General features: G+C 41.1%; 1 protein-coding gene and 1 long non-coding RNA gene across 4 annotated transcripts; both read left to right on the top strand.

Annotated features, from left to right (window-relative positions):
* The first annotated feature begins 3,522 nt into the window (after positions 1-3,522).
* On the top strand, positions 3,523-45,554 carry LOC127756533 (O-methyltransferase ZRP4-like). 3 transcript variants are annotated; one of them, XM_052281879.1, is made up of 2 exons: positions 3,523-4,384; positions 45,024-45,554. In XM_052281879.1, exons 1-2 carry the CDS (start codon positions 3,557-3,559, stop codon positions 45,321-45,323), a joined length of 1,128 nt encoding a protein of 375 aa, XP_052137839.1. In that variant the 5' UTR covers positions 3,523-3,556; the 3' UTR covers positions 45,324-45,554. The 3 variants fall into 3 exon arrangements, with proteins under 3 accessions (XP_052137839.1, XP_052137838.1, XP_052137840.1); XM_052281878.1 differs by lacking the exon at positions 45,024-45,554 and adding an exon at positions 5,852-6,339 and having other exon boundaries at positions 3,524-4,384; XM_052281880.1 differs by lacking the exon at positions 3,523-4,384 and adding an exon at positions 42,263-43,101.
* Positions 45,555-48,184: 2,630 nt separating this feature from the next.
* Positions 48,185-50,015, top strand: LOC127756537 (uncharacterized). Its single transcript, XR_008013238.1, has 3 exons — positions 48,185-48,304; positions 48,389-48,707; positions 48,935-50,015. It is a non-coding gene; the product is annotated as an uncharacterized LOC127756537 (long non-coding RNA).
* The last annotated feature ends 12,013 nt before the right edge of the window (positions 50,016-62,028 follow it).

The raw sequence follows: 62,028 nt of genomic DNA, 5'->3' as shown, positions 1-62,028 counted from the left end.
GAAAATGATCATGGTTGGAGTGCATTTATACTCACGTCAATGAGGTATATGACATAGATCCATCACTTGTATCGGACATATTGAAATTTCTATCAACTATAACAAAATATGACATAAATAGTTTATACGGTTGTTGCTGGATTGTTCAGTCATTGAAAATATATTTGGCAAACAAAAAACGTCCATGTACGACCATGTTTCTCACAATGGAAATATTATTTTTGAATGTTTTCACATCTATGTATCATATATGCTTATCAATCCTCAAATACCATTAAAATAGTTTTGAACCATCCAAAAAAACTTTGAGAATATAATATACATGAAATTATAATTTAAATTGGATATGCATGAAAAAACGTAGCTGAATTTTGTTGTTTCCATTTTTACATATATATAGATTCAAATTAGCGTTGAATATGTGTTCGGTGATATTTAAAATTTAAATTGGATATGCATGAAAAAACGTAGCTGAATTTTGTTGTTTTCATTTTTACATATATATAGATTCAAATTAGGGTTGAATATTTGTTCAGTGATATTTGACACCCTACAAATATATATGACGCGAAATTGTTTAAAAATATCATAACATCAATTATTACCTGTCGACTCATATGTAATGATGTATTTAGCACTACAGTATAGCCATTAGGAGTCATCAATGGTTTGTTTAATTAAGGAATACAACATGATGGTAAATTGCATGATGGTATGGACTATAGTTTATGTTGTCAAGTTTGCTACTCTTTTTTATGACTATTTGCATAACATGTAAAATGTTAGAACATAGTTCCACATGCATTTTTTAATAAAAAAATAGTGCTTAACATATATTTTTTTAAGGGAAAGCTGCCACTCTATTCAATATATTGACCAAATTAATTACAATCTGCCAAAAAAATCTATTAGCCTCGGTGGTAGTTTCCTCGAGTAAAAACATCTCACTAACACGACTTAGCGGGTTTTGATATTATTATAGATCTAATGCTCTTTTATAGTTTTCTTTTTTCTTTTAACACATATATCCTGCACTATATTAAACACAATGTAAAGATAACCTATATCTTAGAATAACTCACTGCATGTGTCACACGGTTATTATAGATCTAATTTAGGTCATGTTTGTTTCAGCTTAAGATTATGGTAATCTAGATTATTGAGTCATATTGCTATTACCTGGATTATAATAATTTGACATAGAATAGGCTGCTAGCTGTTTGTTTCTCTAGATTATTAGTTGTTTGTTAGTTGTTAGCCACCTAATAATCTAAAAAAGCACTTTTAGAGTGGCTTACCAGATTATAATCTGGCTTATAAATTATAATAATCTATCATAATAAGCTATCTGTTTGTTTCAGCTTACTCCTCGTAATCCAGATTATAATAATCCTAAGTTGAATCAAACAGGGCCTTAGTTATGCATGTTAGTGAGCTAATAGTTGTCAAATTTATTTGTACTAATTAAGAATATTTGGTTGAGAACATGCAAAGGATATAATGCAACATTTTTTTATCTGAATATAGTTCATATGTTTATAAATTTCCATATAAAAGTTGGACGATCAAATTCGTAAATGAATAAAATGTCCACTGTGAGTTATTTCAACTACAGAAGTACAGAGTGAGTAGTTGTTAAAGATTATTTAAATAAGAAAGGCTATAATAAAATATTACTATTACTTACATGCATATAGGTGGGTTTTTAATAAGATTTTAGTGAGATTAGAGATGTGACGTTGATTATCGTCTATATAAGCGTATATTAGGAGGCGCAGCCACAAAGATGTGTAATATAGGATGTAATATTTTTTTTTTGTTGTGTTTTATATTGTAGATGTTTTAAATAGTGAACTATGATAGAAAATAGAGAGTAAAAGAGACCATAGAAGAGGGTGCGGACCATTATTGCGTTCTGCAAACAGATCATATGTATGTATAGAACATAACAACTTTGAATTTGAGAATTAAGAAGGAATGATATATTTTCTTTTTCCGACCATATGTGCATGTTTTTTCCTTCTTTTTTCACGAACAACATGTTCTATGGCCCTGTTTGTTAGAGCTACAGATTTCGGATCCACGGTAGATTTGATGTTTATATGTTAAATTATAGTGGTTTAAAATTTTAAATTTTACCTAAAATAAAAATAAATTGATTTATTCAAATGTTATATACGTGATCGTAGATCCAGATCCATGGATTTATGAAGCTAGGAATATCCAGCTCCATCAAATCTTGGATCTAGAGCTGTGCTAAAAAGGGTCTACGTGTACTTATGTTTGTCCACACTTATGTTTGGATGGACGGATGGTACGTAGATACGTGTACAAACATAACAACTTTTGGATGTGTTCGCAAGCGTAGGTTCTCAACCTCCACTCAATTGTTTCCCACACGTACGCTTCGTAAACTACTAAACGGTATTTATATAAAAGTTGTGATAAAAAATCATATTAATCCATTTTTTAAGTTTTTTAAGTTAATACATAATTAATTATGTGCTCATAAGTAACTCGTTTTCTGTATTATGACAGAAGGATTAATATTTTTTTTCCCGATGAAACTTACATACGTAGGTATAGTATGTATGTATTTTTTCTGCTTTCATCCGGTGAACAGTGCGTTCTCATTTTTCTTGACATACATGCATGTATCGCCTTTGATCAGCTGTGATGACATTGCTGACGGGCACAATACTACAGTTTTTGTGCTATGATTATTGATTATAGATTAATGCTTTTCGAGGTGTACAAATTACTGTACAGATTATACATTGTGCTATTGCACTATGTTTAAGATAATCAGATTTATTCTTCCTCATCCTACGAGCTGCAAAACTTCTCGTGCACAAACATTGTTAAAAATAAAAAAGAAAAGTCCCAACACATAGAAGTTGTCTTGTACATACACGTGCAGTAGCTAGATTGGGAAGGAGGTTTCTATTGTGTACAACTGTACATCCTCGTACATATATACCCGCGGACGTAGACGTACGGAAAATGATTAGTAGGAGCGGATTACTTTTTTTAATCTAATCCAAGGGTCTAAAATAACGGGCCCATCGATATAAATGAAAATTAAGGGTTAGATGTGTTTCTGCCACATGGTGACGTAGGAGTGTTTATAGAGGGCCACGTGGCGGCTAAGGAGCGTATGTAGAAAGTTTAATGGATTTTTAATATATAATAGATAGAAGATAGATAGATGCTGATTCTTTATTGGAATTTTGGTATCTCTAGACTGTTCTCTGTCCAAAAATTAAAACGTAGTACGTGTTCTGCTAAAAATATATAGCTAGCAGGTTTTCATGAACAGTTATGCGGAAAGCTAATCGTCAAAAGTACAATTGAATTTCGTGTATAATCTAGATTCTATTTCAATAATAAATAAATATATAAAAGTGGACCATATCTATCAATCTATTCTATACCACATACAGTCTGGAGTCGTTCGAGACTCGCCAATAGTACTTTCAAGAGTTGTGGTGCGTTTTAGACCTCTACTTATACTGCAGTAGTGCCATCAGCCCATTCCAAAGGAAAAGGAAGACCAATGCTAAGAGCAATGGCGCTTGATGCTCAGAGCAATGGGCATCATGCCATTGATGCCACCAGCTCGCTCGACGCTCTGAGCGAGCTCTACGGCAACACCTTCGCCGTCGTCAAGTCCATGGCTCTCAAGGCCGCCATGGACCTCGGCGTCGCCGGCGCCATCCACCACCACGGCGGCGCCGCCACCCTGTCCCAGATAGTCACCAGGGTCACGCTCCACCCGTCCAAGGTTCCATGCCTGCGTCGCCTCATGCGCGTGCTCACTCTATCCGGCGTCTTCGCCGTCCAGAAGCCGGCGCCCGGCGATGCCGCGGCCGCCGACGAGGCGGAGGCCGAGGCGCCCGTCTACGCGCTCACGCCGGTGTCCCGCCTCCTCATCGGCGCCGGGAACCAGGGACACATGATGTCCATGCTGCTCCACCCGAACTTCATCACCCCCTTCCTCCGGATCAGCGACTGGCTCCAGCGCGAGCTGCCTGGCCCGTGCATCTTCAAGCACACCCATGGCCGGAGCTTGTGGGAGATGGCCGATGACGACGCCGCGTTCAACACGGTCGTCAACGACGGGATGGCGTCGGACAGCGTCTTCACGATGGACATCCTGGTCAGGGAGCACGGCGAGGTGTTCCAGGGGATCAGCTCGCTGGTCGACGTCGCCGGCGGGAACGGCACGGCGGCGCAGGCCATCGCCAGGGCGTTCCCGGAGGTGAAATGCAGCGTGATGGACCTCGCCCACGTCGTCGCCGAGGCTCCCGGTGGCACCGGTGTCGAGTTCATCGCCGGCGACATGTTTGAGAGTGTTCCACCGGCAAACGCTGTCTTCCTCAAGGTATATTAATTGGTCTCGCAATTCTCTCAAGTACAGTTCCGTTTTTTTCTAAAAATTTGGCGTCACACATATTTAACACATTTTCAGTCATTTTTTTATGTGTAGTTGCTATCTCTGTATATGTTTCTTTCTCGTTTAGCTCCTACTCGACGTAATTAATTAATCACTTTCGATCCTATTCTATTACATGTTGTGCATTAGAAAATTTATAGTTTTATTACAGTATAAATGCTGGTGATTTAAAGTTTAAAGCGATTTGTTTTGTTGAAAAATATGGCAAACCCCCTTATTTTTGTTGTTCCCGTATTTCTGTAGCATATGTCTACCAAGGTACGTGCTTTTGCTATGGACAGTGTCGTACAAATTGTCGATGGCGATTGCAATTAAAGTCACGCGCTTTTTTTATAAACATTACTGCCTACCAAGCTTTTTCAATATAATTAGCAGTTGAATTTTGGATATAATGTTCAATCATTCAGCTTATTTATAAAAATATTACTCCTACGTAGACATCATCATTTATTTTGCTATGACCTATCGAAGGTACAGAGGACTTTAAACATGACATATATATTTTATAGTAGTATTGGAGAATACTATTATTGTAAAGATTTCAAAGTTGGAAAATATCATCGCATATGTCCTTGACACGTTGGTCAGGGACTCACATTTCATTCTCACAAATGATGGTATTTTTCAACTCATACATCTTTACGATGGTATTCTCCAAATATTTGCTATCTGCTATATATTTGTAGTAAATTTTTAAATAAAATAAATGGTCAAACATTATGTACAAAAGTCAACAGAGATATATGCTACAATTATGCGAGTACTGGTTAGAGGTTTCGTAAACCACACAAATAAATACTAGAAGATTCAGAATGATAGAAATTCCCTTGTCATAAAATATCTGAGAAATTTTCATCTTAATATATTAAAATCATGAGCGTCCATACATAAAAATTGATGGCTGAGATGGAAAATCCCTACCATCAAATCTGTTTAAAATCGAATACAAATGGGTCATAAATTAAAGCTATTCGAAGGCAAGCATATATATTATCAGAATAATATATGCCTGATCAAAAATGAAAATTAGATACAACTGTTTAGAAAAAAGAATTTCGTATATATATATGCCTCCACTGAAATTCACTAAATTTATCTTCAAAATTGAATGTCACTTTCGGTGCAAATTAAGGTTGAGACCAGTGCAATGCTAATTATATTTTTGTAATTGATGTCAGACTCCTATTTTTTTTGTAAGTCATTATACTTTGGTTCCACCGATAAGTGATTCACTAGTACACCTTTAATTCACATTGGGACTTTTAGAAATGTCCAATTAGTACAAGGTTAGATGTACATACAGATACATATATATACAGAATAATATATAGTTATGGAGGGACTGTTATATATTTACCTTCTGTCTCTCCTGATATAAATTTATTATATATTTAGTGGATTATGCACGATTGGGGTGATAACGACTGTGTCAAGATACTGAGGAACTGTAAGAAAGCCATCCCAACTAGAGACAAGGGAGGAAAGGTGATAATCATGGATATAGTGGTTGGGACAGGGCCGTCCGACCAAAAGCATAGAGATGTGCAGATCTTGTATGATGCATACATCATGTTTATCAATGGTGCCGAGAGAGATGAGCAAGAGTGGAAGAAGCTTTTCCTTGAAGCTGGGTTTAGTGACTACAAGATTATGCCAATTATGGGATTCAGGTCAATCATCGAAGTCTACCCTTGAAGAAGTTGCTGATTCTTCCATGAGCAGTCTGTGTGTGTTGCTTGGGTTGTTTGTTGTGAAATTGTGATCAGACCAATCAAATAAGTGTGTGGTGTAGCTTCATATATATGTATTGACAGTTCTACTTAATTTGCCTCTGAAAATTTCATGAAAATAGTAGGAATAACGTATGTACCCCAGGACATAAATAGCATTGACAATATGCCAGATCAGTGACGGGCCAAAGTGCTAGTCACGGATGGCCGTCACTTTTGACGGGTTCTACGGGATGCCGTCATCGGTAAGCCCTTTGGCTGTGGCCTGTCAGAGGTGTGGTTCAGTGACCTCAAACGGGCAACTGTCAACTGCTTTTGATTCCAACCCAGTGCACTATTCACATTTCATATGGGAGAGGAAAGAGGGCGATTTTTTGCTGGAAATCGGAGGTAAAAAAGAACTGTGAAAATTATTATTTTCTAACGTGTACTATGTATTGTGTCTTACACTTTTTTTTATTATCGATTGCAAATGGACTGAAGTTGGATGTACTATATTCACCGTTCGACACTAGAGTATGGGGAAGAGGTCACTGCATTCCTAAATTTTGCGGATAATGACAGGAAAAATAGGTTGAGCAAATATATGTTGTGTCCATGTGGACTGTAAGAATAATAAAATGTTCGAGAGTAGTTCATAGGTGCATTGATCTCATTTGATCCTTAGAGGATTCATGGAGCACTACATATGTTGGATGTCACACGCTGATAAATCCATCCCAAACTAAAAAGGGAAAAGTCTATTTTACGCCCTCGAACTCTTATGCTTGTCCAAAATACACCCTCGAACTACAAAACTGAATATAATACACCCTCGAACTGTTAATACTAACACTTAACACCCCCCCAAGCCTGTTTTTACCGTGGTTTTTGACACGTCAGCTGCCACGTCAACCCTCGCCACGTCGGTGTGGAGATGCGAGGGCGACGGTGGTGGGGAGCTGCTGCGAGGGCAGCAGCGCTAAGGTCACGCCTCGCCTGATTCCATACCCATCCATTGTCCGCCGGCCTGAGGTTGGAGAAAACAGGGTTGCTCGCCCTTTTGGCTGAGCTCGACACAGAGCCCGTCCCCATGCCCAAGGTCGAAGAAGGTTGCCGTAGCGGCGATGCAGCGCAGAGCCGATGGCGAAGGCAGACGAGGTGGGCGGGGCTAAGGTCGTTGAGGGTGGAGCTCGTTGCCACCTGCGTTTCCTATCCACCTCAAGCTCATCGGCATCCGGGCCATCTCCAACCACCAAGACCGCCCAACTACCTCTGTGAGGGTTATGGATACTATATACCTAACACTAATCGACTAAGCTCGGCAAGGCCCACCACATAACATGTTTTATACGGAAACAAACCTCGTATATAGAAGGAGTTATGGATAAGGAAGGACAAATAGAGTTCAACATGGAAACGATAAGGACTACTCAGATTGTATCCATATTGGTCTCTCTAGTTCTACTTGGACAACGGGGCATGTATGGGTATAAATACAAGCCTCCCTAGGAGGAGAGGGGATAAGTCACAAGACATACAGATCAAAAAAGATCAATAGAAGCCAACACACGCCAAGATAAGCCGCTGGATATCGATATCAGAGATAAGTCTAGACAAACCCAATATGGTGTCTGCGGAGGTCAACAAGAGGGATCTAGCGCTATCTCTGATTTCGCCGAGTGCGGATTCGAGGAGGAGGACTACCCTGTCGTCCACTTTGAGTTGGTTATCCATACCGCCAAGTTGACGATAGCTAGATAAGTTATCCCAATTATTGTATTGGTGCGATTGTGATGCATAAGAGCAACACTGGCTTCAGCCAAAAGGAATAGGGCTATTACCTGTCAGATAAGAGGCCCGAACCTGTATAAAAATCCTTGTCTCCATCTCTTTTACCTCAATCTCGCATATACCCTAGTACCAACGATCCCCATACTATGCAAAATATCGTAGTCGTCATATCAAACGTTGACAGTGGCGTGCCAGGTAGGGGAATTTTGGTGCTTCAAGGTTTCGACGAGATGGGTATAAGAGATGGATTCTCTAACAACAAGCTACTCGACGACTTCGGCTGTGGGGAGATCTAACCCGACCGGAGTGTGTCTTCTGACGAGATCGGAACCATCGTCATCAACAATTTGATCTATCGAGATCATCCAAGCCTCAAGATAAGCGGCGTACCTACAGATGTCAGATTATATGATGTCAAACAAGTACGCAACAAGGTAATTGGTAGATTGGTTTTCAAATTAATCTACTAATTTCGTAGATACATCTGGCATGTATCTACAAAGGTTTATCGTAGCTATTCTTCAGATCAATACAATATTGTCATATCAGTAATTTATTATGTCTACCTAGAGCATGTTTTTATACAACATCTATTGCACGAGTGTTTCCGATGTTTGGCCGATTACGGTTTAATGCTGGGGGCTCACTCTATTTTCTTATGTATAAATCATGCTTGTTTACGGTCTACATAATGTCTGATATTAAATCTACTCGTTATATCCTGATAATACTAGAAGATTTATGCAAATTTTTGAGTACATAGTCGATATTTTCTACTATATATCTTGTCTTCTTGACAATATTTTTCAGGAACAATAGAGCACTTGAGTAGGATGTGGTCGAGTACACTCCATTATCGAGAACGTTCTCGAAAATTGCTGAGTTGTCGCACCCAACCTTCCAACGAAGACCGACGACTTATCTCATGTATAGCGCCGGCTCCGGCTGGACTATTTGAGAAAAGGTTGTTAACAGATAATTCCTCGTGAACGTTGTCGGCTTGATCACCAAACATGATTGCGAACATACATCGGGATATGTTATAAGTTGGGTATGTGAGTCATGCTGGCCACATAAGATGTACATGTAATAACCAACTCTAGCACCCCTATAGGTGATTAAGAGATGCCTACTCCTAGTTATCGACCAGACAATTGTAGCGACATCTCGCCGTCTATCAATTTGAATTCACTTGTGGACCATTGAACTCCATATATTGTTGTCAAAGACTCTACGTCTCTACGGTATTACACCGGGATCGACCAAGTGAGTACGGCAAATATTGATAAGTGGAGTCGTGGATAACATGAGATGCTTTCGCGAATACGGTTTGTTTCCATATGCCTATCAGTTGCCTATAGGTGATCGAGATACGCCATCACCTGGTTCTTGACCAGTAGATCGTAGTGATCTCTCATCATCCAAAAATTCATCTTTAGGTGATCGAGATACGCCTACACCTGGACCTCGACCAGTAGATCATAGCGATCTCTCACCACCTAAAAATTCATCTTCAGGTGATTGAGATAGACCTACAACTGGTCCTCGACCAGTAGATAGTAGCAATCTCTCAGCACCTAAAAATTCATCTTCAGGTGATCGAGATACACCTATTCCTGGTCCTTGACCAGTCAGTTACAGCAATCTATCGACATCTAATGCGACAATCAACATCGTCGTAATAGCAACAATCAAGACTGACTGGATCTTCGTTTTCACCAGGACGACATCGTCTAGGACTAATGACATAAGGAAGAAAACGGACAAGGTTAACAACATCACGACATCACACGACGACGAAGAAACTTGAGATCCCCGGACTTCTAGAGGGCCCGAAAACGAGGTAGTAGGTCCAGGAGTCGAACCTCCTACTACGATAATTCCTCATTGTCTTCGTCGTCATCAGGAGGCAGTTCTTGCAGGTCACGAGAATGTCGTCCATCTATTACGCTGGATTCCCTTCAAATGGTCGAGATACGACTACGACTGGTCCTCGACCAGCAATGTAGCGATCATCGCAGATCATCGCACCACGACTTCTAATGGTCGAGGTACGACTGATCTTCAACCAACAACGTAGCGATCATCGCACCACGACTTCTAATGGCCGAGGTACGACTACGACTGGTCTTCGACCAGCAACGTAGCGATCCTCGCACCACGACTTCTAATGGTCGAGTTACGACTACGACAGGTCTTCGACCAGCAACGTAGCGATCCTCGCACCATGACTTCTAATGGTCGAGGTACGACTATGTCTGGTCTTCAACCAGAAACGTAGCGATCCTCGCACCACGACTTCTAATGGTCGAGGTACGACTACGTCTGGTCTTCGACCAGAAACGTAGCGATCCTCGCACCACGACTTCTAATAGTCGAGGTACGACTGGTCTTCAACCAACAATGTAGCGATCATCGCACCACGACTTCTAATGGTCGAGGTATGACTGGTCTTCAACCAACAATGTAGCGATCATCGCACCACGACTTCTAATGGCCAAGGTACGACTACGACTGGTCTTCGACCAGCAACGTAGCGATCCTCGCACCACAACTTCTAATGGTCGAGTTATGACTACGACAGGTCTTCGACCAGCAACGTAGTGATCCTCGCACCATGACTTCTAATGGTCGAGGTACGACTACGACTGGTCTTCGACCAGAAACGTAGCGATCCTCGCACCACGACTTCTAATGGTCGAGGTACAACTACGACTGGTCTTCGACCAGAAACGTAGCGATCCTCGCACCACGACTTCTAATGGTCGAGGTACGACTACGACTGGTCTTCGACCAGCAACGTAATGGTCCTCGCACCTCAATTTCAATCGGTTGAGAGACTCCTACTCCTGGTTCTCGAACCAGTAGGTCGTAGCAATCTCTCGTACCTCCACTTCAAGTGGTCGAGTTATGACTATAACTGGTCTTCGACCAGCGGTGTAGTGATTCTCTCACTACATCTGTGATTTGTTGACTACAACTATACACCTGGCCATTGCCCAATGTGGTGGTCTTCTTAGCATCTACATCAATTTCTGAAAGTTAGACATTAGAACAGTCGAGTCAGATTTCAGGGCTTTGTCGCAGTCTCTACGCCTACTCGGTTACTCGAGAACGGTTGATGGAGCTCGACAAGGAATATGGAATGAAGCGATGCTGTACCCGCCGAGATAGAATTTCTTGACTTCAATCCAAATTCTCGATTATAGCAAGATAGGAGACTTAGTCGCAAACTCCATACCTTCTCGGTTGACATTGGGACCTAGACCAACCCAATATAGTGCCTGCAGAGGTCGATAAGGGGAATATAGCGATATCTCTGATCTCACAGAGAATGGTCAGGTGAGCACGACAATAGTTATTCCAAAGTCCTCAGTCGAGGACATGAACTCGTTCATTTGCATTGAAGTCGGGGGCTACTGTCAGGATTATGGATACTATATACCTAACACTAATTGACAAAGCTCGGCAAGGCCCACCACATAACATGTTTTATACGGAAACAAACCTCGTATATAGAAGGAGTTATGGATAAGGAAGGACAAATAGAGTTCTACATGGAAACGATAAGGACTACTCGGATTGTATCCATATTGGTCTCTCTAGTTCTACTTGGACAAGGGGGCATGTATGGGTACAAATACAAACCTCCCGAGGAGGAGAGGGGACAAGCCACAAGACATACAGATCAACAAAGATCAATAGAAGCCAACACACGCCAAGATAAGCCGCTGGATATCGATATCAGAGATAAGTCTAGACAAACCCAATATGGTGTCTGCGGATGCCAACAAGAGGGATCTAGCGCTATCTCTGATTTCGCCGAGTGCGGATTCGAGGAGGAAGACTACCATGTCGTCCACTACGAGTTGGTTATCCATGCCACCAAGTTGATGACAGCTAGATAAGTTATCCCAATTTATTGTATTGGTGTGATTATGATAAATAAGAGCAACACCGGTTTCGGCCAACTGGAGTAGGGCTATTACCTGTCAGATAAGGGGCCTGAACCTGTATAGAAATCCTTGTCTCCATCTCTTTGACCTCAATCTCACATATACCCTGATACCAACGATCCCCATACTATGCAAAATACCGTAGTCGTGATATCAAACGTCGACAACCTCGGCTCCTCCTAGCGCCACCCCCAGATCTGTGACCGGAGCATGGGGTCGACGCGACCGGTGTTCGCGACCACCGCCGCTGCCTAGCTCATTGAGCTCTTTGCCAATGTCTCACGTGGGTAGAGAGAGGGGGGACAGGGAGACGTGGAGAGGGTAACGGGGAAGGGGAGCTTGAGCTCGCTGGCACTCGAGAGGCGGGAGGTGGGGAGGAACGACGGGGGAGGGGGAGCTCGCCGGCACTGAGGGGGGAGACGAAGGTGAACTTGATCTGCCAGCACCGATCTCGCTGCGGAAGGAGAGGAGAGAGTGAAAAGAAAGAGTTATTGGGTAGGAGATAGGTGGCAGCTGACATGTGGGACCAATTATTTTTTTTATTTTTTTTGCCTGATTGGATCACCGCGTCAGCATAATTTATGAAAAACCACCCTGGTTTGAATGGAAGGGGTAAATTAAACGTCATTTACCTGGTTTTAGAGTTTGGGGGTGCACTTTAGACAAAGCAAAGAGTTCGGCGGTGTAAAATGGACTTATCCCAATTAAATGGAATAATATAAATTATTAAAAGGTAAAATACATCAAGAAGAATTGAAATCTGGCTTGGAGTATTTTTCTTGAATTCTCCATGCTCTAAATTTGCCCCTTAATTTTTATTTGCATTTTCAGAGCAACAAAAATAATTTTAATACAACAACAACCAATATCAGAGTTGGGACTGCCTATACATTTGTCGACAAATTTTTTCCCAAAAATTTGACAGATGTAATTATAGTACAATCGTAGTGTAATTACACTGCAACTTATATGTAATTACACAGTAACTTGCATGTAACTACAGTGTAACTTATATGTAAGTTTCACATAATTTTGAATCGTTAGATCTATTATAAGATATGTTTTGGTGAGGAAGAAAACAAATCATAGCACATACATATATGAAGGAATTTGTTCCCATGACCTCCATTTTACCGAAATAATATGTTACGGAGAGATTTTTAAAAGTTACATACAAGTTACACTATAGTTACAGTCACTACAATTGTACTGTAATTACATCTGTCAAATTTTTGGGGAAAAATTTGTCGACAAATATATAGCAAAATCGTCAGAGTTTATATTAACATGAAAAACATAAAATAATTCTCTCCTTCTCTTTGGGCCATAACATTTTCGGCCCAAAGTCCTCCTCTTCCCAGCCCATGAGCGAAGTCTGTATTTTGTCCTCCCACCTCCTCCTCTTTCTCTCCCTCCCTCTTGGGCCATCTCCAGCTGCCGGCCCATCTCTCCCCTCTCCCCCTCGGCCTGTCCTGGTCCAGTTGACCGGCCACCCTCCCCCTCCCCTTCCCCTCCCGCACACCCTCGCGCGCTCAGATGGGGCCCACGTGCTAGGCGCGTCCCCTACCTCAAGTCCACCGTTCTTCTCCCTCCCGGCCAAACCCTACCGTCGCCGGCACGCTGACCTCCCTCCCCGGATGATTACCCTCCGAATTGAATAAAAAATCGGTCTCTCTCCTCCTCCTCCTCAATTCCCCCATATTTACCCCTCTTGATTCGGCCTTTAATCGTCGAATTCAATCTCCGGTGAACCATGGCCGTTGATGGCCTCCCCTCATCTCCTTGCATATATATGTTGGGGCACATGGTAGCCCAACCGCATGGAAAAATAAGTTTTGACCGCATGGAGCAAAATTGCCGTTTTAGATTTATATATAGCGTGCGCATCTGCCGAGATTTCTAAGACTGGCAGCATGGGTACAAATTATTGGCAAGTTTGTTATGTTACCACAATAATTAATTGCGCAAAAACCAAAGTATAAGATGCTAAATTACGGCCTTCTCATTCTACCACCCTCAGTCTTTCACACATAGAAGTCACAAAAATATTGAAAATATATTTTTTACCGGTTTTACATGATTATATACATTTGAATATACACATTTAAAAAGAATTGATAAAAACATATAGCACAGTCGTAGTGTAAGCCTGCAAACTCACTATGGCGCTCACAGTCACTCGATCGGTCGGGAAGTGAACTCGCTGTCGTGCCAAATTTCGCTTGGATCGAATTGCTAATGAAACTAATTAAACAAATAACGACCAATTGCTAATAGCGCAAGTTAATTAATTGTGCGAGTTTGCTCCAAAGGGATGCGAACTTGCTACATGTATCTATTGAAGTCGCGCGCTCCCCGCGCAAACTCGCGATGACACATCATGAACACGTTACAAAAACCACACACTCACCGTATGACCTCACTGTGAATTCGCACCCCATTCGCGACAGTGGTATACTTCAACCAATTTCTTTCAAACGTGTATATTCCTATAAAACCGGTGAAAAGAAAAGATAGCAAATCGTGTGTGACACAAGAAAAGACAGCTTTTGCGATGCATGCACTAGGAGAGACATGATCTTTAGTACTGGTTCTCAACCCCTAATAATTCCAGTTGTAGCAATCGAGACTAAAGATCTTGATTTTCAGTACCGGTTAAAAGAACCAATACTAAAGATATGTACTAAGTCAAAAAAAATATGTAGGATGTAGAATCCGAACTCAACATTTCTCACCTTAACCCTCACGCGCATTATCATCCTACTTACTGCACACATATTTTTTAACTAACCCTGAACACATCTTTAACACCGGTTGGTAACACCGGTACTAAAGAGTTTTTGGTAACACTGGGACTAAAGATATTTTTGGGGACTAGGGCTTTTAAACCGGTACTAAAGAGTTTTTAGTACCGGTTCTTAATACATCCAGTGTATTTGTGGTTTGGGGCATTAGATAAAAGATGAGTTTTGTAGTGGTGATAATTTTTACACAATAAGCATTTTCTTCACCACAGACAGCACAATGATGACTTTTTGTATATGAAGCATACGATAGTATATAGAAAAGAATTGTAGAGAAATGAAGACAGTGGTAATACTTGGTTTATTATGAAGACAGAGATTGAGATAACATAACGCGGCGAGAAAAAGGTGAAGTGTGAGAAATATGTGGCCTAAGGACTGTTCTTCTCTGATTAACTTCTCTGATTAAGATATAGATTTTACATCGATTTCCGTATACACTTTTCAAACTACTAAATGGTATGGTTCAAAAACATTATATATAAATGATGCTCTAAAATATCAAATAGATTCGTTTTTCAATTATGTTGGTGAGATAATTAAATTTTAATTAATCATGTGCTGATAGCTTTCTCATTTTACATGCTCTTTATATTTATCTGACTAAGGTTCAAATGGACCTTGTAGTCACCAAGTATCAATTGCACCATGCATTCATTCAACTTACACCCCCTATCTTAAAATAAATCAACTCATGATCGACTATGAATTTGAACAGTTTTGTCTAGATTCATCGTCAGGATTTAAATATTTTTGCGATGGATGTAGTATGTTGATTGGCCCTCCATTGTCCTTTCTCTGAGAGTTCAGGTCATCTTGAGACTGTTGCACTTCACATTCCAAGAGTACAGAACGGTACTGGTACTGTTCTAGCTTGACCTAACTTTGGAGACTTGAGCAGCATCACGTTCTTGGACAGCAGCTGCACGTTTCCCTTCGACATGTGGAAAAACCTTATTCATTCTCCAGTCACTCCAATAATTGCACGAAACCCCACACCTGGTTAGGAGCAGACCATGTGCCATCAACAATTCAATAGGTTTCTTGCCAAACATTGATCCATAGCGGTTGCCATTCACTTGTTCTCTATGTATAAATGAAAAAAGAAATCTATGTAGTTATATGTAGTTAACAACAGTACTAAGAGAACCTCAACTGGCTTTTAGTTTAGATAAACTAATCATGGATAGAAATATTGAGTATTCTTTAGGCCGTCCATACATCCATTGCACAATTAGAAAAACTACTTAATAGTATCCCGTGGAATTGGAATTAATGGATAACAATTCGTTCTGATCAATAGTCTCCGAGCCTTCCCCTTCTCTCTCCGTGCCTTTGTCTTTCTCATCCACCTCTCCTACTTTGCCCGTCTTTTTTCCCCTCCCCTCCTCTCTGTTGGAAAGAGCTTCTCTATACAGGCATGGCGGCGACGAAGTAGGCCCTCAAAAATGGACCTACAAACCTAGGCCCTCCTCACTGCTAGATCTGTCCTGAGTGCACCTTGGCTACAAGGTCCTGTTGTCTCCTTCGTCTCATGCTTTTGAGGCATGGGCAACCATGGGATCTAGCTCCCATGACGGAAGGGTGCAACCAGTAAGGAGGGAGGATGTCGGGAAGGATGCTGACCAGTGTGTAATTCTCGGCCTCCTTCTTCGAGGCATGTTGTTGATGTGATGGAGGGGCGTGACCAGTGAAAGTTCTGGGTCTAGAGCTTTCATTGGAAGTGATACATATTCCTCATGTCTTATTGTTCTCAATAGAAAACTAGCACATACAAGGTTGTCACTCATATGTGCCTTTTCTTTACATAATGAAAAAAAAATTATGTCGAAATTGTTCAACTAAATGAGATCGGCTGACATCCTCTTTTTAATTGAGATGGTTCATATGTTCAAATATTTGTTACAAGTTCTCAAATCTCTTTGGAAAAACCTTTTTATAAAAAAAGTCGGGAAAGCTGTAGAGTTATGACTTCAGATGGAAGCAAACTCTATGTGAAAGGAAGAGGATTTAATGCAAATTGGAAAAGGAATATTTTCAAGAGTATTTCTTGGGCTCAATGTCAGATTCAGAGGTTAGGGGCTGAGAGTGTGCTCATATCCATCCCTCAATGGGAAAGGATGGGTAGTCACAGACATATTTTTTTTTCCTTTTCATTACAATTTAATTAAGGTAACTAGGCCTGATATAAGGAGCTTACCTAATTCACACACTATTCTTCCCTACCTAATATTACGAGCAATTTTATATTCCTTGAGGAGACACCATGATGTACCATTTTTTCTATTATAAATTTGGTATCTCTTAGTAGCTAGGTGCTATAAAATTTTTGAAAACTCATGATACCTCCTCACTGTGCTCTAATATCATACAAGAAGCCTACCTAATACAAGTACTGCACCCACATGACAAAGGACAAAATAACTGTTAAACTGTAGCAACCAAAGAAGTTAAGCTTTACTGTCATAATTTGGAAAGCAAGCAAAGGAAGCGGGTTAATAGCATATTGTTATCTATGTTTGGATAGCTGCAGCCTAACATAGCACATTGTCCGCTCCTAAGGCCGGTCACAGTGGAAGCTATGGGCCCCACCTCCTTTGGCCAAAAAGTTGGCACAAAGCCACGCCTCCCACATTGCAAACGCCTCTGTTTTGTCGCGTCTCTGTTTCTCGCCTCGCGAGAGAAAGTTCTGCGTGGCTCAGGACGGGAGCGAGTCGCTCTCCACGGGCGCGCGCCCTCCCTCCACACAAGCAAGAATCCCACGTGGCGCCCCATAGCACCAAGCCAGCTGTATGCACTGTGAAGGACCTAACAGAGTGTGAATTCTGGAATACGTTACGTACTTTGAGAGAGTTTTTTCAATTATTGAATGAGAAAAGTCCAATGTTTGGGCCACAACTTGGCGCTTCTGAAAAGCATAGAGCTGCTGTCACTTGATTCAGGGTACGATGCCATGACACTTCACCATAATTCACTATTGTATCGTCCTTCGTCCCCACAAATACTTGGGATAAAAACAGAGAGAGAATAGATGGGCTAGCTAACTTGGGATTGGCCTATTCTGGAGGGGAAGACCAGAATAGGCTGCTTTGTGCCGGGAGTGCTAATAGGCAAGCTTGTTGTGTGCCAGCCATGACACGTGATCGTGTCATCGTGAGCACCCGCTGACGCACATCTGCCTATCTCCCTCTGCTCACGTGGACCCACCATGATAAATTTCAATCAATTTAATAAGTTTTATAAAAAGAAAATACTACCTAAAAGAAAAAATTTACTATATATATATATATATACTTAAATATATTCGTGTACATGAGGCACAAGGATGAAGGTAGCATGAAGAGGGAGTTGATGCAGTGCAACTTAAATGTTTGATGATATGTATAGCACATAATCACAGGTTTTATTGTCTAAGTGTTTTATGAAGGGTTAAACCAATAACCTTAATCAAATAAATCAACAGTTACAAATTTCATATAGACTATATTTCATAAATTGAAGTATATAAATATCTAACATGTATAGCAGCACGGTTTGGACATTTCGAAATGACAGCATCGAAGATATCTATATAGACTGGAATGCTTATTCCGGACTGCGTTCCAGAAAAAGTAGTAAAACATTAGAATCATAATACGCGTACATGAGGTTGACGGGATGAGAAGAAAGGGGAGGAGAAGTAAAGGAACAAGGTGAAGCGCCACTTATATATATATATGGGTCTCGTAAGTTTTTTTTTATTTTCTTCTTACTGACTAGGATGCCACGTCAGTGAAACCAAGCATCCATATTGCCATGGCATCTAATTTAACCTGGTTTGCAAGTTAAGCTTTTCGGTATTTCAGTATTTTGGTTTAGAGATACAATTTAAGCTTTACTCGAAGATGAGGGGTGTGAAGTGGACTTAGTCCTGCTAGAAAAGACAAGGGGAATGGGACAAGGCGTTCGATAATTCGTTGGACCAGTTCAATTTGCTTCTACTTGTAATAGATTAGCCCATACACCATCCCATTTATGCAAATCTGGAATCAAAAATACACTGATCAGGGAGCTCCCTTGTCCTTGGAAGCAAATCATTTTCCTTTACATATAAATGACTAAATTTCACTTTAGGCCACCTTTTATTACCGATATTTTGCTTTGGATCGCTATTTTACCAATGTTTTCACTTTGAACTAGGTAATCTCATCTTTCTGTCACTTTGGACCACACTCAACTCTTTTATTCATCTATATCAAAGTCATCATATATCAAATATATTGTACATATAAATTAGCGGGAGTTTACTGTCTCTTTTAACCATCAATATCAAACTTATCATAAATCAAATATATTGTCTATATAAAATGGTGGGAGTTTACTGATCAATTGGAGCCGATGTACTCGAAATCATTCATCATCTGAGAAGAGAGTTGGGTGATCCAAAGTGCATAAGATTACCCGGTCCAAAATGCAAACATTGGTTAAAGGGAAACACCGGTAATATATAAAAGGTGACCCGAACTGAAATTTGCTGGATATAAATTGGGTTGTGTTTGTGTCATAGTCTATCAGTTAGTTCTCTTTGAGAAAACCAAATTATTTAGAATAGCTTAGGGTGTGTTTGGTTCACAGTCAAGGTTGGATGGGATACGGCGATCCATATTTTACTGGATATAGCGATCCAGTTTTTTTTGTTTGGTAGAGTGAATATGGCGATCCAGTTTTTTGTTTGGTTGTAAGGATGAAGATGGATTTGGTGATCCATTTTTTTTGTTTGGTTAGGAGGAGTAGGATGGATGAGTGGTTGCAATCACCTCATCATTAGAGGTGGTGAGTATACCCCCTTCAAATTCACCAAACCCAAACATTATCAATCTACTACAAAATAAAAAATCTAAAGAGAAGTAAAAAAATCACAAAGAAATAAAAGGGAAAAAGGAGAAAACAGAAAAAAGAAAAAAAATCACAAATCTTCTCGTCGGCTCGCTCCTCTCGCCGGCCGCCGCCCGCCTTGACCGCCGCCTCGCTCCTCTTGCCAGCCGCCGCCCCGCTCCTATCACCGGTCACGGCCTCACCTTCTCCAGATCCGGTCGCTCCTCTCGCCGGTCCGCTCGTCGGCTCGCTCCTCTTGCCGCCCCGCCTCATCGCTCGCCAATCGCCGCCACGCTCGTCTCGCCGGCCGCCGACCCATTCCTCTCGCCGGCAGCCGCCTCGTCTCCTCCAAATCCGGTCATCGCCGTCGTCTCCTTCCCCACCGGCCAGCACCCCGTCTCCTTCCCCACCGGCCGCCGCACCATCTCCTTCCTCACCGGCCGCCGCCCCGTTTCCTCCAAATCCGGTCGTCGTCGTCGTCTCCATCCCCACCGGTCGTCGCCGTGGTGCACTGGCCGCTGCCGCCGTCGTCTCCTCCCGTCCTCCCGCTGCTGCCGCCTTCGGGCTCGTCGCCGCCGCCGCCCCCTCATCCCGCTTCCGCCGCCTCCACCTCTTCCCGCTGCCGCCGCCGCGCACCGGGCGCTGCCTCGCTTGCGTCGCCGTCGATGTCGCGTGGTGAGGGGTGACGCGACCCATGTTGGTCGCTCGCCCCGCTCGCCCGGGCGCCGGGCGGCTGCATCCGGCCAAATCGGCCGAATCCCCCCATCCAGCATCTGGGGGGAATATTCCTCTCCGGGCCGCCTCATCCCATCCCTGCCCAGCAACCAAACGCCCATAAAAAATGGGCCGTCATGTCCTATCCACCTATATCCCTTCATCCAAACACATCTTAGTGTAGTTGCTTAGTGGTTTGCTCGAGAGTGCTTTCAAATATATATGTGCGCAGGAATTTGCGATGCACTGTTGGGATGATGTGTGTAAGATATGCTGGGGAGCTGCAGAGCATAGTTGAGATTTGGCGACCGAGATCAATGCTTGCTGCTTGATGGTTTGCCTGGCTGGCTGCACTTGCCTGCACGGGACCGTATAGCAGGGTGATCAAGCCGGTGCTATGTTTGTGCAAGTATGCATATACCTCTGTCTAATCAAGTAGCATATAGTACACCACCTTAATCTCTTTAGACTTTCGGGCGTTCTCGTAGTGCACTACCGAAAGCACGTGTTGATATTCCCTATTGCATGTGTCTTATGAAAAGCCTATAGTGCCATATTCTTCTGATACATCATAATCCCATGTCAGGCTACAAGTGGAGCGGATCGGGCCCACCTGGCACCAATACCCTCTGGCCTCATTTGCTTTGACGCCTTGGCCCACACCTAATCCTAGTGGAACCAGAACCTGGCGCCTGTGCAGTGCGCGGCTAACGCCATGGGGAAATGAGGTCACAGCCTTGCACACGGAAATCCTCTTTGGCGATCGATCGCTCTGGCGATGTATGAGCGATCAGTTCCCCCTCCCCCCTCCGGCCTTCCCTCCCTCCACCTGGTTTCCTTTTTTGGCACCGCATTACTTTCCTATTTTATATGCACCTAAAGTTTATACACCTCAAGTTTACACATCTAAAGTTTAGAGACCAAAAGTTTATATATCCGATTTAAATTTGAATTTGAATTCAAATATTTTTTATATATAGTATTTCTATACATCTAAAGTTTATAGACCTAAAGTTTATAGATCTAAAGTTTATAAGTCAAAAGTTTATATACCCGTTTCAAATTTAAATTTGAATTATATCTGATTTAAATTTGAATTTGAATTCAAATATTTTTATTCAAATTTGAATTTGAATTCAAATATTTTTTTATATATAGTATTTCTATACATCTAAAGTTTATAGACCTAAAGTTTATAGATCTAAAGTTTGTAGACCTAAAGTTTATAAGTCAAAAGTTTATATACCCGTTTCAAATTTGAATTTGAATTATATCTGATTTAAATTTGAATTTGAATTAAATATTTTCTATATATATTATTTCTATACATCTAAAGTTTATAGATCCAAAGTTTATAAGTCAAAAGTTTACATACCGGATTCAATTTTAAATTTGAATTCAGATTTTTTATATATAATATTTCTTTACATAAATTTGTCTAACTTTTGTTTTTTTAAAACAATTTTGTGGTGTACTGTAGTAGGGAGGAGGAAGGGGGAGAAAGGGACGTATAGGGGGAGGGGGTGCGGGCGATCACCCGCGCATTAGCAGCACCCCCTTGCACATGCATACATATACTGCATCTAAAATTTCTGTTGTGTAAAGCATCAACAGCAATAAAAATATAGTCTTCAAGATCGAATATACAGAAATTTCAAATTTCTGTTGTCCAAAGCAAATCAACAATACTAAAAATGCAGTTTGAATAAATACAGTCAACAACACATAGACGCAATTACCAGTTACATAAATTTCTGTTGTAAAAAGCAAATTAACGCCTCTAAAATTCAGCCTTTCAGGATCAAATATCATCCACAAAATATTTGACGTTAAACATCAGAAATATCCAGGGCATTAGATTAAGTTCAAACAAAATGCAACCTTCTAGATCAAACTGGCAGACTAAAAATTAACGAAGCTAGAAAATATCATCTATGCATTTCCAAGCTTGCACAGTGTCCATTCACTCCATTGACTTGTCCAGCTTCTGCAGAAAAACAGAGAGAGAGAGAGAGAGATCAAATTAACAAACGCAGAAAAAACATGCATAGCAATCCATCTATTCCTGTAAGAAAGATTCCCAAGGTAATATTTACTCTACTCATATTATGGACTGCTACTCAAATCATAAATGCATTTATGCAAACTAACAGAGTTAAGCTCTAAAAAAATTTTGTTAGGCAGGTAAAATTAATTACACCAGACAACCAAATTGTCCATGAAGCTATTCATGATGCTCATTCAGAACATTATGGCTGTGTTTAGTTCCCATTAAACTTCCAAAAATTACGTCACATCCAATATTTGGACACATGCATGGAGCATTAAATGTGGACGAAAAAAACCAATTGCACAGTTTACATGTAAATTGCGAGACGAATCTTTTGAGCCTAATTATGCCATGATTTGACAATGTGGTGATACAATAAACATTTGCTAATAACGAATTAATTAGGCTTAATAGATTCGTCTCGCAGTTTACAAGTGGAACCTATAATTTATTTTGTTATTAGTCTACATTTAATACTTTAAATGTGTGTCCGTATACTTCAATTTTTTTTTTTGAAAAGTAACTAAACACGGCCTATATGCCTGCATATTTCTACCATGGTCGGAAAATCATGAAGCAAATGAATCATAAACTATGGCATATAAATTTTGTTTGCTGAAATTCTTTTGAGTACATGTTTATAGACCATTATATGACTTTATTTTTTCCAGATTCCTTTTTAAGAGATTAATTCAGACATCAAGCCGCAGCACTCTCAGTTACTACAAATCACCATGCATAATAGATGCATACTGCAAGCTAACTGAGCGGTATGAAAATTGAAGTAATTTGCAGTAAGTGCAACCTTCCAGGATATGCAGTCAAATGACCAGATCCTTCATTTGGACATTCATAAGCTTCCACAGTCCATTGAATCCTCTATGTCCAGGTTCTGTAAATAATGTCATCAGCAGGAAATTAAACACACATCAGATCAAATAAACATGATAGGTCCATAGGTTCATGCAGGAAATTAAAGATAGTTAGTTGATAGTACATGCATGAGCTGTTAATTAAAGATGATAATTGATTATGACCAGAAGCTTTGTTAAGTAACTCCCGCATGTATTCTTTGTGACTCAATTACAGAAGCAGTATGAAACAGAGCATCTACTGCTAACTGCCTAAACCAATAATATCCCAGACAAATAAATAGAAGTAAATTTACTGACCACAAAATTATCATTGTAGGTGATTTCATTTACTGAGCTCACATTTATGTTAGGACCTAGCAATCAAAAAATAAAAATAAATTAGTTTTAGAAAGATAAGTAATAGAAGTAAATGAACGAGGGTAGTCGTGCATACCCGCACAAGCTCAAAACCAATCTTGGAGGCAGATGAGCGCCTCAACTGAATCCATTGTGAGGCTACATTTGAAATCACTGATCACTCTAGATCCCATGCTGAATGCGGACTCAGATGCAACTGACGAAGTAGGCCATGCTAGCACATCTCGTGCTATGCTAGCGATAGTTGGATACTTTGAGCGATTAGTCTTCCACCAATTTAGGATGTCAAATTTGTTCCCAAATTGTTGGATAGGATTCTATTTGAGGTACATATCCAATTCAGAATCAACATGCTCAGTTATTTGTTTAGTGATGTGTTGAACCCAATCAGCCATAGGATCATTTTCTAATATAGCCATCACATGTTCAGCTTGGCGCAGTGAGTTAGCATTGCTATCCTTGAGTTTATATAAGTACTCATTAAACAACATGTTCAATCTCTTCTTAACTTTGTCAATCCTTTCTTTAGCATTTTCACCAAAGGTTTGCCCAAGCCGAAATTCCACAAACTTGAATTTGAATCTTGGGTAAAAAATGACAGGAATGCACAGATATTTGTAAGACTTAAGCCAATATTTGTCAAATTTATCCTTTATCGTTTTAACCATACTTGCCACTTCAGTGTCATTGTTAGAACGTTTGGTGCCAAATTTTTAGGGTCGGCCCGCGAACCTAATGGGCCGATCCGCCCCCTTTACAAGCTGAATCCCATGCTTTTAGTTCACAACCACAAGTTGATAGTGCAGCTATTCTCACTACTAGAAAAACGATTTTCACACGCGAGGTTCATGTTACTATGGATGGGGGCCACATTTTCGACCCCAAACGACCACCAGCATTATTTTGGATCGGGGGTGCAATGGCCATCCTGTAACACCCCAGGTAACCGTGTACCTAGAGTGCCACAGCAAAAAATACACTCAAAACCACTAACTCCCAAAATTATTAGAAATTTCGGTAGAGTCTCCCCTAAAAATACGGACATCCATGACAGGCAGTGTAACATCCTGAAAATGTGTCATTTTGTAATCCTGCATCATGTCGCTTCTTATGTTCTTAATAATTTCCTAAGTTTAGGACAATATAATTAGATGGACCTCCTAGAACTAACTCGCACAAAACCTCTCAGGTATTTAATCTATTTTGTGTTTTTCATTTAAAAATATAGATTTGGTTAAATTGAGGTATTTCTTGATTTGGTTTAAAACCTTCTTCTTTTGACTAAAATTCTTTTATATAAATTTAGTTTGAAAACCCCTTTTTAATTTTATGAATTACGGTCCAAGAAAATCCTCCAAACCAAACCTTTCCAATTCCAATTTGGAATTTATTGTTAACACATCCTTTGATATTAAACCTATGCTTAATTCTCCTTCCAATATTCCAATATTCAAATTCCTCCTTTTGATCTAGCCACTAATTTAATCCCCGTGGCATGATTTCCTCTTCGGCACAAGAATAACAATATTATAAATATTAGTATGATTGCTCCTGTGCTAAGAAGAATATATTTTTATTTTATCCTCCTCTTCCAAATCAATTTCCTTTGAGCCACGAATAATTCTCTAGAATCCATGCCATATATTTTAGGGCTCAAATTCTAATCTTTTGCCTCCACCTATTTTCCTACCACATTCCTAAAAATATATCCAAATTAGGAGCCCTATTATTCATGGTATTATTTCTATTTGAGTGCTTCCAAAATAAATTCCCTCAAATTCCACTCTACCTCTAAATTTACTGCACTCAAATAAATTAGAAGATCCTTATCTTCAAATTCATCTCCACATATAAATTCTTTTCAAACTTATCCACCCAAATCCCTTCTAAAATTTAGAAAAACCAATTTTACTCAAACTTGGCCAAAACCCTTTCCCTCCTCTAGCCCAAGTCGGGCAGCCACCACAGCCAAAGCCGCTCCTTTCTTTTCCCCTGTGGGCGCCGCCACTGTGCACGCCGTGGGCGTGCCGCCGCCCACGGCATGGCGCCATCGCCGTGGTTCTCCTCCTGCCACCGCCGCCAACTTGCTAACCACGCAAAGTCGTCGCCGTGCCGTGCCCTTCTCCTCCGCCGCCCAACTCTACCACGGCTGCCATGTACGCGCGCGGCAAACGTCGACCAATCGGAAGACGAAGTTGGCGCCGTGGTCCTCCTCTCCACACCACTGCCGCGGTGCTCCCCTTCTCCTTCTCTTCCACAACCGTCATTAGCCACCGCCTCTCGCTGCCTATAAATAGACAGCAAGACTCGCCATCCCTCCCCACAACTCAATAATCAAGACATCATGCATAAACTACCAGATACTTCTCTAATATCATCGCCATGACAGAGTAATTACATAAGCAAACATTATACCCGTACCTATGCATTTCCGAGATAAGCTAGTAGTATAATCAATATAACTTGAACATAAAGTAAAATTGGCATTCATATACTCGGAAAGTATTTCAATACCAGAATTGTATAAAGAAGAATATTCTAAATAAATTACAAGTCTTACAAATGAAGAAAGGAGAGCTACTAGAGCCATACCCAAACTCTTCCGAAGACTTCCGGACTCCGATTTCTATTCTATTCCTACTCCACTAGCTTGAGACTACTAAACTAAGCTTGAGAGAATATGAGAGAGCTCTTGCTAGAGGTGTGTGAAGAAATGGAGAGAGTGAGGGGTTTATATAGGCTGGTAATGATGGTTATGACGGTTGGAAAGGTCGGTAATACCCACCAACCATCATTGAGGATCAATCCTAGCCATCCAGCCAAACCCTACATCCATCGGTGCTGCGGTTGGTTCGGGCAAACCCTGGGCTAGCCCAACCAGCCCAGTTCCTGGCAGGCGGCCTCCACTCTTTTTCTTCTCCACAGACTTGTGAATTTGTTGTGTCATTTCTGAGTTTTTGGCCTATTCATGCATAAGTCTGATTCTCGACATCGTCCGATTGATTGATTGTCTGGTTTGATGTCGATTCTCCTTCACTTTATGGTTATTCTCTGCAAAAGGTTAGTAAACCTAATACTAGTGGAATATTATTATTCTAACATAAATATGCATTATAAGCATAACTAGTTATCCTCTATTTTTGGTAATATTGACGGTCGAAACTGATCACTAACAACCGTCAACAACTCCCTCGGTTCAATCTCTCTCTTGCACTTCTCTCCCTCTGTTGCTGTGCTGCTACTCTGCTTCCCAGGTTCTCGTCTCCTGCGCGCACCGCGCGCACAGGAGATCAGAACGAGCAGGGCCTTCGGAACCTTGCCCTCCTGACGATCTGCACGGGTAGGCGGGCAATCAGGTTTTTGGGGAGCGTTCTTCAATGCAACTGCTCTTCTCTGCATCCTCACCATGTCGGCGGACAACACCAATGGCGCGGATGGGAAGGGTACGGCTGGACAGGATGGTACTGGAGGCTTCGTCAACAGAGACAATTCTGCTTCATAATCCAGTGGAGGGCCATTCACTGGGTATAATCTCTCTATACTGTTGTTTATTGTGTTCTTTCTTATTGTGTTTATGTTTAGCGCAATGTTTTCGATGCATTGCCGTATCATGGATGTCTATGCTTATTATATATTAAGCATGATTCATTTGTTACATTTTTTTAACAATTGCACTAGTTTATTCCATGTTAAAGTCATGATTATTATCTTGATAATTTGGATTAAAATATGCCAAATCGTGACCATATATCCAACATCAAGACCCATATTTGGTCCGGTCATTGGGTTGCAAGTTTAGGCTAAAATCCATACATATTAGGAAATATCCACCTTGTGCAAACGGTTCTACCTGCGTATGGTGCCCTGAGAACGCATAGGGCCCCCCAGGGGCGGATCAAGGCTAGGGATCTCCTGTGTCATCTCCATTCAAATAAAAAGTAGTATAGGATGGCATAAATAGTTAACCTGAATAATAGAGTTGACCCAGCTAACCTGGGATTTAGAAAAAGAATAAATTAATGTTATCCCTCCAAATCCATGTATATATAGAGCTTTATGCTTTAGAGGTTTCTCTAATTTGAGGATGCTAGACTTATGGCAGGCCCCTGCCCCCTTAAAGTTAAACACATTTTATGGATTCCAAGCACAGATAGGATTCAGCCAGCGGTTGAACCGCAAAAAAAGAAAAAAAATGGGAGTGCTCTGACTTCTGTAAATTTTGTAGAGATTTAGAACCATCCCAACATATTGTTTTCAATTGCCCCATTGCAAAGTTTGTTTGGTGTATGTGTAGAGATGCCCCAGGCTCATGAAGCCCCCCTCTGATTTTGAACATTTTTACAAGCTGGTAACAGGTAGAGCTGGAGTAAATCAGAATGGAGTTATAATTACATTACTAGCAACAGTGAGGTGACAACTTTGGTTAAATAGAAACAATATCATGGTTTTTTAGATGTATGGTTTTTCGAGATAAGATTATAAATTTTCCCTTAATAATTAATTATATTTCGAATGGTCTTTCTTCTCAGTCGATAGAAGACCCTGTAAAGCCTCAATAAATTGAATTCAGATAGAGGCAATGACGCTAAATATATTAGAGGTCAATTCTCAACTTCAGGCCTATAAGATCTGGAATTGGATAGTCCCGGCCCTAGTTTTCCTTTCCTGCTCGTCGAGTTCTTGTTTAAGGTTTGGCTCAGCTTCATGGTGTTTGTCTGGCCTCTATGATTGCTATAAGCGGTTTGTTGCTTCACAGACCTGCTTGGGTGAGTTTCTTAGGTTACCTTATGTTTTGATGCTCTGTATGGCTAGATGGAGTCCTCAACATGACTTTTTTTTATACCCTCTCGATATTACATGGCATCCTTCCTCGGACCTTCCATTATAATTCCATTATAATTGAGAAATGAAGTGAATAATTCAAGTCATCAAACAAGCATAATGAAACATCCGACACCTCGAGAGAGCAATATTAGAGATATTGCTGGGCCTTTAGCCCACCAGTCAACTTCAGCCTAAGATGTGCCCGTCAAACCACTCGAAGGCGGCGACCAGATGTGTTACACATTCAGGAGACTTGACAAAAATGGATAAAGATCTATAACATCTCAAATATTCTTAACTCATACTTATGTGAATCTAGTTCCCAGGATCAGGATGTACACTGGATCCACACTTTCATCTTAAGCATGATTATACATAGCAAACACAACTAAGATGAAAGAAACTTAAGACTTACAGGAATTTAATAGATACATATGCCGACCGGCCAAATAGACTTATTAGAGAACAGCGGAAGCTTAACTACCCATTCATAAGCACACCGACTAGGGGTTTACCCCAATAAGTTATCATCCTAGAAGAAGCAATTCAGAACCGCATCACTCCCGCATCACTCAAAGACTAAGTATAAAACTGCAAACAAAAGGTTATATCAACAGCAAGAGTCAGTACATTAAACAAGTTAATGTACTGGCAAGCACAAGTCAATCCTACCATACTACATGTAACGCATATATTCAAAGGAAGGCAATATGTAGTTCAATTTCAGCATAAAGCAAGTTTTGTTTCGCAATTCTTTTGTAAAGGAGTTGATGCTTCAATTAACAAAGACAAGTTTTAAGTTTCATTAATAACTTTATCATAATTCCATCATAATCAATCTCTTACTATCATCCTTGACAACAAGTCATAATGTATCACCACACACACACAACTCAACACATTTATCAATTCTAATCCAATGTCACATGATCACATTTTTAAAACATAGTCTATACTCATGACACTTCACCAAAGCGCTCATGACCGTGAGCACGACTAATCGATTAGTTTTAGACTGCAGAGTTTGTACAGCTTTATCCACATGATATGAATACTTTAGTTTGTCTTGTGCCGGCCAAAGCACTACCACACTCTACATATTAAATATGGTCTAGAGGTCATAACGAAGCCTTTACATTATTTATTATCTAATCATTGCATGAGCACGATGAGTGTTGTTCCATACTAAGTCTAGAATCTTAATGTCATTATATTGGGGTTTTTTACCAATATAACGCCATAGGCAAGCCGGCACAGTCGCTTCCTATGTGGCACTCAACATTGTACGTGAGGCAGAACATTTCAGTCGTCCCCTCACGCATAACAGTACAGTCGTTCCCTACCAAACAATAAATAAAAGCGAGGCGGAACGTTACAATTGTCCCCTCATAAACATCATACACATAAAAGGCGGATCGCAACGTTGTACGTGAGGCAGAACATTTCAGTTGTCCCCTCACGTGGAACGGTACGGTACAGTCGTTCCCTACCAAACCATAAATAAAAGCGAGGCGGAACGTTACAGTCGTCCCCTCATAAACATCATACACATAAAAGGCGGATCGGTACAGTCGTCCCCTTTGCAATTCACGTAAACACAAATAGCCCTACAGTTCACTAGCTCGTAGGCTCTATTGCTACTACAACGGCCTCCCTAATGCAAGGATAGATAATAAACAACTGAATGAGCTAAGGCCATCACATACTAGCACATGTGGATGTACAGTTATCTTTAAGTTGGTGACACAAGTTCAGTCCTTATGAACTTGGGCAAACACTCCCCCTATCGGTATGCAATTAACACCATATGCACACCACTTGCCGCCCAAGTCTAAAATTTCATTTTACACTTTTAGTTCGCAAATACCCATCATTTTCATTTTATTTCAGCAAAGGTTCAAGTATCAAAAACCACATTTTAATTATAGATGGAATGAGCATTTGCATAATTCTAAGCATAGCTAAGCAAGTAGTTGCACACAGCATATATAAACCCAATTGAGTACAAAGAGTGTACTCTAACCATTTCTAGGGATTCAAACAGCAAAAGGATCAATTATTCAAGGTAGGGAATGCAGCAAATAGGTCATATCTACCTTAACCCAATTTTAAATACCGATATAGTCTAAATTCACATGCAACTTTGCAAACAAACATTTTCATTCCTTAAATCATGGGATTCAATGTGTTCAAAGGATGGGAGGAGAAAACTTGTCTTGATCAGAGAAATGTTAGCACCTATAATCCACTCCTTCACCCATTTATGCAATTATCTAGATAAAAAGGACACATTATGCAATTAAACACCGAAAGAGCTGAAAATCCAAAATGTTCTAAAATGCATGATTTATGCATAGTGATTAGGTACTGATCTAAAAATGAATTTAGGTGAAAGTATTTCTATTTTATCTTATTCCATTTGGGAGTTATGAATTTTAGAAGTTTTGTCGGTTTATAGTAGTATAGTATTAGGTAGTGCTACAAAATATTATTGCAAAGGGGTTTTTATTAGATTTGACTTTACAGGGACATAGAGATGTGTTTTCTAAGACTAACGCATTTGGTTTCACAATTTTTGGAGTTATAATGATTTTCTTATAGATTTTACAAGTTACAACTTATTCTAGGCATATGGTGTTCTTATATGTGCATGACTCTTAAATTGTGGGTTCAGAACAAGCAACATCATGTTTAAGTTGAATAAAGAAGTAATTTTGTTAACTGAAATATTTTTAGTTCACATGTGTATGGTTTCTACTACTATGATTCATACTTTATAGACTAGGGGTGCTCTAATCTAGACTAGTAATACTTTATATTAACCTAGAAATTATTATATGAGCTAAGTTCTTCTAAGTTTTGGTGGGTGGGGATGGAAGTATGGCTCCACTGGTATAGTTTTGGTGGGTGGGGATGGAACTATGGCTCCACTGGTATATCAAGTTTTATTTAGGTTTATTCATAGCTAGAGTGCATTATAAATACTTGTACACATATATTTTTGCTTAACCATCACTGGGTAATTAACTCCTAGGTTATCTATTAAAGATTAAAGCTATAATTTGTACAAAAGGTTTCATATTTTATTTTACTATGTTGAAGTTCACTATTTGCTGGTTCTATAGAAACTTGATTAATTTCATTTGGACTAAGAATGAATTTTCTACAAATTTTACAAATTAAAGGCTGCTCTATGTTAGTAAATCCTTATATGAATATTTAGAGGCTTTTACTACATATAATAAGTATATAAATTTTATTTCATAATATGGGATTACACATTTTGGTGATTCTACAGAACTTAAGTTTACTCAAATTGAAGCTAAATTGAATTTTATATGAATTTCTAAAGTTTGGCTTAGCTAGAACTAATCATTTTAAAGATAATAATTTTAGTGGCATCTGATACAAAGTAAGTAATTACTTTTATTTCACCTAATCAGAGAGTGCATGATGATGAACTTTTAGAATTTGAGTTTGTCCCAAAATAAGTTAAATTGAATTTTCTATGCATTTTATAATTTTGTGTATGTTTTATGTATGACCTATCTTAGATAAATTTTTAGAGACAAGGTTCGTACTGTGTGTTTCAAGTTTTACATTTCTAAAATAGAGTTCATAACTTCATGAATCTACAGCAACTGGAATCACATCAAAATGAGCTATATTTGATTTTATATAGATTTTACAACTTTGGATGTTTTCCTGTTGAAATTATAATTCTTAGGTGATTTTCTTTACATTTTTAGATTTAAAAAATGATGGGTCCACTGGTCAGTGAGAGATCAATATGCAAAAAGATTCCTAGGTTCAGAGAATAGATCCCGAGGTCCTTGGCACATGCTAAAGTGAAGTTCATTAAGAGTCCTTTGATTTAAATGCATTTACAAACAAATTCAAGGTCCCACATGTCATTACCTAGGTTTTACAGATTAGACCTCACAAGTTTTAAACTTTCACTAACCAAAGTACTTAGCTCTAATAGAGGTGGGGCCCGCTGGTCAGTGACACAGCTAGAGGAGAGGAGCAGGGGCTGGCTGGCCGAGCAGAGTAGTGGGGCTCCGGCGAGCTTCTCGCCGGCGCCGACGGCAAAAGGCAGCCGATCTCGATGTGCATCCAAAATAGAAAAGGTGGCCTACTTAAATTCGAACCCAACGGTACCCTTCTTGCGAGCTGTGGTGGTCGGAATCGATGGCGACGGCAGCGCGAGCGGCGGCGGTCCTCGGGGTGACGACGCATGTTGATTTAGAGGCCGTTTCTAGGTAAATGAAATGCATGCATGCGTTGCTAAAGGTCCCTGGGTGCTCACCGTGCTGTTGGACGGGGCTGGCGAAGCTTAGTTGGTGTTGGCGACTTGTGCAATGGATCGACGGCGGCAAGAACCTCCGGGTGAACGGCGACGGCTCAAACGACTCCAAAATCTGGCATGCATGTGTGTCCATGAGATTAGAGGGCGAGCTCAGAAGGGATGGAACCGGCGTCGAGAGGAGATCATGGATCGGGGAAATCTAGGAACGACAATCGGCGGGGTCGTCTTTCTTCGCAGCCGACAGCGGAGATGAGGCGTCGGAGAGGCCGAGGTTAAGAAAGCACTGGAGTGAGGAATGGGAATGAGCGATGCAGCTGAGAGAGGTTGAAGGCGAGCTTGTAGTCCGCCACGTCGAAGCCACGCGTCGACCACGGCACCGCCCTCGATCTCTCTCTCTCTCTCAGCTGTCTCTGCATTGGAAAAGAGAAAGAGGCAAAGGAACAGGGATGGAGCTAGCCTAAGGCACTGTCAAGTGGGCCCAGATCGATGGAACCAAGGATAGGGAGATTGAGATGGGTAGAAGTCTGAGTGAACTTGATTTTTAGTTTAATTTTCAGAATTATTTACTCCTCTAACTTTGTAACTCCATAATTTAATGTGTGGATCAGATAAATTGGTGTAGATTTTACTGGTGGTAGATGTTTATATCTAGATTTTATTTTCTTTAGTTGCACTCAAAAATAATGGGTAGACTAAATTAGACAAAGATGGGCTATTTAAAAGTCAGGTCAAATTTTTAGGAGGCCTAAACAAAAGATAAAAATTCTAGAAAAAAATATATTTATTCACGATAAATAATCTAGTATTTGAATAAATTATTTCTTATGTTCACTTATGTGGAGTTAAATGTACTTTTGGATGAAGTATGGCTTTAGCCGATTAAAATTTAATTTGATTTCTTTTAGTTGTCTACTTTGACGGATTAATTTGAGGTATCAAACTTAGTTATTAATTTGTACCAATATTACAGTGAATTGCTTATGCTAAACATAGTTTACATAAATTTTTTCATGATTTTATCTTGCATAGATTATTTTAAAGAATTAGAATAACATTTCTTTGTATACGTGTTCCTACTTCATAAATGCAACTAATATTATTATAGGGTTTTTATTAAACTTCTTTTGAGCTGAGAAGATGATGTTTGAGTTTAACCTTAAGTCCACATGTTATCTTCCCAAAGTTAGCTATAGGTATGCTTAGTGAAATAATTCTTTTAAGTTATGCTCATGAATCCTAACATGAGATGCAAACCAAAATCCAAATACTTAAGGACCTAAGTCAACTCATGCTTTATGCATATGCATGCACACATGTATGATTGCATTTATGCTCAAGGTTAGAAATGAAAAGGCTTTATTTGGTTCTCAAATTTTATTTATGCAATAGCTTAGGTTGGTCTCACCTAATTTAAAACGAACGGAAATTTTTGGCTCCCAAAACTGTAGAAGTTAGCTTATAACTATTTTGCCAAGAAATTTCAGGTATGTGACACTCAATGTCCTACGTGAATGGCAGTATTTTTCTATGCTTTGCTAAAACAAAATTATCATCACTTTTCAACAATCATCATCGACCATAGAGCATTTTATTTGCCCTAGAAAGAATCTAGATTCTGGTCTCCAATGCTCTCTGTGGCGCCCCGATTTGCTTATTCCACTTTTGGATGAGCATATCTCATTTGCTTTAATTTCGGTTGGCTTGTTATAAGCCATGTGAGTGTTCTTCCAAGAGGAGTTGAAAATTGAATCGAAACAACTACGAATTCTTATCGGCTTATCCTATTATACTTTATAGAAGATAATATTGTTTAGTAGAAGAAATCACTACATATATAAAGGTATATCAAGGAGGGGTGAGCTCACAACAACTTTAGCTTGAGGCCACCCCAATTTGCCGACAAGAAACATATATAGGCTTTGGAACTATTGGGAAGTTTCAAAGTTTTTAGCACTATTCTATTTGGTAGACGGTAGTATATTTCCACGCGTAGAAAATTGTGTGTGCCCAAAGGCTATTCTGCAAGCAAACCTTTGTAAAAACGAATGCTAAGCATGCTGCTCTGTTATCTCTTGAAGGTGAAAACTGCACCCCGTGCTTCTTGGTCTCTTGGATGCCTTCTCTAACTTGGCCATGCATAGACAGATTACCTGCAACCAGTTGTACAACATTATTGCATGGATACCACAATCTCAGGGCATCAGTCACACACGCACATATCAACATTGGAAAGAAAGCTGCCAAAACATTTGAACTGAGTTCTCTCAAAGTTGTGAGTTGTGACTGCCCAAAACATTAGAGACATGAGACATCATAATTTAAATAGATCGTGGTCAAAATATTGACAACCATCAAGAAAAATGGGGAGGAAAAGAAGGTCAAGCGTCAAGTGTGCGGATGAGTAACCTGTCACTACTGGAGACTACTGGAGAAGTGATCTTTGCTTGGTCAGCCAAAAATCACATTAGGGCAGTCCCAACCCTCCACCTAAGATGGTGTCTATAGCATTAAGTATATTGCCATGTAGGACTTTTAAGCTTATGTGGCACTATATTAATTAAGACAGAGAGTGAAGAGAGGAAGAAACTGGTTCTCATGCAAGACACAGCTTCAACACGAGAATCTATGCACTAGACACTATCAAGTTTTGCGTTGGGAGAAAATAGTGTCTTCATAACAGATGAAGAATAAATATGATTGGTACAGAAGAGAGATGATGTATTTATTAATGGCCCACTTTAAGAAACCATGGGTTATAGAGTACAATTTCTATTATGATGTCTTATTGACATAGCAGCATAGACATTGCTTATGGACACTATGGGTTGGGACTGCCCTTAGTCCTGGTTCGAGTAGGAACCGAGAGTAAAAAATTCTTTAGTACCGGTTTTAAAGCCTAGGGGTACTTCTTAATTATTAACCCCGGTTGGTAACACCAATCGGGACTAAATATCATTTTTAGTCCCAGTTCAATAGCTATCAGGTCCCCAACAAACTTTAGTTCCGGTTGGTATCACCAACCGGGACTAGAGATCAGATCTTTAATCCCGATTGGTGATTCCAACCAGGGCTAAATATCTCTCTCCCACATCGCTCTCTCTCTCTCTTCCTTATCTTCTCCTCCTCTTCTCTCTCTATCTACCTTATCTTCTCCTCCACTCCTTCCCTTCACCTCTCCCCTCTCCAGCGGGCGCCCTCCTCCACTCCTCCCTCTTCCAGTAGGCGGCGTCGGGCGGTGACACCCTCCTCCTCCACTCCTCCCCGTCCCCTCTCCAATGGGCGGTGGTAGGCGGCGGGATGCGGCAGGAGGGAGGTGGCGGCGGGCGGTGGCGCCCTCCTCCTCTACTCCTCCCCCTTCCCCTCTCCCCTCTCCAGCGGGCGGTGGTGGGGCGGGCGGCGGCGCCCTCCTCCTCCACTCCTCCCCCTTCCCCTCTCCCCTCTCTAGCGGGTGGTGGCCGGCAGCTGCACCCTTCCCTCTGATGGAGGGGAGGCGGTGGGCGGTAGGCTCCAGATCGAGCGGGATTTTTATTTTTTATGTTCATTCTTTTTTTTCTAGAATTTGTGATGTTATTATCTGTGATGTATTTTTTTTAATTTGTGATCTATTTGATCTGTGATGTATTTTTTTTACAATTTGTGACATGAATCTGTGATGTTATCCGTGCTTTGTGAAGTTATGTGTGAATCTTTGATTTGTGGATGTTTGATTTTCTGATGTAGGAAACAACTCATTTGGGGATGTAGTGAGCAACCTTTTGAATTCAATATGCAAGCAGCTAAAAACAATGAAAAAAAAAATCCTTTAGTCCCGGCTGGTGTTACTAACCGGACTAAATATGGATCTTTAGTCCCGGTTAAAATAACTTCGGGGTCCCGATTTACAACCCGGGACTAAAGGGGTTGCAAACCGGGACTAAATGTGTTTCCTCCAGCAGTGTGTATTAACAACCATGAACAAAAATACGAAGGAAAACAAGGTCATGCGTCGTCTGTGCGGATGGCCAGGGGATAACTTGTATTGTTGGGCGTAGGGAATGGCATGAGAGGATATTTTCAGGCTTCTTTTTTTTTAAAAAAAAAAGATGATCCAATGGCTAAAAACATTGGTTTTACAGGTTAAGTAAAAACCAATGATTGAATTTTCTTTTCCATAAGAATTTTAAAGATTTAATATATCTTATTAGAGCGTCACGTGATATCTTAGAAGCATTTATAGAAATTTCACGTGAACTAGAATACTTAATAGAATTTTACTATATAACTAGAAAGATAACCTGTGCATTCACGCAGGCATCGTATTATTTAGTTTCGAAAACAGATGTAACAAAATAAGTTAAAAATTAAAGTATGGTATTTCCCCTTTTTAATTGAATGTTCGTTGTTTATTTTTCTTAAGAAATCTTGACAAAATTTTAGCTCAGAAATTATATTTTTTCGAGGAGTTTTGTCTCCTTCGGATTTCCCCTCTCGCCCGTGTGTGGGACGTTTCCGTGAACGAGGGCGAAGAAGTTCTTGGGCTTCCCCGCCTAGTTCTTCCCGCCGGGGCCGAAAGTAAGGTTTTTTGTTTTTGACTTAGGCCGCATACTTCCTTCATGAAAGCGCTTTTTAGGCTAAGCGGTTGTGTTCCTCTCTTTTTTCGCAGTGCGGACTTTGGAAGACGCTGAAATTGAGGCGTCGAAGATGATCGGGGCTCTAACCATAGCCGAGTTCGCCCACTTGCTCCAGCGCCAAGCCGACGGCCGGGTGAATCGTGTCTATATTGGCGAATTGCCGAGCCGATCGAACCCCTCTCCGGTCGGTGATGACGAGGCTGGGACTTCAAAAAAGGGAAGCGTGCGGTCGCGAAAGGCGGCCAAGTCCGAACTCGCCGTAGCGCGAAGGCCGCCGTCGAAAGTGATGGGGAGGAGGAAGAAGAGGAGGATGCTGATGCTGGTTCGGAGGAGGATGGCTCTCGTGGTTATTCCCCCAGCCCTACCCCTGCGAAATCTAGGGCAGGCTCCCATGTTTCGCCTACACGACCACAAGAAATCGTCGTGGCGAACACCCTTCTAGCGATCTCCAGCACAGCCGCGAAACCGGTGATGGCTGTCAGAAGGAAGAAGAAGAAGGGGAAGGTAGTGTAGGTCGGCCATGGCTTTTTGGACAGCGAAGGGTCCGATGGGACTCCTACTTCGCCGGTGTTGCGGCGCGCATCTTCCCGTGGTAGGCGCATGTCTCCGCCACCCGCTAGCGATGCCGAAGCAGTGATGGGCGGGAGTGCCTTGGCCCTGGCCGCTGGGGCGAACGTCGCTGAAGACGAACGGGTCGATGTGGTCCCTTCACCTATTCGTCAACAAGAGGGGAAGGCCCCGGCGGTTGAAGTGAGCCTTTCGGACGTGACGCTTACCGCCCCACATTTCGTCCCCGCCGACTTCGCCACGCGACCGGAGATCACTCCGTTCGTGGACGGGGTGTGCCAGGTCATAGTGCCGACCAAAGGCCTTGGACTCTTCACCGAACTGAACGAGTTCGGCGAAAGCTGTGCAGCTGTGGAGAGCCTATTTGTGCGGGTATGACTTATTTTTGCGTGCTGAATTTTGCTCTTTCACAAGCTCTCTGACGTAATGTATTTTTTTACCAGGGCCTTGCCGCGCATCTAAGTGCCAAGAAGTCCGCGTTAGAACGACTAGATGGGTACCGCCTTCGCCTTCGCAAGTCCGAAGAAGATCTTCGCCACAAGGAAGACGAAAGGCGTGTGGTGGCGGAGACTTTGAAGAAGGCGAATGCTGAAAATAGGTCGCTCCGCTCTGACCTTGAAGCAACATGCAAGCGAGACGCCGATCGAGACCGACAACTTGCTTCGGCCGAGGAGAAGATTAAATCCCTCGAAGCCCGTCTCGCGTCGGCCGAAGCTACTACCGCGACCCTGGTACCGGCCACAGAGTCCACCAAAGAGGCCTGTTACACTCTCCGGCTAGCCCTTAACGACCTTGGGGCGCGGGCGAAAGGTGCTCCGGGCGAAGGCAGGACTGCACTCGATTTCTCCGAATGGACGCAGGAGGCGGCCGGCTCGGTTGTCGAAGTGGCAGGTGCCTACGGGGACTGTTGCGCTCGTGTTTCGGCAGGATTCGTTCTCAGCCTCTTGCACGCGCACGGCTATGATCACATCGGGAATTTTCCCAATCTCGTGAAGGAAGAATGGCCTAGCAACACGTAGTGCTCCGGGGCTGCGTTGAGGGCCTTTCGAAAAGGGTTTTGGGAGGATGGCGGCCGGGATTGTGCCAAGATTCGACTCCGCGAAAATCTTGAAAGGATCGCGAGGAATGAGGAAGCCGCTGCTGCCAACTCCAAAAAGGATCCTGGGCCGTTCCCCAAGCACGAGGGCGAAGGCGACGGAGGCCCAGATCACCATGAGGTGTGAGGCCCTTCGCCCTCGTGTCTTTTTATTATTTTTATTTTTTCCTTGATCCTTTCGGACCTTCCTGTACCCTAAGTTTTTGTACATATACTTTTGGTCTGTTCGGCTTTAAGCCGCATTCGGCTTGTACTTAATATAATCTCTATTCTACTGGCAAAGTATAACCCTTTTGCCTATTTGATTGTTTCTGTTTGAAATCAGGGCTGATCTTCGTCTATATTCCCCTCCCCTTCTTTTGTGCTTCTCCTTTTTTGGCGCTTTGCCAGCAGGTGTGCGGCCGAAAGGTTTGCGTTCGACCTCCCGCTAAAAATTGGCGAAACAGCAACGAGAAGTTCGTGGCGTTTAAGGGTTTGCCGAAGGCGTGATGCCCATTTCGGCATGTTTATCCTGAAATGTTGATAAATGGCCGCAGCTATAAGGTGTTCAAGGTCGCCGGCTGGATGCGGACGCACCTCGGGCGGACCTTAGAAGACTACGACCTTGTTCGTACAAGACGGCTGGAGGATATGGTTTGCTTTTGGCGAAACCATCAGAAGACTGATCGGCAGGAGTTAATCTTCCAGCGTCGTTACAGTCTAATCTGTATTTCGCCTCCTTCTCCTCTTAGGGTCGTGTATGATATTAGTAATGATGACGAACCTAGTTCGCCTGATCATTCCTTAGAGAGAGAGAGAGTGATTGCGGGGGCGAAAATGTAATTTATCTGTAAACTGGGTTGTAACGCCATTGCTCTTTTCTTTTCACTTGTACCATTGTGATGGGTTTGTATTCTTCTATACATTTTTATTTGAAATCAATAAAGGTGCGTTTTATTTCCTTTTCGCTATTTTTGCATTGTCACTTCGCGTGCTTTTCGTTGGGTCAGAACGTGTCGGCCCCTTTGTATATATTAGCGAAATAGGTTTTGACTTTTCAGCTTTCGGCTTCCGTTTTCGATCAGTTTCGTTCTGCGTTGTAAGGAGCACTTTGTGCTTTCCTCTTGATCGAGTGTAACTTTGTGCTTTCCTCTTGAGCGCAGTTGGGGCCGCTGCCGGCTGCGACGGAGCGGCTTGGGGCACCAGCAGTTGGCTTGCCGAAAGGATCTCTGCTCTGGTCTGGAGCGCCCTTGCCGCCGTAGCCGCCTTCGCCATGTCAGCCGCGTTCGGCACCTGCACAGAGGTGGCAGGGGCCGAAGGCGGTAATGATGGCGCTGGTGCGGAAGCAGATGGCGCTCCTCCATCTTTGGCGACGGGCGCCGAAGGCTCTGCTCCCTCTTCGGCGGACATATCCGGCCCGGTGTCACTCTCCTTTCGCCTTGTAACATTCTCCTTCACGACCTTCTTCGGTGGCATTCGCTCTCAGTGGTTTCGCTCGGAGGTCCCCACGGTCGGCGCCAGCTGTTGTCGAAACGACAACTGCATACGTCGAAAGACGTGGTACTCAACAGTGGTTGGAAAAGAAGTAAAGTGTATTAATTTGAGAATTTTTACTTGGGATACCCCTATTACATGGCCCTATAGGGCTATTTATAGCCCCCATTACAGGTCTTACTACTAGGGTTTTGGTTATGCAGGGGAATTTACATGGCTGCCCTTATGAAAGGGACATTTACATGGGTACATAGCGTAACTGCGGTCATGGGCCCTTAGCGGGCCGACAGGTTATTGTCGACCCAATTAACCCCTGGGCTTGATGGGCCAGGATAGCTTCTTTGGCCCTCCCGGAGCCGAACCTGCTACAGCGAAGTCATCCCCCTTCGGCATATGCTCTTCGCCTTGCACCCTTCGCCCAGGAGGTCTCTAGCTTGGCTGCGATTCCCTGCCTCTCGCCGTCCTTGCTCCATAGTCTTCGACGTGGGGAGGGTTCGCCTTGACAAACCCTGACGTCTCGGGCTTGAATCCTCATCAGTCGCATACTTTCGACAGGTTTGGTCGAAGGGCCTTATGCCATATCGCCAACAATATTATTCTTTACCAACAATCGATAGCAATCGATAGTTCCTTTCGGTATGTAGCAATATTGGCTAGGTATTTTTACAACTTATTATTGTATCTCTTTGTTGAGATGCCCTTGCTATTTTTCTTATATGCTAGATTTTCTCCGCCATGGATGCATGTGACACTACATATATTCCAAATAAAATGCCTTGTGGAGTTCAAATTGATTTCGGATTGTGGAAGACTACTCACTGTTTTATGCAGAGTGCGTGAGGCTTCACGTAGGCTAGCAGGAATATTATTTCCTAGCAAAAAACAATTCCATAAACATAATTTTTATTGTAGTGTGGACTTTTTATGGTTGCCATCATGAGTTAAATATTTTTACTCTAAATATGATTTATATACTTCAAATGATCACTCTTTATAATTTTCCTTTAGCTAATGTGCATTGGGCATTTAGTAAGTATACATACCCTATACATAATTTTTTTTTTTACACACCGTGCACACCAACTACAAATATAAAAAAAAAACTGTAATAAAAAAACTATGCATGTACTTTCAACAGTACAATAAAAACTGAAAAAAGATGAAAAAAATAAGATGATCTTAAGAGATAACAAACGTATATGGACATGTGTTTAGAAATATTTATATGATGTTGATTGAACTATTTATTAGGAGAGAATATATGAAGAGTTGGCTAGATCTAGTAAGTTGATGGGCTTTTTAGGCCCATAAAAAAGTATTTAATTTTAATTGTTATGGGGATTAAAAAAAAGAGATGAACGGTAGTTGGAGGGATCGTACTTACGTGTGCACGAAGGCTGACGTCCGGACGGAGTTTTTCTTTTCTTGTGAAGTAAATCTAACGACTAAAATTAACCGATCCACCAATGTAAATGAAAATTAATTGTCATATTTTACTTTTTTATTACAGTGACACATGGCGACTTGTGAGCGTTTATAGGATGACACATGGTAATTTAGGAACGTTTTTAGAAAGTTTAATGGACTTTTAGTGTGTAATATATAGATAGATAATAGATACATGGTTAAAATTAAATAACACTCTGATTCTACTACACATACATTTTGACAGTTATTCAACAAAAAAAAACTATCGAATTACAGTACTGCATGTGAACTCTTTATTCCCAGTAATTTCTGGTTCCATTACAAAATGCGGTGATTCTTCGAGCCCTCTACTTATATATATGATGTGCCCCCTCTGTCCTTGATCATATTCAAATCCAAAGTAGAAGATAGAGGCAGTGTCATGGCGTCCATTCAGAGCAACGAGCGCGGGGCTGGATTGCTCGATGCTCAGCTCGACCTCTACGTGAACACCTTGGCCGTCATCAAATCCGTGGCCCTCAAGGCCGCCATGGACCTCGGCATCGCCGACGCCATCCACCACCACGGCGGCGCCGCCACCCTGCCCCAGATAGTCACCAGGGTCACGTCCCTGCACCCGTCCAAGATCCCGTGCCTGCGCCGCCTCATGCGCGTGCTCACCCTCACCGGCGTCTTCGCCGTCGAGAAGCCGGCGCCGGTAGCCGCCACCGACGAGCCGCCCGTCTACGCGCTCACGCCGGCGTCCCGCCTCCTCCTCGTCGGCTCCGGGAACCACCACCAGCAGGCGCCCATCATGTCGTTTCTGCTCCACCCGAGCTTCATCGCCCCCTTCCTCCGGATCAGCGACTGGCTCCAGCGCGAGCTGCCGGGCCCGTGCATCTTTGAGCACACCCATGGCCGGAGCATGTGGGAGATGGCCGACGACGACGCGGCCTTCAACAAGGTCGTCAACGACGCGATGGTCTCCGACAGCCGCCTGGTGATGGATGTCGTCGTCAGGGAGCACGGCGAGGTGTTCCGCGGGATCAGCTCGCTGGTGGACGTCGCCGGGGGCCACGGCACGGCGGCGCGGGCCATCGCCGAGGCGTTCCCGGAGGTGAGATGCACCGTGCTGGACCTCCCCCACGTCGTCGCCGGGGCTCCCGTTGGCGCCGGCCCCGGCGTGGAGTACGTCGCCGGCGACATGTTCGAGAGCGTCCCACCGGCAAACGCTGTCTTCCTCAAGGTATAATGTTAATGGCGTCCTAATTCTCACTCTCAACTGTTACGTTTTGTTCTGATCTTGTTGTCACGTGCTATGCATGGAGTTGGCCTAACATGCATGCATGTCAAATGGCAATTGAATTAGCCGAGCCACTTACTTCTGCCTTACTGTTTGACGACTAGATGGTATTTGCTATCTCATGACAATAATTAGCCAAAAACACGAGCACTCGTATCGAGTAGTAGACATGATCCACAGTAATATAGATAAGCTACATGTTAGCATAATAAATAATACGTACTACTGCAATCTGCATATAAGAATGAAGATGAATTTATATACATCATTGTCACTGTCTAGAGACTGAATCGAACCAAACGCGCCCGGAGGCCATAATAATACGTGGCAAAAGTACCCCATAGTCAAAGTTTAACTTCGATATGATCACAAGACAAATCATGTCTAAGTGCCGTTTAACGAACTAAGATTATTTCAGTAGCTCTAAATCATGCCATGCAGGTCGGTAATAAATATTTACTTCCGTACTGCACTAGTAATAATATTAATAATATTTTTACTAGCAATACAGTTATACAATAAACACTGGGCGTGCTATATATATATATAGTAGTCTTACAGACTATTATACCATGTATTTGTGTTCATGTAGCTCTTTTTATAAGCTGTTAGGAAACAAAAAAAAATGTTCACAGTTTAAAGAATATAGAAATTACAAGTATACCATTACTGGAGAGAAACCATCTTTCGTGGGTTGGTCAAAATCAACAATAGTCCCGGTTCAACTAAAAACCGTTTAGTCCCAATTTAAAAGTGCAAGGGGACTATATGATGTTTAGTCTCGGATGGTAAATCTTTAGTCCCGGTTCTATTTATGTGAGACGATGTCAGGGCGCCCAGGATATTTAGAGATAACTAGAGACTTGATTTCCTCATCCGACTTAGATTTCCTCATCCTCTTCTCTCACTCATCCTCTTCTCGACTTAGATTTCCTCATCATCTTGTCTCGCTGAGATTTTTAGTTCCGAGACCAGATCGAGATCTCCCTTCTCCAAGCCTCTTCTCTCGTTGTCTCTCTTACTCTCTCTCTCGCTCTCTCACAGCGGGCTCGACAAGAGAAGCGACGGCGACCGGGTTGGGGAGGCACCGGGAGAAGCGGCGGCAACCGCCGGGCGGGGGCTGCGGCGGCCAGGCTGCGGACTAAAGATGGGTACCTTTAGTTCCGGATTCGCAATCCCGGTTGCATAACCAGGACTATATATGGGGGTTACGAACCGAGATTAAAAACACTTTCTCCAGCAGAGTGCCTTGAATCCATTCTACTACTCTACCTTCCCATCAATGTTGGACTCTACAAAAATAATTAGCAAATCCAAAGTTGTGGATACTTTAGGAACCAATTATTATCTTTCATGATTTATATAATTCAAGATAAAAATTGTTAAGCACCGTGCTACTTGTTGTGGACTCTCAATTGGTATCCTTGTTAATGAATAACCAATTTTTGAAGTGTTAATTGGCAAATCGTGTCTATCACGACTCATATTATTATTAAAAAAAAATAAGTTGCGATTGATGTCTGCTAATTACGTAATCTTAGTTATTATTTATAACTAATTTCATAAATCGAAACTAACAATTACAAAGCATAACTCAGCTTGGAGGGCCAATTTTTATTGCTTCAATTACGTAATTTTTCTAGAAAAATCGAAATAACATAAATATGAAGTCATTCCGGTCTTATATTCTGAATTTAATTATTGTATTAATTTGATCATACCGAAAATTCGAGATCAGTAATTGACAGTTTGTAATTAGCATGGTGTTTTTTTTAACCTAAGCCATAATTTGTAATTTCTAAATAGAACAGAGTGTTATTTATTTACCTCGTGACTCTCTCATTATGTTTGCTATATATATTCAGTGGATTATGCATGACTGGGGCGATGATGAATGTGTCAAGATACTAAAGAACTGCAAGAAAGCCATTCCATCTAGAGATGCTGGAGGAAAGGTCATAATCGTAGACATGGTGGTCGGAGTAGGGCCACCTGATCAAAAGCGTTTAGAGATGCAGACCATGTTTGATGCATACATGATGCTTATCAATGGTGTTGAGCGAGACGAGCAAGAGTGGAAGAAGGTTTTCGTCGAAGCCGGGTTCAGTGACTACAAGATCATGCCAGTTCTAGGCTCCAGGTCAATCATTGAGGTTTACCCTTAAAAAAGACAATGATTATTGCCAAGTATCAGTATAGAGACACTTTTGAAATATCTTTACAATACTATAGAGGCATTTTAAAAAATGCCTAATAAGTTCCTTACGGTGAATTGTCTCTATAAATGAAGAGACATTTTGTAAAATGTCTTTCTAGAGACATTAAATTGTACCACAACCATATGAAAAACTAGTATAAAATAAAATAAAATAAAATATTTTCCCCGCTTTTGCCAATCATTGAACTCATGATCGATTACACAAATCATTCTTATCTTCAAGGCACTAACCAAGTCAACCCCACTCATTACTTGTATGTTTCTGCCTTGAGTTACTTATATTAGTTATTTAGTATATATTTTTATTCTAAGAAGTTTCTTTACAAAGTTTAAAGTGTCTCAAGAAAATGCCTTTATATATCAGGCACAATTTAAAGTGCCGAAAGAATGCCTCTACAAGATAAAATCTAATAAAATGCGCTGAAAATATTTCTAAAGTGTCTCTAGAGTAAAACTTTTCTAGACAATTTTTAAAGTACCTCTGTAAAGTGTCTATACACTATAAAACTCCTGATCTAAGAGGCAATTTATAAAGCGCCTCTACAAAAAGTGTTATATGGTGTCTTTGTTGTAGTGTCTGGAGCATGTCTATTAATTTGTTACTGGTGAGCCTTGGAATAAGCGTGTGCAAGCTCAGTTGTGTTCTGAAATTGTGACGCAACCAAATAATTATGTGTGTGTCGAACTACTTTATGTATACGTGCCACTTTCTTATTTGTCATTTGTAATTTCTCGGGATCGATCCCTATTTACCTTGGACATCTCAATGATATCTGGGCCTATATCCACCTGTCATTAACGAAAGACGTAGCAAATACTACATAAAAAAATGGTGCAAAACAGCAGTCATCTGCATGCCCTAAGTTCAGAGGGGTGGGGGGAGGGGGACTGGGGAGTCACATGGCCAGTTGTGTAAACTTATTACGGAGTATTAGACAGCGTCCTAAAATGGCTGCTTGTAAAATATTTCGATTTTCACGAGCGACTATCCTAGAATGTCACTCATGATATAGTGTTTATATTATTAGAAGTGACCAACGTAAGGAATAACCTGTGAGAATGATTTTATTTTTTATTAGCGGCCATCCTAAGAGTCCACTCGTGATAGTGGATATCTTTAGAGGTGGCCAACTTAAGTAACTGCATGTAAAAATCGATGTAATTACCAGGGGCTCTAACTATTAACCCATAAAAATTTGCGAAATTGGGCGCCCTCCCACCACACCAACTACACATATAACCTAACGTGGCCAGCACATGCACTACTTTTATCCTATCTTCTTTCATCTCTCACTTTTTTTTCCTCTTCAATCACATATAGCACTTGTTCATTACATAACTTCAAATGATCTATTTTTACATATTACTTTTTAATTTGTAACCCAATTATACCATTGTGTTTGTTATAATTATATCATTACAGAAGATTTAACTTGATTATATTCAAATGAAAAAAAATAAACATGTTTCAACCATTGAAATTTGATGTTTCACGTGTGGGAAGAGAATATTTCAACTGGAATTCGACTATGTTGTATATTTTAAGTTTTTATGTTGCAACAGTCTTTTGTTTAATGTTGCATACCATGTTATTTATATGTTTCAATAAGTATTTTGTGATGTTTCACTCATTTATTTATAAATGTTGCACGTAGTGCTCTTGGGTTGTTTTAGTAAATATTTTCTAATGTTTCAATATATATAATTCGATGTTTCATGTGTAATATAAACAATATTTAGTGAGGAATATATTTTTTTAACCCAAGATATAGACATGGGAGATCTTATTATAAAAATTTGATTGTAACGAATACAATAGTATGATCTGATCATATATTTGATAAATAATCTAAGAGCAAAAGCCATTTAAAGTTACACCATACAACATTCTCAACAATTTGACCAAACTCAATGAAATAAGATGTAGCTCATGTATAAGGTTTGTCAAAATTAATGATCAACATATGACTTTGGTAGGAATAAAGCATCATTGAGAAGTTATACATTTTTTTCTCATAAAAATTCCCAAATACTCAACACATAAGAGCAAAGTTCCATTTATCTAGCCATCTCTTATTCGTCAATTACTTAGATAAGCTGTATTCCTATGAATGTATCTTCACAAGGAACAAGTAATATGCGAAGAATAAAGAGTATGCAAATCATTTCAAGTAGGGATGCAAGCAGGGCGGACAAGGGGGCTTTTTTTGCCCGCTTATCTCACTTCTAGTTTATTATTTCTTCTAAATTTTGAACTACCATGTGAGAAATACACTAGCAAGTGGGTTTTTATGCGCGTAGTGGGACTACCCACTTGCATCCCTAATTTCAAGGAAAATCATATACTCTAGTTAGAGCATCCTAGTTTATTTTAATCTTTGAGTTTAATTTTCCAGATATTTTTCAACAGTAAAAACCATTTAAACTCCAAATTCAGGGAGGTTCAGTGAGGAATTGTGCAAACCATTGTTCAGGGGTGGTTCGGCTGACCACTCCTTAGTCCAGATTGCTTTATCTTTTCTTGTGTGGTTCCCAGATCATGGTCTAGCATAGATATGGGGAATCTCATTTGCTTACGTGATTGGAAGCCTGCGAGATTTCCCCCGCACTGTACCTAGATTAGAGTGAAAACCTTTGCCTTTGTACCTAGATTTACCCCAAACTTGCCTTTGCATGCCTTTCCCCCGCAACAAAAGAGTGAAAGCAAAAGGACTACTGGGGATTACAATGGAAATAAATGAAAGTAAATGAAATGAAACTTAACTTGTGTCTTTATCTTATTGGAGGATTAGAAGGAGGCCTCCTGGGGACGCGAAGGCTAGGTAGTGGTGCGCAACCCATGGGTCGAATGAACAAGTTGTTCGGTTGAACCCTGGAGGGCTCCCTTCTTCCTCAGCTCGGGAGTCAAGTTAACTGGGCTTGGTAAAGGTGTCAAAATCGACTAAATTTACCATGTGTAATTTTATATTTTGGTTTTCGACCAATTCTAAGAAAACTTTTAAACGATGACAGTTTGCTTTGAAGATTGTCTCTGTCGTCTTGAAGCATGACTACTCCATGTGAAGAAGTGTCAATGATGGTGAATGGTCCGATCCATTTGCTTTGAAGTTCTCCGTGCCCGAAGAGTTTCACACTGGAATTGAACAGCATCACTTTATCTCCTGCCTTGAACTCCTTCCCTTTTATTATCTTACCATGCTGTTGATGTTTTAGGTCATGACTACGGTATTTGCATGCTATGGGGATCGTTGGTACCAGAGTATACGCGAGATTGAAGTAAAAGAGACAAAGACAAGGATTTTTATACAGGTTCAAGCCCCTTCATAGGAAGGTAGCATCCCTACCCCTGTTGGCCAACGGTGTTGCTCTTTATTCATCTGAATCACACAAGTACAATATTTGGGATAACCTATGATGAGGACACAACTAGGTCGGATATAACCATGACTACCTTATGTATTAATCAATCAAAGGTCCATATGTTCTGTATTAGATTTAGTTGTTATATATTTGAACAAACATTGCTCCATAATGAGTTTAGTGTGTTTTTGCTTGCAGAGGTACTTGCTTGGGCGAAAGAAAAGAGACCGAGTGTATGGAATGCAATGGATAATTAAAGAAGTTGATTGGGGACCAAACCAAGACCTTCTCCAAGTCCACTTCCATCTCACCACGTCACTTTTGGTCCATAGAAGAAAGAGATAAAGTTCTACACGTTTTAGATTTGGATTCGGGCCTCCTGACAGCATCAACTTCAAACAGACCTAGCCGCTGATCTAGAAGGAATTTCGGGGCCCACGAGTACTTGATGGAAAGCTTATGAAGTCTACTTTCATATGGTTTGGTCTCACGTCAAAATTCCTGCCAAGCTGTCAGGAATCTGCAAAACAAACCACGTACCTCATACAGTCCGAATCTGATTTGGGTTTTGGGCATTGTAATTGTGTCGTGGGCTAAGCCCAATGGGTGTGCTCTCTAGGGCAACCCTAGGATGTCCCTAATCATATTTATTCAGTAGCCGTCATAGTTTAGAGTCAGGTTTTACTTAGATTAATCTGTCAAGAACAGTTTCGCCCCTAGATCGGTTTGTAGAACCCCAAATTTGAGGGCTTAATCATTCATATGCAATTGTGTTGCAATTTATTTTGTTCTTGCTTATGTTCGTCAATTCGCATGCAGGGATTAACATTCTCGATGAGGTCAACCGGATTTCGGCACTGTTGATAGCCAGAGGAGACGTGGTGCTGCGATTGCGGGGCTCAAGAGCTTGTTCGTTCAGAAGCCGGATCGAGTTGTGTAGCGACTCCACCAAATCGACTGCTTATCAATAACTACCAGAAGATCGGGGCTTAGCATCCTCATCAACCTATCTAGTTGTCGTCGACTTGGTGATATGGATCACTAACACATAGTCGATGACAGGGTAGTTTTCCTCATCGAATATGGACTTGGCGATGGGGGCCGAATTATCGACCCCAAATGGCCACCAGCATTATTGTGGATCGGGGGTGCAATGGCCATCCGCTTGCGAAAATAAAACTTCGCAGCCAGAGCCTTAACCTATTCGCTGCGAAGATTATGGATTATCGCAGCCGTACAGCAGAAAAGATAGGTAACAGTAAAATATTTTATAATTCACATTTTCTAAGTATATATGGTTTGCAGTCATATTTCTAATTAATTTCATACGGAGTATTTACTTGAGGTGAGTATGCCTGATACTAGGAGCCAGCTAATATCATGCGCACGATTATTGTGGGCGTACCCACATGATAGCATGATACATATGCCAAAATTACTGTAAACCAGCCGAAGAAGTCAAAAGTAGTAACAAATTTTCTTAATTTCCAAATAAACAATATATATGTGTATGATTCACGGAATGTGATGGAACGTTGCTTTCCAAACATTGTTTGCTAATATATATAGGTCGCTTCATGATGCTTTCCGTGCAATTATATATTGGACGAGGAAAGTCCAATATTTCAGCTGATGCAGCTGAAAAGCATGTATAGCAGTTGTCCAAGCAATGTCACTTCGTCCACGGTTCGATAGAACACCATTGCTTAATTCATAATATTTGTTGTTTTCCTTTTTCTGATTAAAATTCTTTTCATGAACTTCCGATATATATACTAATAAATGAAAAGCAAATAAATGATCCACTTAATTGTTGGGTTTTAAATTTATTCTTTTTATTCTGCTTTCTTATTTTCTTTGAAAATGAATTTAATTAGAAATAAGATTGCCACTAAATAATATAATTAATTACTATGTGTGGAGTGCCATAGACCAAAGTTTATGATCGCTGTTTGAATTAGTATAGTTTTGTCACGTGAATTCTAATTATCGAGAATATGTTTTTATGTTATGAATTACAGTATATTTGTTTAATAGTATGGTTTGCATTTCCTGATTAACCAAACATATATAGATCCAAATATCATGTGTATTCAACAGAAATATTTTGGTTTGCTTAGTTTCGTTCTTTGACAATCCAAATCACCTCACGCTTCTCCTTCACAGTAGATGACTCATCCCTCTGCTCATGATCAAAATCTCTCGAACTATCACTTTCTCTCTCTCTCTCCTCCAGTATAAACCATGCTGCCACTGCCAAATACTCTCTCCGTTTCAAAATGTTTGACACCGTTGACTTTTTAGCACATGTTTGATCGTTTGTCTTATTAAAAAAATTTTATGAAATATGTAAAACTATATGTGTACATAAAAATATATTTAACAATGAATCGAATGATATGAAAAGAATAAATAATTACTTAAGTTTTTTAATAAGACAAATGGTCAAACATGTACTAAAAAATTAACGGTGTCAAATATTTTGAAACGAGGGAGTATATATATTCCATCGTCAACCAATGTAAAACAAACCTCTATAATACCCAAGCAATATATATTTCATTTCCCCCATCCTTCTATCCCTAGTGCTTACTAATCTCAAGACGGCATGTTTGCCGGCTGCCGATTGGATCACGTGTCCTTTTTCCCTTAGCAGATATAAATGCTCGATGGAAATCATCCAACAATAGAAAAATCACATACTCCCTCCGTCCCAAAAAAAGTAAACACTGGGTTTGCGTATCCAACTTTAAAACATGATTAATGATTTGTGCGTGACTTCTCTTTTTAATTTTTTTCATTATTTTTTCAAATAAGACGGATGGTCAAACATTGGGCATGGATACCAAGGTTTGTCTTTTTTTTTTGTTGGGACGGAGGGAGCAGGTTACAAATCATGCGACACATGCAGAAATAGCGAAGTCGTGCGACACATGCAGAAATAGCGAAGTTGTTGTGCTTCTAGATTTTTGGTCATGCACGCACGGTCGGTCTCACGCGGTCATGCTGCCCTTCTAGATTACAAATCATGATTATCACGCGCCTACACACGCATGAGCCAAAGGCCTGCTGCAAGAGCAGCTCACCAAACAAACTACTAGTAGCACTTTTGTCCACTCTGGTCCATGGGTTGAGCCTAGCTAGCTTTGCCGTGAGGAAAGAAAAAAAGAAGAGAAATAATCTTTGATAGTTGTAAATAAAGAAACAAACCACCAAAAAAAAAAGGTAAAGATCAATTAGACAACGTGAGAAAAATTAGATCAAAGCATATATATGAAGGATATATTGAGGATGTCCCCATCAGGAGAAAAAGCGATAGCAATACCCTATAACAAACCCAACGTTTTTCAGCTGGGAAGTGATGCATGCCATCGCTTACACTCAATGATGCCGATCGCGTTAAAAAGCTTTACCAATCGATAAGATGATCTTACTAGTGCGACACCAAAATGATCTTAATTACTAGCGCAATACTACATAATTAAATACATATATATAGCAATTGTTATTATATTGTACTTATCAATGAGGGAACAATGGGATGCATAAACGACCGAAATGTGTCGATGGGGGTGGGGTATGATTGTGATGACAACCTTCTACTCTAAAATATCAACATCAACCAACAGGGATTCTTTTCCATTTGATGGTTAATATCTAGCACCACTCTTTTTAAAATCATCTTCATCCATTTTTTAGTACAAAACTTCTACATCAAATCCTTTCATAAGCTTGAAATTAAAAAGAACTCATTAGATAACACACGGGCTATAAAAAAAGCATGCACGACTACTTTCCAGTATTAAAGCTAACTAGAAAAGTAAACCCGCGCATTTGTGCCGGTATGTATTTTAGATTGCGTTTGAAAAACTTATATAGACGGAATATCAACCAAATGACACCTGTCATATTTCTAAAGCACTATTTCGCCATAAATTTTCTTCATCATCATTACTTCGATACTATTTGTTAGCTTTAAAAATATATAATATTTTAATACATTGCTATAAATAATTTATAATTATTGATCAATTTTGGGAGGTGGATTTTTCTTAAAGATAATTAAAGGGTGTTGTGATTTCGCATAAGATGTATCCATAATACTGACATACTTATAACAAACATGGGTTTTTAACTGTAAATTTATTACATAAATAATCTAACAACATAAACTTACACTACCACAGAAACAATTTATTACGTAAATAATCTAACAACATAAACTTACACTACCATAGAAACATGGATAGGTACCGCTTGGGAATCCGTCATAGGTATCCGATTTCCCATTTGGCACCTAGGAAGCGGCACAGATGCAGAAAATCAAAGGTGCTGGTTCCAAAACCGGGACCTTAGAGAGGTTTTAGAATCCAAAAAAAGGCATCGAGTAGCTCCCATTCACCCCGCCCAGAACACATCGAAGAACATTCAAGAACATCCAAGAACGCATGAACATGAACATCAAGCATATTCTTCCCAACCATTGGAAACCATCGAAACTACTAATCCCCATCAAGAACACAACTACAAAAAACACATCAAGAACAAATAGATAGCACAAAGGGCCGCCACTCGATACCACCGTTGTTGCCGCCGCCTCCTCTCGTGCGCTGCCACCTGCCGCCTCCTCGTGTGGGGAGGGTGCTTCCGCCTACCACCGCCTCCCCTCTCGCCAGATCTAGCGGAGCGGAAGACGCTGCCGCCGCTGCCGAGCCGAGAAAGAGGAATGCGCGTGAGAGAGAGAGCGCGCGTGTTAGATAGAGAGTGAGAGGAGAGCGAGAGACTCTCGGTCTTATCCGCGAGAGAGAGAGAGGGGCACCTAGCCCTCTCAACCTTATCCGCTCAAGACCACCGATCGGTTCGGCTCGATTTTTTAGTGTCGGTTTTTAATTAACCGACACTTATTTTAAATTAAAGTTGTTAGTTTTTGTTAAAAAAAAGATGCCTAGCTATATTATAGAAAACCGACACCTACAGTCTATTAAAGGTGGCAGTTTTTTTGTATTTTCAACCTGCAGAGATAGGAAATGGTATATAGGTGCCGGTTTTATCACTTCCATCACCTATAACGCCGATCTCTATGTGTCTTTTTAGTAGTGTGATCAAATCATATATGTATGATTTAGTTACTATATAAATAATCTAACAGCATAAGCATATTAGAATACTTTTATGATTTAAATGCTATAGTTGCCTAAATGTTTTTTACGTAAATTATGCTTTCTATTAGAAGAAGGAAAATAGGAAAGATAAATAGATAATAGAATGAAAAGAGAAGAATGGGAACAGGAGCGTACAGAGTTCATATGTATACGTGCATCCGCAAGAATAGAGTGGGGCCCAATTTAGAGTTAGATTAGGATGGGTGGATTACTTTTTTTTCTACATCTAATCTAATGGTCAAAAAGGATGGGCCCACCTATTTAAATGAAAATCAAGGGTTAGATGTTTCTTTGCCACGTGGCAGCTTAGGAGCGCCTGTAGAGTGCCATGTGGCATCACGAACTTTCATGACACTTCATCATTCGAAACCCTCTCGTATTACGTGTGTATCTCACAGGTGGATTTAAAAAACCCAATGAGTTTGAAAAACCAAAGACAGTTACTTACAGAAGCGGAAGAAGAAGGATAGAAGAAATAAAGTATTTTCTACTACTCTACCCCCTCGTAGCTTGACAGTTCCTCCCCAACCAGGGGGCCAGTTGCCAGCAATCCAGTTTCATGTGAAGCTGCTGGGGGTCCAAACGAGCTAGTTGCTTTTATTCGTCCTATAAGTGCTTCCACAAGCGAGTCAATAGGCTTTCCATAAACATGGGAAAATTGGCAAAAAGGCATCCAAGCTATGAGCAATACTAAAAGCTGCAACTCGTCTGCTATTCCGATCTTCCTCTGATTCAAGTGCTACCAGTTCCTTCTTCAACTCCAGAGCATTCTAAATTCATAATTCGAACTGATCAGCGCAGTCTCGTGCATAACATATGAGCGTTTGTATGAAGTTTAATGGACTTTTAGTATATAATAGATATATAGATTTCAGCCCATGCATGCTAGTATCACTTTGTACCTAAAAACCAAACAAAGAAAACTGAAAGGTGAGGATCACGACACTCAGCAAGAACAATTTGGAACTACAAAATATACTTATATTCAATAGATAAAGAAGAAGCTGCAAACTCTTCCTTTTCTTTGGAGTATGTCACCAGATTGCAGTAGTTCTATCCTGGGTAGACATGAATATACACTCGACTTCATGAAATAGTAGTTCCCATCAAATAGTAATTTTTGGATAGACATTAATTCAAATAGTAGTTTTCATTTTGGACAATCGTCAATACATCATAATATTTGCCAGCAAAGCCAAGTATGCAGGGCCAATACTTACCCATAGAAATAAGAAACCATAATTAATCAGTACGTACATAATCGCATGAATTTGATAGAAATAAAACAATCATATGAAAACAAACCATCCATCACACCTACAGTTCGTGATATACCCGGCTGAACCTTGTGATAACTCGGCATCAGACTCATAGGATGGGAACCATCCAAACCTAAAGAACAAAATACACTCAAATTCTAACAAACGTAATGCTAGTAAATAAATACTGCCACTTATTCTTCCAATAAACTTTTAAACCGAAAATCTAGAATTTTGAATAAACCGGCGAAAAAACTTGGCCCCACTACTTTAATTGTAATATTTGAACCACATACGGTACGAAAAGGAGGGGTTCGAGACGACGTGACTGGGATGGCGATCACGAAGGCGATTCTGAGGGCGTCACCATGGGAGGTCACTCCTCCGCCATGGCAGGAGGAAGCTTGGGCCACGCCATTGAGGGAGCGCGGGGAGACTTCACAAGCCCAGTCCTGTAGCGTTGGGCCTCTACCAAGTGTGGAGGTGGGCGTGGAGGTTGCTGCTACGCGTCGAGACGAGAACGCAACCACGAGGCGTCGATCTGGGTGGTCGATGCGCGATTTGCTCCCGAAGCGTGTGGATGAATCTAGAAATTGTGAGAAGTGGTTCTGGATTCCTTGGGGTTACACGTTCTCGCCACACCTAGGGTTTCCAGCTACCAGGGCGGAGGTTGAGAGATTCGGAGGTGGCGCGAGGCGGATCTGGAGGGTGCCGGAGAGGAGGATTGACAGGCGCTCTTTCGCGGAGGTGGTTCGGGGAGTTCCTATGGAGAGAAGGTTTCCGGCTCAATGCTCTGATCAGTGGCAGACTAACAAGAGGAAAGCAGTGGAAGAGGGAGCCGGGAGCTGGGGGGATCGGGTGGAGTCGGAGCGTGAGGAAGAGGACCTCCGTGGTCGCTTGCTTGCTCAATACCCTCGCCGTGACGGGCGATGGAGACCTGAAGAGCACCTGGAGGGTGGAGGAAGATGGCGGCCTAATGAGCGCCGTGATGGTGGTCGAACCTGGCAAGGGGAAAAAGCCAGACCGTGGCAAGGCGATCCGATAGAGGGTCTGGAGGGGAAGATATTTGAAAAATCTAAGAAGGATGTAGGAGCTGATGGGGGAAGAAGCAATGAACGTGAAGAACCAATCAAATGTTTCAACTGTGGTGACTTTGGACATCATCAAGCAAGGTGTGTAAAACCTCCCCTGTGCTACACTTGCAAAAAACCTGGTCATCTCTCTTCTAATTGTCCGACACATGGGGGGAATGCAATTCCGCTTGTTGTTCTGAAGGTAAAATTAAATTTCAAAGGGTATGGGGTGAATGAACAAGGTTTTTACAGTATGAAATTAGCTGTTCCTGAGGTTGGGGGGAGTAAGAAAGTCTGTAGAGGGATTTTGTCTGTGATCAAAGGAAGAGGTACAGTGCAGAAGGTGGAAACTGAACTTATTTCTCTGTTTAAGGGGGTCAAATGGGAGTGGAAGGTCAAACAATTAAATGAGAATGATTTCTTAATTGACTTTCCCAATAATGATGCAAGGAGTAAAATGACACTGGTTAAGAGTTTTGACTTTGACAAATTCCCTATCAAGGCTAGTGTCACAGAATCAAGGATGACAGACTCTGCAGTAGATGAGTTGTACTTTGTGTGGGTAAGAATGTTTGGTCTTCCTGATTTTGCTAGATCTGAGGATTCCGTTTCAACTGTATCTAAGTTAGTAGGTGAATTGGATGAGATCGATGCTAGTACCATCAGTAAGGGAGATTTTGTAAGAATGAGGGTGGGATGTTTGGATCCTTTTGCTGTCAATTGCTCTGTCATCATATACGTCAATAGTATCGGATACAAGATAAGATGGGAGGTGGAAAGGGACTCGTTGAAAGGTTCTGATCTGATTCCTGCTGGGGGGGCTGATGATGATGACTTTGATGACAAAGGGGATGGTGGGCATAAAAACAATGACTCAGATAAGACCAACCAGGATCAGGTCAGGGGGAACTCACAACAACAAGACAAAAAAGAGGAAAAGGGACCAAAATTATCTCAGTCTGCCCCTCCTGCTAGTAGGGGGAAGGGAGTGGTTATGGGAGTTGATGATGTTCAGGGATTGTTGGAAGAGGAAAGTACCAAGACATCTCCAGTAGAGGTACAGACAGCTAACTAGGGCATTGAGAACATCAAACTTATGACTGACAAAGGGTTTCAGTCTCAAGAACAATCTCTAGTGGTGTGGCAGGCTGAAGGGATTTCCTCACAACCTGAAGCTGATATTGACTCCCAGCTTGAAGAAGAGGGGTATAACCTGGACAAAATGATGGATTTGGATTTACAGAAGGGTTTTGTAAATCCAGTCCTGGAAGATGACAGTGGGGAAAGATGTGATATCCCAACTGATTCTGACATTGAAAAAATGAGAGCCGAGGAGGAAGATATAAAAGATGACAGTCTGTTTCAGCTTGGGGGGATCAATCTGTAACTGAAAAAGAGGAGGGGTGTCTATTCCAAGAGGTAAAAAAGAAGAAAGGTAAAAAAGAGGTGGCTCCAGCACAAAGGCAGAGTTTGAGGGTGAGAGACAAGGATGTACCAGTTCAACTAAGGGCAGAAATAAGGAAGTCCAGAGTCAATCTCAATCCAGGTATGGCAAATTCTTACGCTCTTTTCAATTCTGTTGATAAAAATACTTTGATAAAAATTGCAGATGCTAGTAATATTGACTTGGGGAGCAATGAAAAAGATGTTTTGATAAACTTGAGTGCAATTTGTGCTAGAGAGCTAGCCCAAGCTGCTCTGTTTGAGGCTGAACAGAGGAAGGAAATTACAGTGGAATCTGTAACAGAAGAGGTAGTGGGGGATAAAGAGTCTATGGTTCTAGCAGAGGGGGACTGTTCATCTGAAAAGGATGAAACTGAGCACTGCATGATAGAGGATTTTTTGGGAGATGATTTAATAAGGAAAAAGAATCAAGGAAGGAGCCAGGGGGGCTCAGGGCAGATAAAGAAGACGGGGAGGGGGAGACCAAGATCCAAAACATGAGGATACTCTTTTGGAATATTAGGGGATTAGGGGTTGCAGGGAGGCAAAGAAAATTGAGAGAGCTGGTGTTTGAGCACAAAGTTGATATTGTGTGTCTGCAAGAGACCATTAAGCAGGAGTTTTCTGAGAGGGAGTTAAGGGGTCTTTTGGGGGATCAATATGAGTGGAGGTATTTGGCAACTGTGGGGCACTCTGTGGGGATTCTAACAGGGATTAGAGATCTGCTGTTTGAAATTATTGATTGGAACCAGGGACAATATTACTTGAGTATTATTTTGAAAGATAGGAAAGATGGATTTCATTGGGAATGTGTCAATGTGTATGGGCCAGCACATCAAGTTCACAGAGAGGCCTTTTTAATGGAATTAGGGGATAGACTGAAGCTAGCTGTGTACCCTATCTTGGCTTGTGGGGATTTCAATCTATACAGATTCTGTACAGACAAATCAAACGGGGTTTTGGACTCTCAGAGGATGGATGCTTTTAATAGGTTTGTGGATGAATGTGAATTACAGGAGTTCTATAGAGCTGGGCGGAGCTTCACATGGACTAATAATCAAAGTAATCCTATAAGAGTGGTGTTGGATAGAGTTTTTGCATCTGCAAGGTAGGAACAGAAACACCCACTTACTCATGTCACATCTCTGTTAAGAGTGGGCTCAGACCACAGTCCCATTCTGGTTGACACCAGGGATGATGAGAGGTTGAGAAATGATGCTTTTAAATTTGAAATGGGTAGGTTCCACCAACAGGGGTTCAAGGAGCAGCTAACCAGTGTTATGCCAAGAATATTGCAAAAAAAGGTGCTAGACTACTGGCATGTTTTAATGCCTTTGTTAAGAAGGTGGCTAAGGGGCTAGAGTGCTAACCTAAATAGTGAGCAGAAAAAAAGGAAGAAAGATTTAGAAAAGAAGTTAGAACTGATCGACAGAAGGGCAGATGATAGGGAGCTATTTGAGCAAGAATGGGCAAAGAGATATGAGATTGAAAATGAGTTGGAAGGTATTTATGCACAAGAAGAATTATGGTGGCAAAAGAGGTGTGGAGAAACTTGGTTATTAAAAGGGGACACAAACACCTCCTTTTTCCACAGATCTGCTAATGGGAGGAAAAGGAAGAGTCTAATCTTCCAACTTCAGAATGGTGATGAAACTTTAACTGACAAAGAACAGATTAAACATCACATTTATGGATACTATAAAGATTTGTTTGGTAAAGGAGACCACTGTGATGTTCATCTGACAAATAATGCTTGGGGGGACAATCTCAGACTGAGCAATGAGGAAAGGGAACGAATGATCAGACCTTTCTCTATGGCAGAACTTGAAAAGGTGGTTAAAACTATGAAAGCAAATACTGCTCCAGGGCCCGATGGGTTCCCTATTAGTTTTTATAAACAGCTTCGGAGCCACTTTGGGGGTTTGATAAAGGAAATGTTGGACGATTTCCACAGAGGGGATTTTGATATTGATAGGATCAACTATGGGGTCATAACTCTTCTGCCAAAAATTAAGGATGCTAATATTATTAAACAATATAGACCTATATGTCTTCAAAATGTGATTCTGAAGATTCTGACAAAAGCAGTGATAGTAAGGGTGTCTGAAGTGGCAGATGGGATAATAAGCTGGTCTTAGACAGCTTTCATTCCTGGGAGAAATATTCTAGATGGATGTGTGATTCTTCATGAGGTCATGCATGAAATTAAGAGGAAAAATTTATCAGGGGTTGTTTTCAAGATAGATTTTGAAAAAGCGTATGATAGGGTCAAGTGGGAGTTTCTGTATGAGGTTCTGCAAAAGAAGAATTTTTACCCAATTATGATCAATTGGATTAAGAAGATCAATGAAGGGGGGAAAGTTAGTATCAACATTAATGGGGAGCAAGGGCCTTTTTTCAAAACTTTCAGAGGGCTGAGGCAGGGAGACCCCTTGTCCCCCCTGCTCTTTCATTTAGTTGGGGATGCATTGGCTCTAATTCTTGACAAAGCTAAAGAAAGTGGGTTTTTGAAGGGTTTAGTTCCAGACTTAGTGCCTGGGGGATCACTCACTTACAATATGCTGACGACACCATTTTATTTGCTCAAGTGTCTGATCAAAACATTTTAACTCTGAAATTTCTGTTATTCTGTTTTGAAGAAATGTCGGGGATTAAAATAAATTACCAGAAAAGTGAGGTCTATGTGTTGGGGGTGAATATAGAAGAGGAGCAAAGGATAGCTGATTTGCTAAATTGTAAAGTGGGGAAGATGCCCTTCACTTATTTGGGTCTGCCAATGAGTGTGGAAAAAATCATTTTGAAAGACTTCCTTCAGATTTGCTAGAAAGTGGAAAGAAGAATGCAAACCTGGAAAAGTGGATATCTCTCTTATGGGGGCAGAGAGATTAAGATTAACACTTGCTTGTCTAGTGTACCTATGTATGCTATGGGGTTTTACTTCCTCCCTGAGGGTTTCCATGTCAAAATAGACTTTGCTAGGAGTAAGTTCTACTGGCAAGGTGTGGGAGAGAAAAAGAAATATCACATGATCAAGTGGGAAGCGTTGTGCAGGCCTAAAGATTTTGGGGGGATGGGCTTTGTGGATACCAGACTTATGAACATTTGTCTCCTCAGTAAGTGGATTATGAGGCTGGAAGGGGGAGACAAGGACATGTGCCTTGAGGTACTTAGAAAAAAAATACATGAGGGGCAGTTTCTTTCAAATTTCTGAGGTTGGTGGGTCTCAATTTTGGAAGGGACTGCATCAATGTAAAAAGCATCTTGAAAAGCTTATTGAGAGGAAGGTTCATGATGGGAGTAGGGTGGATTTCTGGGGGATGTTTGGTGTGGAAATGTCCCACTAAGGGTGTACTTCCATAACCTTTATGAGATAAGTCTGCAGCAAAAAGCTACTGTGAGGGAGATTTGGGATGGGGGTGGCTGGAACTTAACCTTTAGAAGGACCTTGAATGCTGAAAGATCTGAAGAAATGCGAGAGTTACAGAGTTTGTTACAGTCTATTAACCTGGATGGGGGGCAGGATGAAGTAATCTGGCCTTTTACTAAACAAAAGATTTTCACCGCTAAATCAATGTACAGATTGCTAACCTTTGGGGGGGTCAGGGATAATGAAATGTGGGCTGTTTGGAAAAGTAAAGTTCTCTAAAAATTAGACATTTCCTCTACTTGGTGGGAAAAGGGAGACTTCCTTGTGCTGTGTAGCTCGTTAAGAGGAAGTGGAAGGGTGGAAATGAATTCTGCAAGTTATGTACACATAGGGAGACTACTAATCACATTTTATTTGGGTGTTCTCTTGCTGTTTTTGCCTGGTGTGTTGTGAAGGAAGCTTTGCTTTTAAAAAACAGGCCTACTTCTTTCTGGGAGTGTACTGGTGTAGTGTGGGATAGGGGGAAAAAAGAGCTTGGATGGTGTTATTGGCTAGTTTTTGCTAGGGGTTGTGGCTTACTAGATATGACTGGGTCTTTAAGGATATTTTGATCTCCTCTCCTTTGCAGGTGGTTTACAGATCTATCTCGCTGGCCCAAAAGTGGAAGGTGCTGCTAACAGAAGATGATCGTAAAGTTTTAGAGGACTGGTGTGCAGCCATTTTGGATAAGTTGAAGCAAGTGAGACATTTGGTGCTTCCTGAAGATATCTAGTTTCGGCCGTAAGACTGTTGTAGCCTCTGGTTTGCTTTAAGGTGCTGGTAGGGTGTTATGGCGCCTGGTACTTTCCTTTTGTTAGGGGTTTAGTCTGAGTACTGGCAGCTATATGGCAGCTATATATAAGCTGGAAGCCCCAGCGGTTCATGTGTTTTTTCCTTTTTTCTGAACCTTTCAGACTATGTTAGGTTTCTTTCGGCCTTCTCCCAAAGG

Source organism: Oryza glaberrima, chromosome 12, assembly GCF_000147395.1.
Source record: "Oryza glaberrima chromosome 12, OglaRS2, whole genome shotgun sequence".
In the NCBI taxonomy this organism is placed as follows: Eukaryota; Viridiplantae; Streptophyta; class Magnoliopsida; order Poales; family Poaceae; genus Oryza; species Oryza glaberrima.
This window is presented reverse-complemented; position numbering and strand designations above follow the sequence as displayed.

Bases quoted from the DNA above. Each gene is read 5' to 3' on its own strand.
- LOC127756533 (XM_052281879.1), top strand. From the start codon at position 3,557: ATGCTAAGAGCAATGGCGCTTGATGCTCAGAGCAATGGGCATCATGCC. The intron at 4,385-45,023 runs GTATATTAATTG...ATATATATTCAG, and splicing joins CAAACGCTGTCTTCCTCAAG to TGGATTATGCATGACTGGGG.